The sequence below is a fragment of the Dipteris shenzhenensis genome, chromosome 6 (genome assembly GCF_047967505.1).
Source record: "Dipteris shenzhenensis isolate YYH24624 ecotype China chromosome 6, Dip_SZ_1.0, whole genome shotgun sequence".
Classification (NCBI taxonomy): Eukaryota; Viridiplantae; Streptophyta; class Polypodiopsida; order Gleicheniales; family Dipteridaceae; genus Dipteris; species Dipteris shenzhenensis.
The window spans coordinates 21,491,249-21,563,337 of record NC_141601.1 but is presented as its reverse complement, the minus strand read 5'-3'; the positions used below and the strand labels follow the sequence as shown (position 1 = coordinate 21,563,337).

At 42.0% G+C, this 72,089-nt stretch overlaps 1 protein-coding gene across 1 annotated transcript; it reads left to right on the top strand.

The window, feature by feature from the left end:
* The first annotated feature begins 34,059 nt into the window (after nt 1-34,059).
* Nucleotides 34,060-49,477, top strand: LOC147900923 (protein RETICULATA-RELATED 4, chloroplastic-like). Its single transcript, XM_087375852.1, has 8 exons — nt 34,060-35,128; nt 41,749-41,817; nt 47,533-47,664; nt 47,739-47,792; nt 47,942-47,986; nt 48,368-48,507; nt 48,814-48,939; nt 49,083-49,477. The coding sequence occupies exons 1-8, from the start codon at nt 34,514-34,516 to the stop codon at nt 49,129-49,131; spliced, it is 1,230 nt and encodes a 409-aa protein (XP_087231978.1). The 5' UTR covers nt 34,060-34,513; the 3' UTR covers nt 49,132-49,477.
* Nucleotides 49,478-72,089: the final 22,612 nt, after the last annotated feature.

Here is a 72,089-nt window from a genome sequence, read left to right as displayed (position 1 = left end):
AGATTGAACTATGGTTAAGTTTAGCCTTACCTGGGTCAATGGTTAAGTGAACTCACACTAAACCATGGTTAGGTTTCAGTTTAGGATTAGTTAACTGCCACATCACCAGTGTCACTAAGCACACAGCTTCTTGCCAAGCACAGTTTGCAAGCAACATGTGAATCCCTGTGCCACATCATCAAGACCCCTTCTTCTTCACAAAAGCTTCAACAAGCCATAACTCTCAATCCAAAAAGAATTTGTACATGCTCCAAAAAGGAAAAGTGATCGTCTTTCCGAGATCTACGTGGCTGTCAGATCAGAATCATTGTATGCAATTAGACACTGCCAATATTGAAAGAAATCAATTGGTAAGACCTTTGCAACCATTGGAAAAAGCAAAGCATGAATGCAAACATCAATGTAAAAAGCAAGCCGAAAGCACAAGTGCATGAGATGACCATAGCAAGAAGCATGGCATCCACACACAAAGCATTAAGGCACATGGAAGAACAAAGCATCATGCATGAAGCTACATCAAGCAAAGAAGCAAACGCCATCGTCATCAAGCCATGAGCCAAAAGGTGACATCAATGGAATGTATTGAGAAACAAATACCTTGCCAACCTTGCCTATCTTTTGTAAATCGAACCTGACCACCTGAGAGTAGCTATGAAAGCACCCAGGGGAGGTATTGACATGTAAAAGCCACACTTGACCACCTTAAGTAGCATGCATGCACTAAGGGGAGGTGATGGATTTGTAACTCACATCTGACCACCTTGCAGTAGCCAAAGGATCATGGCACCAAGGGGAGGTGTTGAGAGTTATGGTGCCATGAGCACATATAGAGCAAAGGTATGAGCAAAGGGTAAGCTGCCACATGGCATGGAGGAAATATCCCACATGTGAGCAAGCAAATGGATGTAAGTACCCTCACCTATAAAAGGGAGGTTCATTTGAAGGAATATCAATCAAGCACTTTGCACTATCTCAAGATTCTCTTTATGAGTCCAAGCTAATCTATCTTGGAACCTAATTGACTTGAGATACATGTCATGAGCACTCTCTTCATCATGTTTCCACATAGGTTCCATCCACCTTAGAGCGCTCCATAGATCCTGAGGCACACATGTTTTGTCAGTACCATGCTTGTCCTGTTTGTGGACCCGCTCTGAAATCGCTTGCACGCTACTCCAAACATATGAGGAAAAATGTTTATGAAGGTCATGCTCGATACCTTCCGCTCGACCATCTCGCACGTGGAGGTCAGCTTGATCCACCACCATCATATTTGAAAGCAAGTGATTGGATTCAAGCTTGGAGGGAGAATGGAGAGGAACCTCTTCCTGGTATGAAGAGGCTATCGATCTTTCACGAGCTTCCTTATTGGGGTCAGTTACAAATCAATCATCTCTTGGATCCCATGCATATCTTCAAGAATGTGGGGGCTACCATTTGGGCACACTTGGTTGGTTCCAAGGACTCGAGAGGAGTGCGAGAAGACTTGCATGCTATGAATAGGATGTCTCGTTTGTGGCCCCAAGTGCATGCTTCAGGAAAAGTTGTCCTCCCGAAAGCAACGTGGATCCTCTCTACGAGGGAGGAGACAGCGATCAAGGCAGACATTGCCTCTTTTCAAACACCGACAGGGTACATGCGTTGCTTGAAAGGAGCATTTTCAAAGGACAATAAGCTTAGTGGCCTCAAGTCCCATGATTGGCACAAGGTCTTACAGGTATTCTAAGTAGAATTAGTGTACCGATAATAGTGATGCGTTAGCGTAATTATTATTATGTTATATTGTTGACATGATTTCATTGTTGCTTTGATAGTTCATCCTTCCAATTACAATAAAAGGGTGCTTACAAGAAGATGTTAGAAATGCTATATTCAAGATCTGTGGTATTGTGAGGTATGCTTACTATCAATTCGCATTATGTATTTTCTTCATGGACATGTGAAATAGGTAGATATCTCAAATATCTTACATATGCATGGACATGTGAAATAGGTGGATATCTCAAAAGGAGATCTCTATATCGAGCATCGAGAAGGCTAGGGTGGAATCCATCGAAGCCGTATGCTTGCTTGAGAAGCACTTTCCCTCAAGCATTATGACAACTCAAGTCCACTTGCTTGAGCACATAGTTGATGAGGTGGCTATAGCAGGTACCGTTCATAATCGATGGATGTTTTTTCTCGAGTGGTTTATGAAAACTTTAAAGGGGTTTGTAAGACAAAGAGCAAGACCGGAAGCAAGCATGGCAGAGGAATGGCTTGTGTAAGAGACATTAGTATATATCACAGAGATTCTTGCATCCACGGATCCTGATATGCTACAAGCTTGGCACAACAAGGATGATGATCGCATCATTGGCGAGGTCCCCCAAGGAAAAGGGATTGAAAGAAAGATGAGCGAAGAGCAAATGGAGAAATTCAATAAGTTTTGTATCCTCAATAGCCCTGAGATGCAGAAGTGGATTGAGAGATATGAAGTGGCCAAAGCAGAAAGAATAAATGCAAGGACGAGATTCAGAGTAATGTACAGGCGATCACAACCATATCCACGAGATCTGGCTCTTCTCCCTACTCACATGTCACTTGATTGGCTACAACTGGCTGTACGTAAAGCCGAACGTGATGGAGAGACAATAAACGAGCGCGAGCGGGAGTTATCATCTGGATGTATGGTGCATGTAAGTTTCTTATCTCTTGACGTAATTAAGTAATTATTTGTGGCAATATATGCTATAAAATAGGTGCATCTTCATTGTTTTAATGATGCTCTTTTACAGTACAAAAAGTACAGTGCATTATGGTCATATGGACGACATTTTCACGTGGAACGCATCGATTCAAAGAGAGTCACGTATGATTGTGGAGTCATGGCTAACTTCACACAAGATAGCCGAGCAAGTGCTTCGAATACCAATCTTCTCTCCTCACAGTTGGACTATTGTGGAACCATATGGTGGAACCATACGCGACATCTATGAAATTGATTTCAGACGATTTACTATTTTCATTCTTGATGTAAAATGGTTTAGAACTACTTACAACGGTCCCCATGCGACAGTGAGAAAAGATAGTAGCGGTCTCTTTGCAATAGACTCCACCAAACATTGGACCGATGAAAGTGATACTTTTGTTCTTCCCGAGCACCGTGAGCAGGTGCATACTAATGATTTAATTAGTCGAAGCTTTCATTTTTAAAGTCCATTGATATATATATAATTGATGACATTTGGCACGTGATTTTTCATCTTCAATATAGGTGGTTTTTCATCCGGATCGTTCTGATCCAAGATGGTGGTACGTGATCCAAGTTGCACCACGAAGTAAGCAGATTTTTGAAGATCGAGATGTGGATATGGAGATGCCACTACCAATGCCGGATCCAATTGATGAATCTAGCGAAGAAGATGTAGATCACCATACGAGGCAAGAGGAAGATGCGGATAATGACATCGCACGAGAGGAGGATGGAGATCACGATATTGAGGAGGAAGACAACAATCATCAAGATCAATCACCACACTTAAGCTTTATTGAAGAAGATGATCAAATACTTTTAGGTGAATGTACGATACTAGAGTACGATGATGATATAGGAGATCAACTCGGTATAGAGTTGGAGATAGACTTGCTTGGCGCCTTAGACTTGGCTCAAGATGAAACAGTTGATGTAAATGCTCTTATTTGATTTTTCTCATCTCAAACTTGGACATGAATATATGAGCTTCAAAGGCTTGATGTACATGCTCTCATTTTTTTATTCTCTATGAGCTCAAACATGTATGAAAATTTAAAAAATTTTGTCATTGGAAAAAACTAAATTTTAAGGCCTATAAAAAAAAAAAAAGCTCTCTGTAAAAACATCGCTATAGTATTTTGTCTCAGTGTCGCTATATAGCGACTTTTAAAAGTCGCTATATAGCGTCCGCTTAGCGCTAATCGTCGTTATAAAAATCGAGTTTCGTAAATCGTCGCTATATAGCGACTTTTGCCAAAAGTCGCTATATAGCGACGATTTACGAAACTCGATTTTTATAACGACGATTAGCGCTAAGCGGACGCTAAATGTCGGTACGTAAACGTCGCAATAGGATGCGTGTGTAGTAGTGAATATGTGCATCCTAGATGCAAGTTCTACATGTAGAGAGAGAAAATCTTACAATTCCTACATGCAAAGAGAGAAGATCTCCAACTTGTATAAATACCCCATAATGCAATTGGATCCAAGCGACAATTGACAACTGCCATACACTAGATCCAATCTTCTCACAAATTGATGCAAGGGTCATGCAGGTAAACCTCCACTCACATGAAGAATCAATAGATCCCGAAGTGTCATTCTTTATGGTTGACCTTGAGTGGAATACTGATCTTGAAGAAGCTATCAATAACAATAAGGACTCATATTTTCCTTGGGACCTTAAAACAGAGGCTACAAATGCTCAATTAGAAGACCGTGTCTTTGACAATGATTTAGCCATTCTCCATGCCCTAATGGCTATCAAAAGTCAAAACTCCAAAGCTGAATAATAGCAAAAGATCTCGCAAGAAAACTAAAGGAGGACATTGCCGCAAAGCCAAGGTCGACCCTTGGCCGACCACTTGAATTAGTTTGAACGAGTCCAAACCAAGATCATAGAGTTGTATCTTACCAAGCCAGCTCTCCCAAAATTTGAGCCACCTCCTCTTGAATGGTCTCCCAATGGACTTGAAGGAGTATGCATAGGAAATGAACCATTACTTGGGAATACTTTGCTGGTGGAAAAGTTACCCCATAATTCCCAATGTAAAAAGTTTTGGAAGTTTAATCCACATGTGGCGATGAAGCTTGATAAGGAGGAGACTTCAGAAAAAGAAATCCCACAAGATCCTTAAAACTAGTCAATGATACTATGACCCCCAGGCTCCATAGCCCATGTATGGCTAGTTCAACACCATTAGAGGCTGATCTTCCTGAAGTACCAGAGTATTTCAAGAACTACACTTGTGGTAGTGTCCCATAGCAATGCCAGGGCCAGTGAGAGATTCTGAAGATCTAGAAACAAATAATATTGGAGAGACTCCAATCAATGAGGGACCAGCCAAATCTCGTACAATAAACCTCACCCTTGAAGGGGAGGAAGAGAAATTGGTATTCAAGTTGAGAAACAGCTCACACCAAAAGATGAAACAAAGCTAAAAGTGCTCCTAATAGACTACCTAGCATGGTCATACAAGGAAATAAACTAAATTTCACCAAAAGTGGCAATACACACGATACCTATTAGGGAAGTGGCCCACCCTAAGGTATGTGGACCATATAGAACAAATCCAAAAAATGGCACCATGGTCTATGAAGAACTGGAAAAACTCTTAGATGTAGGATTCATCTATGAGATAGAACACACTGATTGGGTTTCCCCCATAGTCATCGTGCCTAAATGCAACAAGAAGGTAAGGATATGTGTTAAGTTAAAGAATGTGAATGCTACCACAATCACGATCACTATTCCCTACCCCTCATAGAAACAGTGTTGGAAAAGGTGGTTGGATCATAGACATACATCTTTTTGTATGATTTTATTGGCTATAACCAAGTGCAAATTGCTCCTCCAAACAAATCCAAAACAACATTTGCTACAGAATGGGGCATATTTGCCTATAGAGTCATGCCCTTCGGCCTATGTAATGCCTCGGCCACATTCCAAAGAATCATGTTCACGGCTTTCATGTCATTTCTGAATAAGTTATTACAGGTATTCTTTTATGATTTGTGCATCCGCTCCAATAAGCAAGACCACTTAAAATGTCTTAAAGCAGTTCTATTCAAATGTAGGGAGTATGACATCTCCCTAAATCCAACAAAATGCCAGTTCATGGTCTCCCACGGAGTTGTTTTGGGACACATCGTTTCTCAACATGGGATTGCAAGTGACATGGAAAAAATCAAAATCATTATGGAATTGCCTCCTCCTACAAATTCCAAAGGCATTTAGGTCTTTATGGGCCATGTTGGCTACCAGAGAAGATTTATTTTATGGTATGCCATGATAGCCAGACCACTTTACAAATTTTTGGTGGAATTTTTATGGACAGAAGGGTGTGACCAAGCCTTTGAGCTTTTAAAGTGGCGCCTAATCACAGTACCCATCCTTATATCTTCCAATTGGGATATTCATTTTCATGTTCATACTGATGGCTCCAAGTATATAGTTGGGAGTGTGCTTTGCCAACCTAGTGAACATAAGAAAGAATACCCATTCTACTTTGCCAATAGACAACTCAATGATACAAAGATCAACTATACCAACACAAAAAGACAATCTGTGGCAATGGCATATAGTGTTAAGAAATTTGACACAATTTATTGGCAAATTATTTTGTCCTTCTACACTGACCATCAAGCATTGCTTTATCTTGTGCACTGTCCATGTACAATAGGAAGAATAACCAGATGGCTTCTCTTGCTTCAAGAATTCATTTTCAAGGTAATGGTCCGCAAAGGTGCCCAAGACTACATTGTGGATCACATGTCTCATGTCAAGCCAGGAGAAGAAGCCACTCGAATGGAAGATGACTTGCTAAATGCCATGCTATTTCAAATAGATGTTGTTCTAGAGTGGTGTGCAGATATCTTTGGATACTTAATGACAGGTAGACCCCCACCAAAATTTTGTCCAATTGAAGCTAGAAAACTCATAATCAAATCTGCACCCTATCAACTCATGGCCGGCCAATTATACAAGATGGGCAAGGACCAGGTTTTAAGGAGATTTGTAATGCCACATGAGATCATGTCAATCCTCAGTGAAGTCCATGAAGTCATTGCAAGAGGACACTTGCAAGAGGAAGCAATAGCAAGAAAAGTCCTCCTTGCAGGCTATGGGTGGCCAATACTTTGGGTAGATGCCTATAAATATGTCAAAAGATGTGATGTTTGTGAATGGACTAATAAACCACAACACAAGGACTTCAATCCCATCAAAACAGTAATTGCACTAAAACCATTGTGGGTCCCATCCATCTAGCAGCAAAGGGAACACAAGCATGCTACATCATTATAGCCAATGATTACTTTACCAACTAGGCTGAAGCTAAAGTAGTCTGAAAGGTAGATGCCAGAAGCACAGTGAGGTTCCTATACGAGAATATGATTACCCAATTTGGATGTCCCATTGAAATTATGTCATAGAGAGGCATGCATTTTGTTAATGAGGTTATCTAAGGAATCTTGTCTGGCTTTATGGTGATCCATAGAAAAAGCACACCCTACTAACCACAAGGGAATGGACAAGCTGAATCCACAAACAAAATATTATGCATTGTCCTCACCAAAGTAGTAGAACCAAAGCATTCTGATTGGGGAGAGAAACTAAATGCAGCCTTATGGGAATACCGAACCACACTAAAGGTCAATACAAGGAATACATCTTTTCAATTGGTGTATGGCCTTGAAGCTGTGATCCCACTAGAATTTGTAATACCAAGCCTATGCATAGCAGTATAGGAACGCATGGGAGATTATGCATCCCTGAAAGAAAGACTCTATCACTTAGAGAAGCATATAGAGACCAGTTTAGTTGCCTACCATGCCATGACAACATAAAATCATAGAAGGAAGGCATGGTTTGATAGAAACCTTAAAGCCAAAGAGATCAAGGAAGGTGACCTGGTTTTATTGTACAATACCAAAGTCCACAAGGGCAAACTCAAATTTCTAGGTCATATATAGTTAAAAAAATGAACCCCATCAGAGCTATGTCACTAGAAACACTAGATGGAGTCCAATTCACAACAACAATAAATAGGAGCCGACTTAAGCACTACTACATCAACATGCAATCCATCCCTAACAATATGAAGATTTGGGAGCCCCAAACTCTTCCATAGTTAGGACTAGATTGTATCTTGAGCCCTCACTAGCATATGTTTGTCTTTGTACATATAGGTAGTTTCAACCGATTTCAACCTAGGGCTCAGAGGTGACGACTGAGTCCTAGCTACCCTATGATTTCCTTAGCAAATTAAGCATATAGGAGAAATGCCCACCTCACTAGTCATGCATAGAGCACCCACACGACATTTTGAGCACCACAAATAAATTGCATGAATAAAAGCCTCAAGAGATACTTGCTTTGATCCACACACATGGCACCCTCATCACAAAAAGAGTAAAATGCATCAACCACTCATAAAAGTAACAGGCACTCTTACCACATGGCACTATATTGGCAGTGTCAAACTTGGACCTAATTCATGTGTGATGTGTGAAATGCCAGGGTGAAGACAGTCCAATAACATGGGAAAAAGGCCTACAATTCCATTGACAAAGACACCACACCAAACGGGCCAAACCTCAACCTCAATAGCCCTCCTCAAATCACTAGTTGGAAGAAGGACAAGATCCAGAATCACCAAGCACCAAAAAGTCCACAGCTAGTGGTTTTGGACAATGATACTGATGAGCAAATAAATGCAACATGCCAAGGAGATATGCCACAGAACCAAAGGACCCTAGAGTCAAGAGAAATCAAGGCATAGCAATTGACTATTGTGACATGAAGTTGGGGGTAATGAAACTTCACGTACCTCTTAGCTTCCTGCTCTTCCCAATCTTAATAATAGAGACCCTTATCACTTGCAAAGAGAGATGAAGAAAATATTTTCATGCAAAGAAAACCACAACATATCTTTCTCCTTGCTTCCCTTAGTAGAGGAGAACTCGGGGGGGGTCATTATATGTAACCCTATCACGTGAGTTCAACAGAAGGATGTTTTTAATATCTAAATTTAACAAAAGTTAATTTACATAAGGGAGTATTTAAAACAAATTTTAAAAAAAAATTCAGATTTGTATAGAAAAAGGGTATATTTTATTAATGAAAAATTTACAGATAAGGGATTTTAGAAATATGCCTTGAATGCACATGATATAGAGGGTTTTACATAGTGACCCCCCTAAGGAGGAGAATGAATATGGTAACATCCCAAGTGACATTGTAGTCTAGCATTGGGAGAAGAAAAGAATCTGCGGAGGCCATTATCTCACCAAGCTAGTCGGCGCCAAAGAGAAGATTGATGCATTGTTAGAAGAAGATCTTTCAGCTCAATATGACATGAACTGATATATATCTAGGGGCTTGAAGGGGCTGATTTGGTTGGATGGGTACCTAAATTCCAGGGAAACATGGCACCTCCTTCACAAAAGCCTCTAGAAATGGCTCAAAATCATTCTACAAATTACTATCTTGGCATTCTAGTATTCGAATAAGATTAGAGGTTGGCATTTAAAGAGTTAAAGAGATGCTTATAAAATGTTATAGTAATTCTCAAGGGGATATATGGAATAACCACAAGCCCTATTGTCCTTTATTTTCAATTCTTATCCAATCATAATGTTGAATCATCTTAGACCTACAAACAAGAACCCTGAAAAAATGATGCATAGCATATAGAACACAAGGGTAAAATCTACCTTGACTCAGCTCATATCCAAGACAATTCCATCTTTCACTAACCAATCATATCCCCATGAAGTTCTAAAGGGAAGCCCAATGGTAGATGAATCCCAATAGGCTCAACAAAACCCCACAAGCATGGGATCAAGTCAAGATTAGCATTGATCAAATCTTGGGATTCTCATACTCCAAAGGAAGAAATCAATGCCAAGTCTAAGGAAAGTAATAAAAATAGATCTTGCATAAAAGTACCTGATACCAGACTCCAATATGGAGGATATTTAGAAACCGAGACCATCCTAAGGGTAACATATTATGCATGGAAATTTACCTTAAATTTCAAGTTAGTACCCCATGATAAATACATGAGAAATGATGGCCTTTTTCATTTTAATACTCCAATGGTAATACAATAGCTGGATCCAAAAAGTTAAAGAAATGCTATAAATCACTAGAGACATTTCCAAGTGGATTTTTGGAAACCCAAAAATAGGCAGTCTTAGTCGATCTAACAAGGGAATCCCATTGCTATTTAATAAAAAGATCCTCAAAAAAGAATTAGTAAACCTTAGTCAACAAAGTATTCTTCCAACTGTATGTACTTGGAGTGGTGGTAATAGCCCCATGCTATAAAAATCAGAGTCCAATAAAAATAAGGGGTCATAAAGTCCCAATTGTCCCTTCAAATCCAAGTACCACCTAGCTATGCCAAGATCTATTGAATGGCTATCGTCAATCTATATGAATGGCCATCCAGAGTAATCCTATGAGCATTTCCAAGTTGACTATTAAAAATGGAAAATCTTTTCCAAATAGATCCCATAAATCATTCAATGGAAATCCACTATTAGTTCACAAATAGCAAACAAAACAGCCTTTTAGAAAGTCTAAATAACATTTCAACCAAGGCTAGAGGGACGCAGTCTATAGTCCGAGCGATGAAAGCTGAGCCTCATGAAGCGATCAATGAAAACTGAGCAAGAAAAATCAATATATGACATTTGACTTAACCCATCACATGTATACAACAATTAGAAAGAAGTAATAGCGACAATTCAGCATAATGATTCAAGTAGTAGAATATCATGTGTAAGATGTCATGGTACTACCCATAGTCTTGCTTTATATTGATGTGATTAAAAGTAATCAAAGACCAAGTTAAAATATTACATTGACCGAGCGATGAAAGCTGAGCCTCATGAAGTGATCAATGAAAACTGAGCAAAAAAATCAATATATGACATTTGACTTAACCCATCACATGTATACTGTTGAGAGTTGTGGTGCCATGAGCACTTGTAGAGCAAAGGTATGAGCAAAGGATAAGCTGCCACATGGCATAGAGGAGATATCCCACATGTGAGCAAGCAAATGGATGTAAGTACCCTCACCTATAAAAGGGAGGTTCATTTGAAGGAATGTAAAATCAAGCACTTTGCACTATCTCAAGATTCTCTTTATGAGTCTAAGCTAATCTATCTTGGAACCTAATTGACTTGAGATACATGTCATGAGCACTCTCTTCATCATGTTTCCACACAGGTTTCATCCACCTTAGAGCGCTCCATAGATCCTGAGGCACACATGTTTTGTCATGGTATCAGAGCGTAGAGAGAGAGAAATTTTCCGTCCATCCATTTCATGAGAGATTCATGAGTTGAGTTTCATTCAGATTTTTGAGAGCATTCTTTGAGAGATTTTTTGCTGAGAGAAAGAAGATATTTCCATTCATGCCTCAAAGATTTGGTGAGAGTATGATTCATAAAGAATCCTTATGAGTCTTCTTATGTGTGAGAGAGAAAGAGTATCTACAACTCTATCTACAGCCAGCCAAGGCAACGCTTCTTCTACCTCGAATCTAAGGCAGTCGACTGTAGCAAAGGCAACACAGAGCTGCTATAACCTAATCACCGACTCTTCCAAGCCATACGAGCTTCCCTCCTACTGCATCGACACAGCAGAAGCCAACAACTCTCTCCTCACAAGCTCCAAGTTTCTATGCCTTTAACAGAAGCTGCTCCACCCAACGAGCAACTGGCTCTCAGCTAGCTTCCTCAAAGCCCGCTCTAGCAAAAGAAACTCTGGGCAGCAAGCGACCTCCAGAAGCAAAGAAGACTCTCAGATTTCCTCCACGGGCCAACGAGTCGCCTTCATCGACAACCTGCTTTGTAACGATCTTCTCTGGAAATACATTCAGGCTCGTAGAACTCGCCTCCCATCTCATCACAAGCTTCCTCTGGGAATACAGTCAACGAAGCGAGCTCACCTGCAGCGCCAACTCCTTTGGCGACTTCTCACAGCTGTATTTAGTATCGCGGCATCTTCATTGAGGTGGGCAACGAGCTGCTCATGTAACCTTTGCTGCTCGTCAGCACAGCTCTCCTAGCCTCTTCCGAGAGCTCCTGACCCACAGCGGACAACCTTCTCCTTTTATGCTCAACCGACGGAATCAGCTCACTGACGCTCCCCTGCAATAACCCGACCAGCAACTCTCCTCCAGCTAGCCAAACTCTGCGACATATCCGTTCGGTGAACTCGGTAAACTGCCTGTTTTCGTCTTCTGAAGCTCCTGATCGCCTTGGCATGCTGCGTTCTCCTCGGTTAATTTCACTACTTTGTTGATCACGTTCGTTGATTCCATGCGTCGCAGATAAGCCTCAAAGTTTGCCTAAGCTTCTCAACAAAGACACGTGGCAAGATAGAATCTTACCCGGGTTAGGTTAGTTAAACTTGGGTTTGGGATTAGTTAACTGTTTGCCACATGGCAGATAATGTAGTCAAAAATTAACTATGGTTAGATTTTGTCTAGGTTAGTTGAACCATAGTAAAGTTAAAGTAACCTTGGGTTAAATAAGCTGGTTTAAAAGTCACCACAGTGCCACCTAAGCACAGAGTCTCTTGCTAAGCACAGTATGGAATTCAGCATGTGAATCCCTGTGCCACATCATCAAAGGCCTTTCCTCTTCACAAAAGCTTCAACAAGCCATAACTTGCAATCCAGGAAGAATTTGAACACGCTCCAAAAGGGAAAAGTGATTGCCTTTTCGAGCTCTACGCGCCTGTTAAGTCAGAATCATTGTATGCAATTAGACACTGCCAATATTGAAAGAAATCAATTGGTAAGACCTTTGCAACAACTGAAAAAGCAACGCATGAATGTAGAAAGCATGCCAAAAGCACAAGTGCATGAGATGACCATAGAAGAAAGCATGGCATCCACACACAAAGCATCAAGGCACATGGAAAAACAAAGCATCATGCATCAAGCGAAGAAGACAACAAGATCGTCATCAAGCCATGAGCCAAATGGTGACATCAATGGAATGTATTGAGCAAGCACTTTGCACTATCTCAAGATTCTCTTTATGAGTCCAAGCTAATCTATCTTGGAACCTAATTGACTTGAGATACATGTCATGAGCACTCTCTTCATCATGTTTCCACACAGGTTTCATCCACCTTAGAGCGCTCCATAGATCCTGAGGCACACATGTTTTGTCATATACAACAATTAGAAAGAAGTAATAGCCATAATTCGGCACAATGATTCAAGTAGTAGAATATCATGTGTAAGATGTCATAGTACTACCCATAGTCTTTCTTTATATTGATGTGATTTAAAGTAATCAAAGACCAAGCTAAAATATTACATTGATCGGTATGAAAAACTAAATTTCAATTCAAAGTCTTTAAGCATTCATCATCAACAAATGTGCAAGGATCATTTTCCTTCTCTTTGGTCATTTGATCATGCTTCTCACCACTACCCTTTCCATTGCTATTGCTTAGCCTAGTAGATCACTAGAGACACAATCTACATTGTAAATAGATCTAAACGACCCAAAAAATCAAAGGCATGAACAATGTATGGACATTGAATGTTCCTTATTTAGAATATATTTTTATCTAATGGATTTTATGCCAAAGTAGATGAAACAAATAACAAGAAGTCTATTCATTTTGTAATGCAAGAAATCTCTTACTAGACTATATATATTGAGTGCAATGTTTGATGCATATCCTATCAAAGATATATGCAAAACAAAAATCATTGCAAAATATCAACCACATTTCAAAATGCAAGGAGTGTCCTCAAATCATCTTAGTCCATATTATTAAGAACACCATGATCTATACCTATCTTCTTAAATAATGATCATAATTGAAATTCACATAAGAAGCTACTGAATGCTATTCATCCTAAAGCATGGCAAGTGACTTTTGCATAAATAATAGAAGAATTTGTACTTCATAGCATGGTACGGTGGAAGGCTACTTTATCTATGTAGCATAAAAATTAAATAAGATATCTATAATTAGATATAAAATCTTTGACTTTATTGTGCATTTCATAAAGTAAAGAGAACATTGAGGTCTTTTGGTTCTACTACCATTTGTTCTAAATGAGGAATAGGGTTAAAGAAATAGAGATTCCACTCCTAGAGGCAAGAGGTCATAATGAAAGGTGGCTACAATAGGCAATAGGAGGCCAAGAGACAAGAGAGGCACAACAACTTTCAATAAGGATTTTATATGTTTGAGAAAAGGAGGAGAAAAGTTAGACTTTTTGTTTAGATTAATTGAGCTTCAATTAAATTTATGAATTGATAATGTCTTATATAATGGATGGTTTGCTCGTTTTTTGTCGCTTGGTGCAATTACTTTGGTCGGTTATTTCCGCTCACTTTTTGGTAATCCTCAGCTAGAGGTATATACATATATACGAGTATATGTGCCAAGGCTAATGAGATATATATACATCCAAGTATATAAGCCACTGTCTTTTAACGTATCTATGCCATGGGCTTAGAATTCCTATTATAATAGACCTAGGAGTTGGCACTAACAAGTTTTTAAGTTTCTTCTCAAGATATCCAAATACACAAGGTCGAAACTAGGTCGAAACTAGGTCGAGGAAGTGTAAGGTGACAAAAGTCAAAATCCTAATGATACAGATTTAGTTTGGACTCATAAAAGATAGGCTCCCAATGATAGTAGAGAAGGCTCACAGTCGTGAACTAGTTATAGTACTGACTCTAGTAGAAGCAGCACTACTGGCTCTACTAGCTATAGTAGAAGCATGAATAAAACAGAGGCCACTCGATTGGCTTAAAACAAGCTAGTTGGACCAAGTGAACACATTAAATAGGATCCATGATTTTCAACATTAAGAGTCTAAAGAGAGATGACGAGAAAAGTATCAGAAATCAATCTGCTACAACATAAGAATGTAGCTCCATAATATAGCATGCAATGCAAAATACAGAGATGAAAGGAAATTGGGTGGGAGAAAGCCATAATGAACCGCATAGCCAGCAATATACAATGGCTAATGTGGGTTAATTATTTGATGTCTCTTGGTTATTGTAAGCTATCAGACTCAACTGGCTGGGAGCTCTGTATCCCACACAAAACTTATTATAATCATTCTCGGGTCCATAAATTAGGAGCGGAGAGCTAGTTGAGCTCCAGTTGGAAGGCATCAGAAAGGAGGGCTACTACAAGCTATAGAGCTGTGTCCAACAAGAGTGACAATCAAAGGAAGAGGCTTATCAAACATGAGGAAGCTCCTTCGTAGAGTTTTCTCACGTAGTCGTCAGTAGTCATGCTGGGAGCATGCCTCAGCTTACCTCAATGAAACTGAATGGGATCCAAGTTGTATATATAGAGCTATTGATAGAAGGGCTTGGATGGGGAGCCTCTGTTTCATGCTCTCTAAGGGATGGCGGTCTCAAAGAAGCTCTGGTAAAGAACTAGAGAGCATCTGGTGAAGGACCAAAGTCCAAACCTGGCTCCATTTAAAAGCCAGTGAACAGGGGCCGTCAAATACGATGCAAGGGAATGCTGTGAACGCTTGGGCCATGGCTCAAATCAACTATTAGCAAGGTGTTAAACCATAAGAGAGCTCACTCATTAAAGCTATAAACCCGTGTCTACATCAACACAGTGCTTTGATCTATACAACGGAATGCAGGAGACCTCAGTGTGGCTCCACTGATGCACTAAGCTATATGGTTTGCCATATTTCTCTTCAGATGCAAGGAGGGAGATGTTAAGCAGACTTAGGCATCTTGTAAGACTTAGGCAACTCAATATCCATTGCCAAACAGCTGAGATGACAAAAGCGAGCTGCATCAAAGTATTTTAAACTCCACTGGGCTATCACAGAGGACTAGTAGAGTATGAACTCAACGTTACAATCGTTTCTTGCTTCAATGTTGATGGATGAATACTAGAGTGGTCTCTTTGCTACGCGGGTCCAAAGGTAAAAAGAAACTGAAATCGAAAAGTTGCCACACCTAGGATGCGGGGCTCCATTGTCCACAATTCCTAAGTGGCATTTTGTGATGCTACAAATCTTTTGTTGAGCTTGATATACCATGCAGCAAGTCACTAAGGTCAGTAGCAACACAGTTATCCAAAGCATTGCAAGTCGCAGAGGTCGTGCCAGAGCTTGGTAAGTTGTTGGAGCTCCGAAAGTGTGTTCACTTCAAGAATATAGGTTGGAAGGGAAGTGTTCCTGGAGTTTCTCGAGGATGGAAGGGAAGGTAATATGTACATCCCCATGCAATCAATTCCCCAATAGAGCACGTTGGTGAAACTTTAACTTCTCAAGTACAAAAAGCTCCTTCCATAATATTTAAAATGTATCAATATGGGATCTCTTCCCCCCATGGAATACCTTCCCTCCCTTTCTTCAATACAAATGAGAGTGCTCTCAACGAAAGCAAGAACGGAAGAGGGAGAGAGAGAAATAGAGAGCCACACAAGTTTTGGTGGGTGCAGAACCACCTAATCTTCTTTTTTCATTCATTTATATATGTTTTTGAGTATTGTACATAACCGGGGTAAAGGCACAGTGACCTTTAACCCCCACAACCTCCCACTTAAAGGACAATGTGCCTTTAAGAGAGAACAACCAGTGAGCATACTATCCAATGCCCATCAATACACGACAATACTCAAATCGCTGACTAGGTAGACTCTTCGTCAGCATATCTATAGGATTATCATCTGTATGAACCTTGACAAGCTCTATACGCTTGTCCTCAAGTACCTCCCTGATGAAATGGTATCTGACCTCAATGTGTTTGGTCTTCGCGTGAAAGACCGGATTCCGTGCTAGCTGAATAGCACTCATGGAATCACTATGCAATGTCAGTACACCTGTATGAATCCCCAAATCTCCCACTAGTTGATCAAGCCATATAGCCTCCTTACAACCCTCTGTGGCTGCAACATACTCAGCCTCTGTGGTAGACAAAGCAACGCACTTCTGTGCACGAGACATCCACGACATTGCACCACCTGCAAAGGTGAACACAACCAAAAGTGGATCTCCTACTATCCACATGCCCTGCATAGTCTGAATCTCTGTACCCAAGTACACGCATGTCTCCTTTACCAAAGCAGACGCACATCTCCTTGGTACCCTTCATGTACCTCATGATGCACTTAACTGCCTCCCAATGCCTCTTTCCTGGATTAGCCATATACCGGCTAACAACTCCCACTGCAAATGCAATGTCTGGTCTAGTAGCTATCAGAGCATACATAAGACTCCCAACTGCTGATGCATAAGGAACCTTGGCCATCATGGCCCTTTCCTCATTTGATTTGGGACTATCTGTATGACTCAGTTTCACATATGGAGGCAATGGAGTACTCACTACCTTCCCCCCCTCCATGTTGAAACGCTGCAATACTTTTGTAACATACTCTTTTTGTGAAAGCCAAAGGAGTTTCCTACTCCGATCACACGTGATGCGCATACCAAGAATATGACCTGCAAATCCCAAATCCTTCATATCAAAGGCCTCATGCAACTTGGCCTTTAATGCATCTAGCTCATAAGTATTCTTGCTAGCCAATAGCATATCATCCACATATAGTGCCAAGATTATCAGGCTATTATCCTTAGCCCTTTTAGTGTAGAGGCAGTGATCAATTTCACTCCTTCTAAAACCCTGTGACCGAATGAAAGCATCAAACTTCTGATACCATTCTCTAGGTGCTTGCTTAAGACCATAGAGACTCTTCTTCAGCTTGCAAACTAAATGCTCTTTGCCCTTTTTTGCAAAGCCTTCCGGCTGCAACTCCCCCCTCGTGGGCTCCCTCCTCCCCCCTCGATGTGATCGCTTCTGCTGAACACTGGATGAGAAAACGGTGAGAGGAGGGGGGATTTATATAGCCCTAGTTCAGGGCCAAAACAACCGACTAAGGGGGGCCAACTTCGACCCGTGCTGCACCGACTTCTGGGCCACCTTCTAGCAGACTGCTGGGTTCCATGTTCTTATAGTTCAAGTATGTCCAAGTGGTTCTATCATCCTTTGGACAATTTTACCACTTCCCAAAACATTAAAAGCGAAAGCAGGTAGCAATTCAAAAAATTCATGTGAATTACTTATCTCTATTCTCTACCTTTACAATAATTTCTTACTTGAAACCTAACGTTTATCAGTTTAGTGAGCAAATTTTAGAGTGTTTGGAGAGATTGATTGACAAATTAGCGTGGATAGAAATCCCCATGCAAGAAAGCTGTCTTGACATCCATCTGCATAAGCTCCATATCCTCTACTGCCACTAGTCCAAGCATGCATCTGAGTGTGGTCATCTTCACAACCGGAGAGAATATCTCATCAAAGTCCACACCCTTCTCTTGCTTGAACCCTTTAGCAACCAAACGGGCCTTGTACCTAGGCACATCATCACATGTGACCTTCATTTTGTAGACCCATTTACATGGCAATGCTTTCTTTCCATGTGGCAAAGAAACCAAGTCCCAAGTCTTATTCTTCATAAGTGAACTCATCTTTGATTGCATAGCATACTCCCACTTGCATTGATCCTCACGCATCATAGCCTCTCTGTAGCAAGAAGGCTCCCCGCAATCAGTAAGATTCACATAGTCTACCCCTGGAACAAACTTATCAGGCGGTCTAGACACTCTAGATGATCTTCTCAAGGGCATTTCAGCTTGTTATCCTACCTGCACATCAGCCACATTTGGCTCATCATTTCCACCAATAGATGATCCATCATCTACCCTTGATTGTATACCTGTGGGAGTACTTGGTGGTACCATTTCTTGCACATTTGGTGCATGGACAGCTTGCTGTCTATCAACATATGCAGGTGGATTCACATCCTGGAAAGTGATTCTCCTCATTTCCACATCCCTCATGGGTGCCTTATGCATCTTCTTCTCATTGAAGACCACATCATGGCTGCGTATGATCTTCTTTGCTTCTAGATCCCAGAGACGATAGACCATCTCTCCACTTTCACCATAACCCAGAAAGATGCATTTCCTAGACTTAGGATCTAGCTTCTTTCGAAGCTCTTTTGGCACATGTGCATATGCCTCACACTTAAATATACGCAAATGAGAGTAAGAGGGCTTCTTGCCACTCCATGCCTCTTCAGGAATACCACCATCCAAACTCTTACTAGGTGATCTATTGATCACATGCACTGCAGTCTTCATTGCCTCAGCCCAAAAACCACCAGAAAGACTTGCATTGGAAAGCATGCATTGCAACCTTTCTTGAATGGTACGGTTCATCTTTTCTGCAACTAGATTTTGCTCTGGATTACGAGGGGATGTGAGCTCCCTCTTAATCCCACGTGTATCACAGAAATGCTGAAAGTCATGAGAGAGATACTCTCCACCATTGTCAGTCTGTAGGCATTTAAGCGTTCTACCTGACTGATTCTCAACCAAGGCCAGCCATTTCTGAAATACCTGGAACACATCACTCTTCCGAGCTATAGCATAAGCCCACACTTTCCTAGTTGCATCATCAATGAATGTCACGTAGTATTCAGCCCCGCCTAATGACCGTGTAGGCATGGGACCACATACGTCTGAATGCACCAAATCAAGCATTTCAAACTCTTTCTTTCCCCTTCTTTTATGGGCTGATTTAGTCTGCTTCCCATAGAGACAGTGCTCACAAAATTCAAAATTAGAGAAACTCAAATGCGGTACACATAACCTAAACGGCATAAGAGTTTCATTCCATTCTAGCTCATGTGCCCCAACCTGCAATGCCACAAAGAAGTGCTTGGCTGCTCGGTTATTGCAACAACATGATCAAATACCCTTGATACATGTAAGGGATACAAAGTCCCACACTTGGCACCCCTGGCCAAAAGCATAGAGCCCTTTTGAATTTTCCAACTCTGAAAGCCAAAAGTGGTGTGAAAACCAGCATCATCTAGCTGACCCACTGAAATAAGACTCTTGGTCAGCTTAGGCACATGTCTCACATGTTTCAAAACAAATGCAGACCCATTTGCAAAAGAAAACTTTATGTTATCTGCTCCCACTATGTCACATGCATAGTCATTTCCAAGATGCACACAACCTGTCTTTCCACTGTCATAAGTGGAGAACCATTCCCTATGGGGAGTAACATGGAATGAAGCACTAGAATCCAAAATCCAATCCTGGGAATATGCATCATCTAAAGTGGTAAGCAACTCTGTAGATAAACTAGACATGAAGAGAACATCATTGTCACTATCGTGTGTGACTGCATTGATCTCCTCGATCTTCACGTTTGATTTGTCCTCCCTTGGACTCTCTTCCTTTTGATTTGCACCCCAATTTGCATTCTTTTTCTTATCCTTTTGCTCCCTTTTTAGCTTGTAGCGATCCTTTTTCATATGGCCCTTCTTGCCACAGTGGTAACACTCAATGTTCCCTGCCCTGGATTTGCTACATGACTTCCCTCTTTCTTGGGACTTCCCCCTGAACTATGATCTGCCCCTTTGCACATTTAAGGCTGCATCCTGCTTGTTGCCATCCATAGACTTCCGTCTAATCTCCTCGGCCAACAAGCTACCCATAACATCATCAAATTTCAGTACTCCACCAGGTGCAGAGTTACTGACAGCTGTACGAAAGGTATCCCATAATGATGGCAATGAACATAAGAGAAATATTGCCTTCGTCTCCACATCAAAATTCATCTTTTGAGCCTGAAGCTGGATGAAAATAATATTGAATTCATTCAAGTGAGAAGCAATGGAGACCCCTTCCTTCATCTGCAGCCCTTCCTTCATCTGCAGCTCAAACAACCTCTTCATGAGGTAAACTTTATTAGAGGTAGTTTCCTTTTCATAAGTGGCACACAGTTTCTTCCACAAATCTTCCGTAGTCGGCTCATTTACTACTGTGAAATAAACTGACTCTGCAAGATGAAGTCTAATAGTAGACTTTGCTAATGCATCCAACTCATTCCAATCATCCTCAAACATATTTGCAGGCTTAGCTTCAATCCCTGCCAAGGGTTTAATCTGCTTCTTTTGAATAAGCACATCCCTTATTTGTTCTTTCCACAAAGAAAAGTTTGTTCCATCAAACTTTTTAATGCTGAAAAACTCATTTTTAGACATGGAAGAGGATGCCATGATGCAAATGAAACAAAATCCCAAATACTAGTACCTGCAAGAGAGAATCACACCAAATACTAGGTGCACCCAAATGTGTATGCCACAATAGAGTGAAATATCACCAAAACTCAAAGCTCAAAGCATCAAAAGATGCATCTGACTCATGTGCATATACTATGCATCCATATGAGCAAATCTGGACCAAAAGAAAATGCCAACTGCAATGGCAATCCAAAATGCCAATAAGTGCCAAATGACTCAAGCATAAACACCATCCACGGGCATATGCATCAACAATATCTCATCCAAGAGAGCATAGCACTATTAGTGCATCACCTGCAATGTGTCAAAGCTGTCCCTCAGCATAAAATAGCATCCATGTGCAAAGCATCCATAAAAATAGCATCCCACAAGGAAATTTGGGCCTATCAGTGCATCCAATAAGGACCGCAATGCATCCAAATGGCCTATAAATCATCCATTGCAACCCAATGCATACCACGAATGAGCACACACTACTCAAACTGCAACCAGAGTGATCTGCATAAGGTATGCTCAAGAAATCATAGTCCTACGGTAATGACTGCTACTGAAAATAGAACCTGAGATGCCTCAAAACATGGGCGCCATTGCATAATCGAACTCAGCAAGAAAATCTGCAAATATCTCTCTTCTGCCAGAACTCCAAAATCCCAACCGATGAGTGAGAAATGGGAGTCAACGCTTATCCACTGCCATGTGGCATAAATCTAAGGTTTCAAAACCTTAGAATGAAAAATGCATAATAGAGAGACGAAATCAAATACATAGAGATCTATAACTCTGAAAATCATCCACCGAATCGCACAAGAACTGACAGGTAGGGGTTTTTGGGCGTCCGAAATCCCCAAGGGGAGGAGTGTGTGTGTGTGTGTGTGTGTGTGTGTGTGTGTGTGAGAGAGAGAGAGAGAGAGAGAGATCCATAGGTATAGATATATGTATGTGTACATGTATATATAATACTTTTTATTAACTTTTTATTTCTTTTTGGGTAGAGATATAAGTACTGGAATAACTATAGGTATAGGGATACGTATATGTATGTGTATACATACATACATTGCTCCATGTGGCCAGTTCATGAATAATCTCCTTAATTATTATATTTCTTTTCAAAACCAGAGAGAGACAGAGACAAAGAGATAGAGAGATTATATTATATATTACTGGAGCAGCACAATTCCCGTATGTACATGAGGTCTAGGATGTGAGTTGGGTGCAAGGCTTGCCACTATCAGAGAAGACGCTTGGTAGGATTTGTATTGTCAAATATCATCATCTGTGTAGCGATTTATCAAGGATCTTAAGGAGATATAGAAGATAGATAGAGAGAGAGAGAGAGAGAGAGAGAGAGAGAGAGAGAGAGAGTGAGAGTGAGAGAGACGGTTTTGCAAATCTGTTAGTATCAGCTTCCTTAAATCTATGGCAGCCCCCTGATCTATTGATTTCCCTGCTAAAGTCACCGGATACGATTACCAGTGACATCGTATTCGTTCTTCAATCAAAAGAACATGCAAATTTAAAGAGGAAGGGTGGCAACCTTTCTGTTGAGCACACATTAAGGCTTACCAAGGTACTATGCAGGTTCCAATTTGTGTTTACTCATCTTGCAATGGCAATGGTTTGAGGCACTATGTTTGGTTCCAATTCGTGCTTACTCATCTTGATGGTCCACGGCTATTGTTGAAGTGGGTCAGAGGAGATAGTGAAGCAACCTATTGTTTGGTCCATATAGCTGGAGAAAGTGGGTGAAGCTAGCCTTGATTTGAGACTCTAAAAGAAAAGATAAACTCCTCCACATTGCTCCAACCATTTGGTCAAAGTCATTATATTCTCAAAGCAGAATGGTTCTATACTTCCGGCCAATATAAATTGAGCAACATTGTCCTACATATTGTTGCACAATCAGCTATTCATTTCTACAACTCTAATCTCCTAGCTTGGTTATGCTTCCAAAATGTAAGCCAATCCCTGTTCTTGAGACCCATTCATTGTTTGAATGGTTCATATTGTAAATATAAGTTTTGTGACCAATATGTGGAAAAACAATAAAACGCCAAGAGCCTTGACTGACAATGTTTTGAACAATGTCTAAATCAGTCATATTGTAATTATATATTTTGTGACCAATATGTGGTAAAACTATAAAACACCAAGAGTCTAACTAGCATTGTTTTGAATGAAGGAAAGGCCAGATGACTTGAATAATCTGAGGCATTTTTAGAGAAAGAAAGGTTCACAATGAGCAAGAAACCCGAATGTCAATTGGAATAGTTTGTATAGAGGAGGATGGAAACAAAGGCACAAGGGGAGATATGTGAACATGTAGAGCATATAGCAAATTTATGATGGGAAAAAAGGAGGGAGATTTGAAATATGGTTGATTTTGCGAAGTATATCATGGGATTAAGAGCCGTCATAGACCTCCTCTATCATTTGGCAAGTCTTATATGTGTGTCATAGCTTCTGTTGAAGTAGTTAAAGTCTTTAAATCTTGGTCAAATCTTGGTCTTACAACTTTTCCACACACTCTTATGGCTTTTCCATAAGAGTATGGGTAGGTGTACTAGACACTACAATAGTGTCATGTTGATTAGCAAAGCATGGGTCTGCACCTTGGGTGAGAACTCTCCAAGGTCATTTAAGTGTCCATCAATCTTAACCATTCATGTCTCCCACATGAATGAATAGAAGAGACACTAATTGCATGAATGGCTTCTCCAAGAGAATATCAACAAGATTTTGACCCCCAACCTTGACCTCTCTGCTATTATCTTCTACAAGATCCTTGACTTCATTGACTGCAAGATCTGTGGCATAGAGTATGAGTGAGTGCACTAGATACTACAATAGTGTCATGTTGTTTAGCAATGCATGGGTAGGAGCTACCCAAGTCTTCCCAAGAGGACAAGGAAACTCCCTCCCAGAACATAGCCGTCACGGTTGTCCAAAACAAAAGAAGGTAGTACAAAATAGCCAGTCCTCAAAGTGATAGCCCGAATCCGAGGGCCTAAAAGGGATCCAAAAAGAATGGTAAGTAAAATAGTCTCTCTCCTCACTTACAATGTCAGGGGACTAACTGGCCCTAGTAGAAGTGAGGAGGTGGCCTTTTGGCTAAGAGCCAATTCTCTCTCTCCTCTTTTTTTATCCCTTTAGGAGGTCAAAGTAACTGGTCTTACTCTTCAAGATAGAATTAAAAGAATAGCAAAACAAATTTGGTTTGTCACCGATCATAAGGATGGAAAAGGAGGGACTATAGAGGTTCTTTTTCACTTCAAGAGCCATACCCTTCATAACCAAGTTGACACAAAGGATAGATGGGTCTCGTTAACCTGCCGTATTAAAGGGCAACACTTCATTGTCACCTCCATTTACACCCCCAATAGTTATTGAGACAGAAAGAGCACTTGGCATTCACTAGATGCAATTGGGAAAAGAGGTTTTCTCCTAGGGGACTTTAACATGGTGGAATCCAGCAAAGATAGGTAGCTGGAAAAAGGCTCAGTTGTCAAGTGCAGAAAGAGATGCTTGGGACAATGTAAAGGAGCAAATTTAGTTGGTTGAAGTGGGCAAAGACTGAACTTTCAAATTTAGTTGGTTGAAGCAAAAAAATTTAGTTGGTTGGAGCAAATTTAGTTGGTTGAAGCAGGCAAAGACTAAACTTTCAATTGGTGCAACAGCAAAACAAGCCTCAATAGAAGAGAAAACAGACGAGGGCTAGACTGGATAGAATCTATCTGCCTCAAGATCTGTTGATTGAGGTCTCTTATCTAACTGACTGTACTCACTCTACCCTTTTTCTCTTGGATCATAGGCTTGTCTCTCTCCAATGTGACTTTGGAATGGAGAGGCCTTTCATTTCTTGGTTAAAGGATGATCCTAAACTCTTTTGTCTTAGGAGTGTTCAAGAGAGGATTTCTCATTTGTGGGAGGATTGCTTTATAGAACAAAGACTAGCTGAGATATCTTGGCTAGAGGCAATGGTGGCGGCGGCAAAAAAGACTCAAAAAGTGCTAATGTAGGCAAGACGAGACCATCAATGTCAATGCACTACAGTGGGACTCCAGAGCTCATGAGAGAGTGGTACTAGCCAGATGAGACTTAAGACTACAAGAGCAACTAAAGCTCAATGAGACAACCTAAGGGAATGGTGGGCAAGTAGAATCGATCGACCGACTAAGGAAACCTTCAAACTAATCAAAAGAAAGAGAGCTCAAGAAGAAATCCCTTTGTTGAAAAAAGGTGATAACTCTCTAGTAGCAACTGATGCATTAGAGAGCATTCGGCTCATTCATCAACACTTCCAAAAACTATTGTCAAATACTATTCCTCCTAATGAGCCTCTAATGAGTCTATCATGCAAGCGAATAGTTATGCAAAGAGGCGAGGAAAAAGACTGTTACTTAAAGAGTAGAAAGGGTTCATCAAAGGAAGGCACCTTCTAGAAGAATTCATTAAGATTTGGGAAGGGTTTGTGTATGCAAAGGATTCAAAATAGGACACTTGCTTTCTCAAAGTTGACTCTGACAAGGCTTATGACCGTTTGGATAGTGACTTCCTCATGTAGGCCCTTCAAGACGACATGGGCCTTCCCCTTACTTTTGTGTCATTTGTCAGGCTGCTCCTTACTAATGCTTTAGCCAAAGTTTGTGTCAATGGGGAGGTGAGTCTTTCCTTCCCCCTCAAAATATCCATCAAGACAAGATGCCCTATTCTCCCCGCCTTTTTGCAATTACTACAGATTCATTGGGATGGCTTATTCAAAATAAATTTGAAGGTGGTGTCGTCAAAGGTATTGAGCTCCCCTTATGTAAACATCTCATCTGCCTCAGTAGTTTGCAGGTGACACTAACTTCACACCAAAGTGCACTAGACATGATATCCAAAAAGTTTTGAAGTGCCTTGAGGTTTTTTGTGAAGCCTTGGGATCCCTCATCAATCATTCAAAAATTGGATACACAACTTTAAGTGGAAATGAATAGGATGACTTGAGGGACCTTGGTTGTTTGAGGTTACCCCATGGCTACTAAGATGGGATTCGTTTCTCTAAAAATTCAAGAAGAAGCTTGATAGATGGAGAGGATACCAAGCTAGGAGGAGGTTAGTTCACCATTTCCTCTACCCTGTGGCCATGTTTTACTTATCTTGCTAGGCCCCCTCAACAAGGGCTGGGCATGAGAGTGTTTTTGCACTAATCCCAAAGGGGAGACAGGTCTAGGGATAGTGGATATCGAGCTAGTTGCCCATAAGCTTGCCACCTCCTGGATTGTCAAAGCTATCCTTGATCCCCTCGAATATTGGGCCTTGCTCTTGCTCAAAAACACAATCCATATCCATCCTCTCAGAGCACTAAAGTGGAAGAATTTTCCTCTTCTTTCGACTCTTTGCTCCCCAAAACCCTACAACACAAAAGGTAGCCCATTATGGAGGTCTCTTTGGTCTACCTTTGAGCATATCAAGAGCATTATTATCTAATCAGGTAAAGGTTCATATATGGCACTTGATTCCATTTGGGCCTCGGTGGTTTTCAAGGATAAATCTTTGAATGATGAAGACTTCATGAGAGCAAGCCTTCTTTTCAAAAAGGTCTTACAATGCTAGGGGCCACTTTGGGACAGAGTAAATCTCAAGTGGAAGAAAATCCATAGAGAATTCTTGCTTGCTAACAACCAGCAAGGTCTAGTCATGAACAGACTCGCTCTTTGGCAAGGTGTAACACAATGGAAGGGTGGTTCACAGCTAGTCTACATGAAGGAATTTAGCTGGGTGGGCAACTATAGTTTTTTTCCCATCCCTATGCCAATTTCTACCATTCACGAGGTTTACAAGGAACTGAAAAAAAGGTGGAAGATTGGAGATAGTGTGGCCACATGGAAGAGTAGATTTGAGAACATCTGGGCCAAAAGCATACCAAAAAAAGTCTCAACTCTCTCATGGATGATTCTTCATATGGCAGTGTGGACAGATGTTAGGAGCCTAATAATTAGGAAAGGGTATCGATTTTGCAAATGATTCCCAAGAGTGAGGGGAGACATATTTCATCGCTTTGTGGCATGTCCTCATGCACGGAAGGTATGGAAACTAGTTCACTTGGGTTATTGGGGAACCCCTAAACTGGAAGGCTATTCTTTTAGGGCAGTCAACTAAGGTTAAAAAGGACTTGTGGCACCCAATAAGAGCATAGGATGTCTAGCTTATTTGGATTTCCCGAAACAACTTTTAGTTTAATAACGTTGGTTGGTGGGATAGGAAAAAAAGCACCTCCACAAAGCAATCGAGCTTTACAATGAAGCACATGTTTAACTAAACATGAATATTGAACTACACACCCATAGTTGTATTGAAGACTCGCATACCATTGTTGTAAACGTACCTGTTGAAGCTAACCTTGATGTCTCGACCAAAGAGATCTCGTTGAACTATGCTGCCACCCCAAATTCCTCTACATAGGTTGTTGGGAGCCCCTCCTCTGCTAGACCTTTCTTTCCCATCTCTAAGAAGAAGAACTCCCCTCATTGCTGCGGTCCTGGCTACATGGAACCAGACTCTATAGGGAATGACATTGAGAAGCTTAATTATGATCCTCCCAAAGTTCCTCTCAAATCTACTATGCTAGCTAGACCTTTCCTCTGGAAAAGGAACATCCTCACGGGTTCTTGATGTTGTAGATAATTAGAAAGTTAAGGATGAAGAGGCTTGAAAGCTAGACACTCAAACTCTTTTGTTTTTTGTTTATCTTGGTTAACACCTTAATTGTGAAGGTCACTATTTTGGTGAATCTTTTCAAGGTTCTTTTGATGTAAACTGATAATGTAAATAATATACAACTTTTTTTCTACACGAAAAAAATGTCATTGTGACAAAATAACCAATATTCTTTACGAGTTTTTCCAGGTTGCAGTGCCATGTAGAGCAACTTCCAACACTTCAAAAAGCCCACATCTGATCAGCTCGCCAAAAAAGAGAAGGTCCGCACAGTGTCGAGTTCATGGAGGCTATCACAAGTATGATTCCATGTAGCGACGAAGTGGCTTGAGGCAGAGTTGACAAGGCAGATAAGGGAGGCATAAACGACGAGGTGGAGAATGCAAAAAGGAACCATCATGAGGCAATGCAATGTCAAAAGATGCATATGAAGAGGAGAACCATAGAGAGTAGAGGCCAAGGTTGGCAGTCGTGAAAAAGGTGAGTGAGTCATGGTCGATGACCATCAATAACAAAGGTAGTCAAAAATGAACCATCGTTGCCATGAGGTAAGTGGGTAGATCCACCTGTAGGTCACCAGATGTAAAAGAAAGAAGAAGGTCATGAAAGGAGAGAAGCCCATACTCTTTCGAGTATTGTGTTGAGTTCTACTTTGGTGTTCCATGCAATTGTCTCTTAGTGTCCATCCTCCCTTGCACTCCACATCCAAAAGCATGTCCTAACCTTGCCTCCTACTCCCCTCTCCTCCAACCTTGCAACTCCTCATCTCTCTCTCCTCCTCCCTTTTCCTCCCTCTCCTCCATCCTTCTCCTCCTCCCTTCTCCTCCCTCTTCTCCTTCTCTATGCTCTTACACCTTTTGCTCTCCCACCCCCTAAACCCTTATTCCTTAGATTAGCCCCTCAACCCTTGACCTCCATGATCTACGATGGAGACGAGTTCTCCACCATGTACTCTACTCTTAACTTTGGATCCTCCTTCTAACCTTGAAACTGCTTTTGAACTCTGGAACCCCTTCTGAATCTTCGAACCCCTTGTAAACCCTGAACCTCCCTCAAACCCTTAAACTCTTTCTAAACCTTTCAACCCCCAATGGAGCTGAAAGCCTTCATTACCCCAACCATGATGATGCACGTTCCTTTCATACAAGCATGCACGATGTTTGCTTACCACACTTAAGACTACATCTCTCATTGGAATATGACCCTAGGTCCTAAGCTACACTTATACTACAAACGACGACACTGATATATCTGTAGGTGATAAAATTTATCAGAACCCTGCATACCTAGAACACCTTGCTCTTCCTACAAAAGCTGTGGGAAAGAGCCAACATTTAGTGCCATTGCCGAGACTAGTGTCTGAAGTAACAAGTAGAAATATGCAAGGATCTAAAGAATGAACTACCACCAAATATCATGAACACATCACTCAGGGCTAGAGTAAAAAACATTTCCCCAACTCTAGCAAAAAATAATAACCCGAAGCATGAACCTTAGGTTATTACCATAACAAATTTTTTATTTTCTTTAAAAGAAGCAACTTGAAGAAAAAATAATGCCATCTAATGGACACCAATGCATAGAGCTCAAAATTTTGAACATTTCTCCTATTTACAGAAAGAGTCATCCAAGCTGACCATGAAAAGTTATGGTACGGGAAGGCTCTAGGGTTTAACCTTAACACTAAACCCCTCCCCCCTCCATTCCTATAAAAACCCACTCCCCCCCTCTCATTCTTCTTCTTCCACATCTAGCCTCCATCCTTTCCCCATTTCGAGCCCTACGCTATCCTCATCCTTTAAGATTCATCATACCATATTTCAGGCTCAAGATATTACAAGCGAAGCTTTGCCGCCGCTACTCTATACACACAACACTCCCATCGTTGTTGCCCTAGACTGCCCTAGACTGCACTTCTAGCCCTTGTTGCCATAGGGTTAACAACTCCCTTGGACTGATCTGATTACCCATCCTTGGATTATGGTTGAGTCTACTGACGATGTTGTGCTATGGTTGTCTTTACCCAATGAGTATGGTACAGATGGCATTAGTGATAGATGGAGTGAGCTTGTTGTCGATCTTTTCCTTGTAATCCACGAACACCGTAGAGTGTCTGCTCAGTTTTAAAGAAGCCAGTGTCAACCATTTCTTCAAAAAAAAAACACATAACTCCCTCGAAGAGATATGGCTCTTAGAAAAAGGTGACTTGTTGTTTGAGCATCTATCTATTGATTTGGATTGAAGTTGAGGTTGGGTAAATGGTCATCAATGGTGAGGGACACCTCCAGGATTACTACTAGGGCTTCATTGTATTTTGCACTTTCCTTGAGTGTTCTATCATAACTCCCTTGCGTATTTGATGCATGTTTGTCCAAGGCTCTTATGAGTGTTTCTTGGCTTGTCCATTTGGTCTTGGAGTTTCTATTGATTTGCGGCCAATTGTGAGGAGCATCTACACTATCTGGATCATGATGATTGGCATCCCACTGGTAGCGACAAGGTATCGCATCAAATGTGGGATACGTTTGAAAGGGAGCTGGAGATTGTAAGTACTCAAGGAGGTACTTTTTGTTGAGTAGCTTTGGTCTATGCCAAGCACGATGTGGCTCCAATTTGTTGATGATGTCTGGAGTGATTTGCGCTTGGTGAATACTCATTGAAATTCTAGAGGGATCCCATCCTCCTCTTGACTATATGTCTGGGTATTGCCTCCAAAAATCACCAATGGGATTACCAGGCATGGGAATCCTATTTGTATCCTATTGTCCATGTGGGTGTGCGATTTGGATTATCCAATCCTTGAAGCTCATTGATGGAATCATTAATGGTGTCTTCCATTGAAAACTCAAGGGAGATCTAAGAAATATGTGGTCTTAGGGGAGAGGAAGAGGTTCTATGGGAAAAGCAAGTAGTGAATTTGAGAAGGTAGAAGTATTGGGTGATAGGAGTTAGATTCTTAGATTAGGCGGTACTATTGAGAGGCATGAGCGAAGAGGCATGTCACGGAATTTTTGGGTTAGCATGGATTTTTGGAAAGGTACGGAGGATAGTACTAGAGTTAGGGAGAGATGTGAGAAGATCAAAATAGAGAGTGGCAAGATAGGGGAGATTAGATTGAAGATAGACCACATATTCCTTTGGCAGATCTTTGTCAATTTTAGTAGGCATTGTCAGCTTTAATGTAGGATTTTTCTGGGAGTTATATCCCAAGGAAGTTGCTAGTAATTGCTAGTAAGGGTAGGAGACTAGCTACTACCGATAGAGGGGAGCTTCCCATCAAGCATTCATATAGTAGTATTGGGTCTTAGCATGGGAAGGTGGCACAAAAAGCACTGTCCGCAACATTTACTGCTTTTAGTGGTATAGGATACCTATTTCAAACCTTAAAAAATTATTACAATGATAAAATGTGCTTTTTGACTCTTACAATATTAAGTTCATAAAAGAACATTGATATTTTAAAAAAATCATATATTAAGGTACATAATTTGTGCTATAAGTAATGTGCTATGTGCTTTCGTAAAGCACAAAAAGCATGTCACCAAACCATGCTTAGACCCTATTGCATCAGGATTTAACCATATGAGATTTGTATGCACTGAGAGACAGAACACATTTTTCTTGTCTTCATCCATCTTCTAGTATAGATCCTGGAGAGTATTTCTGCTTACTAGCCTGGTCCAATCAAGACCAGATACTGCATGTAACATCTTTATTTGCAAGTGTTTCCATGGTATACGTATTCTTCCGGCAAGGTGATCCTCTTGCTGGAGGACTGCAACACAAGCTCTTGGTATAATGTAGTGATGCCCTATAGAAAAATATCTTGTGCTGACCCCTCCGCATCGTCATCTGCTTGACTTAGCAGTTGAAGTTCCAACTTGGAAATTATTGCCTTTTGATTTTACAACTCTATGCACTTTTCTTTATACTTACCCAGTGTTGAGGTGTAATTAAGCTTTAGACCATTGAATTGTTGAGCTACTTTTGGCTACCCTGGCAATTGATCATTAAGCACATGGAGTTGGAGTATCTCTTGTTCTTGAGCATCCAATTCTGCTTTTGTATTCACAAGTGTCTCCCTTGATGCCATGCATTCCTTCTATGTGCTTGAATTTGATGTTTACATTCTTTGATGCTATTCTGCAACTCATTGTTTGTGTCTATTGTGACATGGATCTGATCCTCTTTAAGTAGCAGCCTTGCATTTAAGTGCACCATTTCTCTTTGAGATCATTACAAGTAACTTGCATTTGTGAGAGGGATAACTCAACCTCTTCCTTTCTATTCAAAGGCTTCAGATAGCTGTAGGTGTTCTTCTTGGAGAGAAACCGTGTAGGGCATCCTTTCTACTTTCCGCCAGAGCATTTTGTGCAAGGAGTTGTTGCATTTGCTCTGCCATGCTTTTGTTGAGCTTATGAGTTTCAGTCTCGACACTTTGCAACTTGGTTTGGAGTGATGAGAGCATCCGCCTTTCCATTTCTATTTCTTGCTCATCTGATGCCATGGTAGCAACTAGCAACATTGCAACATTGACATCAAAGGGGCCTTAAAATGCCCATATGGAGACTCTTTTTTTGGAGTAAATTGGCACATTGTAAACCTTTTGATAATCGAGATGACTCGCATAGAGAAATAATACTGATGTGTGGCATAATGCTCAATGGGAGGTGAGCAGGAATGGCATTTAAGAGTAAGTTCCTACGTCAACACATTTGGAGTTCTCTTAAGGGGGCAAGGGTGAGATTGCTATTATCCATATGCTTTCCAGTTGAAAAGGACCAGCTAAGTGAAGAGCCGTGAGGTTCTGAGTACTAACATAGCACTGCTTTTGAAAGACCTCAATAAGTTTTGGAAGGACAACCATCAGTACAATAGCACAAATACATTGTTGGCTGATGATACTGCCTACAAACACACTTGTATGTTTATACCAAAGATGGAAGACCAATCTTCGTGTGAGTTGCAAACTTTTCTAACTACCACGCTTTTGAATTGGCTATGGAAATAGGGTCGTGGCACCCAACCGCATTGGGTTGCAACTGGGAGGTGGCACGTGTTAAATGCCTGCTTGCTATTCATTCCTTGCTACAACCCACCATCTGTTCCATTGAGGAGATGAAATGAGAAACCACCGATTTTAAGGGAGCTAGTAGCCCTAAAATGCTTGACTAGAGAGTGGTTTTCTCATCTGTTGTGGGGCAATGCAATGCCACAAGGTAGCTAGTAGCCCTAAAATGCTTGACTAGAGACTGCTTTTCTCATCTGTTGTGGGGCAATGCAATGCCACAAGGTAGGCTAGCATTTGGGCAAGCGGTTGTTGGAGCTATGAGGAGCTCCCGGTGCGTTGGGGGCTCAACACCTCCTTGCCAAAAGGGCAGCTCGCTATTGTGCTAAAGTTGTCCCCGCTTGTCTTGAAATTGATGCAATGGGAACCTTTGAGTAGGCTTCATTGGTTGCCCATTGATTTTATCCGTTGAATGTTGTGAATCAACAGGTGGAATCTTCATGGGAGAGAGGAGCCTTTATGGAGCCTAACAATTCGAATAACAATTCCCCGCGCCTTGCCAACATTGGAAATCTAGCAGTGAGATTTTGAGCAAATAAGGACTTTGCAGGTTGTTTCAGCCAGTGGGAAAGAAGATCATGTCTGTGGACCAATCACATAGCTTGGGCATTGGAATGCTACGCTAGCATTGTAGCTGAGATTTTGCATGTTCTAGCAGTGCGTACTATGTAGGGTGTGGGGGCGCTACAAGTTGGTTGCTAGTAGGGTTGAGAGAGCCCAACTGCTCTACGAGCCGGTTCCCGCGATGTGCTGGAGAGGCATGTGTTTACGTGGCACAACCCGAACTCTAATGACTTGATTCGAAAAGCGCATGCTAGATGATGCTAGAGATGGAGGAATTAGAGGCTGGATCATCTGCAATGCTCGCTTGGAGACTCAAAATCTCGGTCTTTGTCACAAGGTGCTCTATTGTTGCTACCTTGGGGCACCGTGATTCTAGAAGTGAATGTAGGCGGTGGCAAATTTGCCACAAGCGAGAACGAGCTCTAAGTTGTTAGGAAGGGGGGCCCAGATGAGGAAGGTGATAGGTGGCACGTGTCTCTCAGAATGGGAAATTGGAATCTCCCGGGGAAGGCTTTGACAAAAGTATATTCCGCGAGGTTCAGATACTCGGAATCTGGAATATACAATACCAACTTTGCGTGCATGCAATGCACTCCGGTCGCTCAACGCGATGACAACATCTCTTATATAAAGCTCTTAATCCGCTCGCTTTTCCACGCGATCTGCCAGACACAGTTGCTTGCATTGGCTCAGCATCTCTTCACCAGAATATTTAACGTAGTCACCATCATGGAGGAGCAAAGACACTCGCGAAGCGCCAGGTGGGGCAACGAGGAATTGGTTGGATCGCACGCGACGCACCAACTGCTCGCTTGCAGCACAGAAGCCTCACATCCCATGGGGCGCGCCGGGATGGAAAAAAAACTTAGTAGAATATATATTTACAGAGGGCGCGGCAGTGGAAATGGCGAGGTTGCAGTGAATTGCAGAGAGAGAGAGAGAGAGAGAGAGCGAGCGAGCAAGAGCGGCATTGCCATCGTAGAGCAACAAGAACGCACGACAGGCAAAGAGAGGGAGCTGATCTTACTTTGGAGACGTATCCAGCGCTGAAGAGCAACTCTTCAGCGAAGGAGAGGTAGAAGGAGCGTCCGCTCGAAGCAGAGGAGCATCAACACAGCAACCTCTTCAGCGAAGTGAGAGGTAGAAGCACCGCCGATCGATCTCCCGCTGGAAATAGAGGAGCCTTCAACACAGCACGAGGAGAGGGGGAAAGGCTCGGGGACGTCGGGGGACGAGGAAGAGCGAAGGAGGGACGCAAGGAACAGAGACGAAGATCGCTTCACGCACCATTGAGAACCTTCCCATGGCGCTCTCTAACCTGCAGCTTCGCTCCCCAGTTACCCCTTCCCCTTCTCTCATTCCGCCTCCCGCCAACCTTCCCTTCACTGTTCGCTGCGTCCGTCCTTTCTCGTACCGTGGTGTTGCCTTTGCATCGCTCTCGCAGCCATCTCTGTCCCAAGCCTTCCGTACTTGCCTGCCTCAGATCTCAGCATGGCCCGTCAAAACATTTCCCGGTTTCGTCACTCAAGCGTCCTCGGCTGCCGACATCAGGACAGATTCTGGGGGCTCGGGAGGCGGGGACGATGACGGGGTTGGCTCTCGCGGAGGCGGAGGCGGAGGGGGAGGTAGTGGAGATGGGAAGGACGACGATGGCGCGGAAACTAATTCCAACAGATCAGAAGCAATGTTGGCACTGGCCAGTTTTGGGAAGTCGCTTAACGATATTCCTGCTGATCTTGCGAACGCGATAAAAGATGGCAGGATTCCGGCAGCCATTGTTCGCCGATTTTGTGAGTTGGAAAAGAACCCTTTTTTCAGGTGGTTGCTTCAATTTGGAGGACTGAAAGAAAGGCTTCTAGCGGACGACCTTTTCCTGACCAAAGTTGCGATCGAGTGCGGAATCGGAACTGTCACAAAGGTTAGAAAGAATGTGCATCCTACAAGTAGCGCTGTGATCCACACAATTTTGAAATCAGGTTGTCGGTCTGCTTTCACCCAGAAAATTGTGGCAATGTTTAGAAAGCTAAGAGCGTAATCTTCTTGCAGGAGGCATCACATGCCTCTACAGTGGAGTCTCCGGCGCTCTGCCTTGCATCTTCTACTCCCTAAATTTCTCTAAGACGTGAGAATTCTAGATAGAAAATAACTCCAATGAATGGCAGGAAGTCATTAACCATAAACTTGACCTTGAAGTTATTTTTTGCGAACTCAAGCAGAGCTTTGACTAAAAAGGTAGCCCCTTCGGAAATGCAGCCAGTGTTAATTGCTCTCCATGCAGGCCTGAGGTGCCTATCATTGATGTAAATCCATCCACTAGCGCAGTCTCGTGTACCTGTGAAGCATTGCCATAGGCGATATGATAAAATTCACTGTACAACTTGGAGTGATTTGCCTTGGATTAACAAAGATGTCATCTGACAGAAAGCTCCCTCCTCTGTGCCTTGCAACCTGATGATAACCTCGTGGTCACCTATTGACCTCAATCTCATGCTGCGTCAAAGTACTCACAGAAAGCAGATTTCTGCAAACGTATGGACTCTGGAGACATCAGAGTACCTCTTCACTTTGACTGGTGGTAACCGGGATGTTACAAATTCCACTACTGAAACCGCTCCTGCTGTCCTCCACCATCTCTATTGGTCCGATATATTTCTGAGATAACTGAACTCTAGGTGGCGTGACTTTAATGATCGAGTCCTTCTGTTATCCAAAAAAACAAGAAACAAGTAGGCATCCAAAGACTATGAGCGAGACACATCCTCATGTGGTACCAAGGTCTCAGGGCCTGTTTAGCCCGCTCATTGCCTTGTGAAGTATGCACAATCCTTCCTCTGATCCCGGTTAGAGAAGTCCTCCATCACTTCATCATTCAGAAACCTTGACGCTGGGTTTAGCCACCTTTGAGATCTCCTAGCTCTAAGGAACTTAAATCCCTGAATCCTCAAATAGCTTCACAACATCCTCCTCTACTCAGGATCTTAAATCCCAGAGTCCTCAAAACGCTTCACAATATCCTCATCTGCAAGTTGCTCCTCAGTCTATGACACAGAAGTGCTTAATTGGCTCCACCGCCTCAATCTTTAGTCTAAAAAATCTGGGAACCTTTTGGGGGGTCGTGAACAAGTGCCTCTGAGTCGGACTAACTGAGATTCAATCTCCTCGAAGACCGTGCCATTGTGCACAACAATCTCCAGGAGGTGTGTAGTCTCCCCCTTTGTCTATTCACCCTCTATGCTCAAGCACTTCAGAATATTTTGACAGAACATGTCTCCAAAACTTGCTACTGAAGCTTCAGCCAGATTGCTCCACTTGATGAGCCATCTGCACCTAGATTTATGACTATTTGAACCACAGAACTAACATGGTGACCAAAATCATGGAAGTTCACAATGGAAAATCTTTTTGATCTAGAAGAAATTATTTGGCGTTGTCAAGTGCACAGTTCGGTCACTCTTCAACAAAGGTGATTAAGCTGAATAAGATGGAAAGTCCAAGCAAAGATGCCTTAGCCTCTCGAACAGAGATGTCTCAGCCTCTAGTGCAGCTCAACTGTCACTCTAGCCTCTTCATGTTCCATCCTATCATGGGATCAGCTTCCCTCTAGTCTATCGAATCAGCCTCAGTCATGAGCAACCTTACATAGTCTCAGTCCGCCCTGGAACCAAGATGTAATAGAATAGCCCTTCATTGAGGGAGCCGACAATTGTACAGGGGGGTATCTGGTGATGGCCAGACCCAACTTTTTTTTTCCACCTAAAGTAAAGAACCTTCTATTAATGCTTTGAGAGAAAACCAACCATACGCCATCAGCTATCTGTGTGGCACTGATCGTGGAAGAAAGTAAAAGGAAGTTCTTGCTGTGGTAGAACCTGCTTCTAGAGAACCCAGCTCACTGTCTAGGAAATCTCAGAAATAGGGGCCAATAATCAGGTGATGGCCTATACAACCAATAAATGCCTCGATCCATGGATGTGTAGAATACACTTGCAAACGAAACCTTGCAAAAATGTATACACGTTTTAGTGGTCCTCCGAGAATATCGTCCCTAGCTCCCATGTGGCACGCAAGGTGTAAATGATATAATACCAAATATCAAGGAGGGTGGTTGTTGGAGGTACCTGTTTGCTGGCAGTGGTGGAGGGAGAGGGGCGGTGGGGGGAAAGGGGGGGGGAGTGCAGTGGGGCAGAGAGAGGAGGGGGTGTGGAGGCAAGGGGGAGAGGTGGGAGGGATGATGGTGCAATGCTTACATGTGGCCCCGGGTAGTATCCTCAGGCATCTGGAAGCCCTGTGCTGAGGGGAGAAGATCTGCCAGAAGATTAAAGAAAAACTCTCTTATGTGTTTGAGGTCACTTCCGAGGGGGGGCCCTCTCTGCCTACTACTGCTCACATGTTGCCAGCGATATGCACGGCTTCATCAGTTCTTTGTATTGGAGTTATGAGCATCTCATAGTGAGTGAGCGCTGATGTTAGTGTGCCAGCCCGATTCAAGCTAGGTATTCCTCTGAGTAGAGGTCTATTCCAAGGATGTGAGGGCTGCATGTCCCGGCCACTTGGCCAGGCCATTTTAGGCCTTAACCCTGGTCGGTGCTTGGTGGCGCAGAGAATATGGACCAGGTGTGTATCGGTGTTCGAAGTCCAGAGCCCCTGTACGTTATGTGTTTACGGGAGGATACAGGTTGTGGTGTGTACCACAGATCATTATACCCCACTGGGAACTAAAATGGCCTAAACCCTGGTCGGTGCTTGGTGGCGCAGAGAATATGGACCAGGTGTGTATCGGTGTTCGAAGTCCAGAGTCCCTGTACGTTATGTGTTTACGGGAGGATACAGGTTGTGGTGTGTACCACAGATCATTATACCCCACTGGGAACTCAGTGCGACTGGCTTGGGAAATCACAATTGAGGAAGTTCCTTCTCTATTCGAGGTGGCATTTATAGTTCGAGGATCTAGGTTGATTGCTGCTTTCAGCAAGGTGAATTTTAGTATGCAAGGTGAATTTTGGTGCTTTCACCAAGGTGCTGGAGGGTCCATGGTTGCATCTTCTTCGGCTTGCTTCTTCAGATTATTGTGCTCACCATGAGCTGCAGGGAGGATACCGGAATTACGTGCATCTCATAGTGAGTGGAATTCAAGCTAGGAATTCCTCTGAGTAGAGGCCTATTCCAAGGCTGTGGGGAGGGCTGCATGGCCCAGCCAGGTCATTTTAGCCTTAAACTTGATTGGGTCAACCGACCAAGCCTGGTCGGTTTTTTGACCCTGCGTTGACCACATGGCAGGCTATGTAAGCCACTGCTCCCCTCCATTGCTGGACACATCTTCTGGAGCATCATGTCCTCCTTGTTTGCTTGATTCCTTTGCTGTATATATAGTTACCATCGCCTCATACATGAGTCGATTCTCTCTCTCTCTCTCTCTCTCTCTATCTCTCATGTATACTTCCGCACTGCACGTCTCTCACAATTTGTGGCTCTCTTGGCAGGCGTCTTGTGGTCCATGCAAGTCCAAACATCCTTAGATGGTAAGGATGTGAGACTTCTGCCATTGTCTGTATATGTGGGGAGATCTATCCTCTTGCCTCTCTCCTCTTGATGATGTCCTAGTCGAGGCTGCAAGTGGGGGCAAGGGCGACCTCCACTGCAAGATAGGAGCTCACAAGGTGCCCTATCTGTCTGCACATGAGGTACTACCTTGGGATGTCAGAGATCTCGACTCTTTGGTTGAACTCCTCCCACCATCGAAGGTCTAGAGAAGAACCTCCTCGGGCAGGGATTGGGGCCACAACCCATATTTGACTAGGGATAATAAGGGAAGCAGGGGGTGCCACAGGATCACGTTGTGGAAGGGAGGTGGCGAAAAGGCCAAATAGTCTATAAATTTGACTGGCGTGAAATCTCAACTCTGTAAAAAAGAGAGCCATTTGGTCTCTGAAGCTTGAAATGGCCATTCGAGATGTTAGGATCAACAACGATGACCCTAATCCTGTCAGCCCTGACTGCCTCTGCTACAGAAGAAGCAGGCTCCAATCTGGCCAAGTGTCGGGTAATCTTGAGGAAGACTAGCTGATGAATAAAGAGGTGACCTGCCTATGCGCTTCCATGGGGTCGAACCCTACTAAGAAGGGACCAACAACTGCGACTCCAGGAGAATTAAGACCACTTAGAAGAAACGTCCCCTTGGTAACTGAATATCTGAGAGGTGTAGAGAGAGGACCTGGGGAAGGGCTGTAAGCATCTAGTCTCTAGCTGGGGTCCTTGAAGGGTTGGATCCATGGTGCTTGTGAAGGGGATAGTGGAGCTCCCAAGATCCACGTCCTTTTGAAGCTACTGCAGCTTGTCCTTTGATGTGAGGCCAACTTGAAACCTTTTAGTAGTCCATCTTTCACTTGCAGGTCGCAGGAAAAGGGAAAGCATAGTAGTGTGTGGATGTTAGTGTGATTGCGTTGGTGAGTATGAGTGTGAATCAAGGTGCATGCATGTGTGTGTGAGAGAGAGAGAGAGAGAGAGAGAGAGAGAGAGAGCGCAAAAAGGCTGAGTGTATTAGTAGAAAAATGAGTGAGTGTAAGTGGATGCTGTGAGTGGAAAGACTAAGATGAAATGTGAGTGCATAGGCGTGTGTGTGAGGGAATGCGAGTGTGTGAGCATGGTAGTTTAAGGGGACAGAGTGACTTGGGAGAGGCGGACCAAAGAGTTGAAGTGCAATGAATGCGAAGAAAATTGAGAGAAAATGTGCGAAAACTTGCAGATCTATACAAGCAAAAATAGGAGGCGGAAAAATACGTGCAAGGTAGGTAAAAAACGTGAGCTAAGAAGCGGAAAATGGGAGGGCTGACGGGCAAGAATGGGAGGCAGAAACGTGAGGAAGGCAAGCAGACGGGTAGAAATGGTCAGGAGCGAAGAGGGATGAGAGGGTGCACGAGTTGAGGCTAGAAATTGAAGAGGGAGCAGGAGCTGCAAGTGACAGGCTGCAGCAGCAGCTTCCCCAAGTGCTATCAATGTGGGTTGTCATGATCTTGAAATCTCAATTATGTAATACTTTGGCCCAGACATTATTCTCCCTTATGATGGCTCATAAAATGAATTTCCCTATGCACATCCACATATGTTGATCATCACACTCTACTTCTAATTATCTAATGGTTATACTGATTCTAAAAATTCTCTAACTTCGTGCTCGAGCATCGGATTTGCATCAAACTTTTTGCATTGGGTTTGTAATTTTCTGTTTCAATTGTCTTCACATTTTCGGATTGGATTAACAAAAGTTATTCTCATTGATTCCCAAGATGCCAACATAGCCTTCCAAAGATCCAATCCTTTAGCGACACATTCTTCTCTGCCAAAAAGAACAGGACCCACCGGGGTGTGTTGCCAGTGTTTGCACCTGCGAAGCTTGACTCTGCTGTATTAGCGTGGCCCAAGTCGAGTCTGGCTCTTTCAACGCTTTTAAGATCCACTGTCCCATAAATCTAGCAGAAGATTTGCCCACGTCTACAATCCCCAGACCTCCTACTTTACCTGGGGAACCTTATGATGGTTTGCATCCCCTCCCCACAGGAAAGATATGCAAAGTCTATTGATTTGAACCAAACTCTTTCATACATAGGTGGCAGTGACAACTAGCTACATAGTCACCATATCGCAACATCCCAACGCAACATTACAGGAGCCCATTGGCAGGCCCACCGGTTCACCCAAGGTCAGTCCTCATGGCTGACCAAGTCGGGTCATCCGACCCAACCAAGCAGGTCAATCAACCGACCACGTAGATGGGTCAGCTGACGAGTAGGTCAGTCTAGGCCTGGTTAGGTTAGTCAAAGCGGCCTGCCAGGGCGGCATGTTTTCCAGCCCTATATAAGGGGCAATTTGCCCCTCAGTTGGCATTCAGTCTTGAAATCTCCAGCACTTAGCTGCATACCACTTCAAGAAACTTATTAGACTGCTCTCCAACTGATCCCTCCCTAAGTGGGTGATTACAAAGCCTCGTAGTACACCTATTTGGTATCACCATTCTCATTGTTTGAATCATTTTATCAGCCTAGGTGGAATCTTTTTGGCAGTTGAGTTGACACATTCGCTTGGGCCTATCATAGCTTGTGATCTAAGGGAAGGCTATCTTTGTGTGCAGCAAAGTAGGGGAATGAGAGGGAAGCATATGCACCTCTCGTGAATAATGTACAAAAAATGCTAAAATCACCACATAATTCGGCTCTTCGAGTTGGAACAAAGTTCTTAAAAGCACTGAGTTAATTATGCTAATTAGTAATACAGAGTTCTATCTGAATATAAAGTGAGTACAATAGATCACAAATGCGCAATTGTGTGTCCATAGTAAATTGGAGAATACTATAACATATGGTTTTTGCATTAGGCTATCTATTAGGCCCATGGATTGTCTGTGTACATTCATTATCATTATTACTATCTTATTTTGATCTAATGAGCATTGTTACCTTTGTAGAGATTGACAATAGAAAAGACAAAATTTCATATTTGATTCCGAAATTATATATTAAAAAAAAAGAGGGGTTTCATGTTCAGACAACAGCTGAATGGGAGCGGCGAAGGGAGAACTTTATCAAAGAACTGGATTTTGTCATTGCTGATGTGGTATGATCATCTAACTTTGGTTGTCTCTTGTATTGTAATGCAATCATTTTTCTACGAAGTCTTGGCAAAGAACTCATGGACATTTTTTTCATCAATATACATCCATGGTATTGGATTAGCGACTCATCTAGAATTGGTTACTAGAAACACTTGCTAAAAACAAAGTTAGATGTTATAAACACATACAAATATCCATCAATAAAATTCCGGAAAGGCAGTTGTAGACAAGTTTACCAATACCTTGGTCAAATTGGCCATAAGTACAGTGATCAGAGCTCTACATAAAATTGGCCTTGAAGCAAATCCATGACATGACCCTATTTTTGCTTCTTTGCTCCCCTGGAGCACAATATACTTCGATATACCAAATGTCTAGTCAATGGCCTATTGGTATACATAAGAATTTCAATTTAGAAATAGATTCCAATTTATTGCAATTGTGATGCATCCCTAGATAGTATCTGTAGTCTCCCATACCACCATAGGCCACTCTCTTAGTGCCTTGTCAAGCCTTTTTTTTTTTTTTTGCCGAAAAAACAGTGTTGATTATATTACTTCGAAAAAACAAGATACATGAGGTCAGTTTTGCAGCTGACGGGGCTGCGTTCACAAATCGGACGCAGCCCTAAAAGTGGTGCATTGCCTTATCAGCTAGATTGTCCAAGCATTTTTTGCTTAGAATTGATCGTCTGGGAGAGACTAAAATGAAATTGTAGTCATCACAAGCATTTTTTGATTAGCCTTCACTCACCTTTGTCATAGATGGTGTGCCCTTCACTTTTGGAGTATTTACAGAAACTCAGTGTGAAGATCTTTGTATAAATTTACATATGTGTGGGTGTGTGCATATGTCTGTGTGAGCATATGGTTATACTATGGTCTACACCCATTGTTGGGCTCTGATGGCGTTGGTGGGGATGTCATAGTAGAAAGCTAGGCCTTGCTATGCATGATGGAGTTAATGGTTTCAACCTTGTGAGTGACTAGATGTCATGGTAGCTAGTCCTTGCTATGCATGTTTAAGTTTATGGTTTTCAACCTTGTGAGTGACTGCCATGAGATTGAAACTCCATGTGTTGTGTTTTCAAAGGATGAGTTTCAATATGTTCTTGGATTCATTTAGATAGATATGTGAAAGTTGTCCATAAAGTTCATAAACCAAATCTTTCCTTCAATAAGTGAAGGAGACTATCCAAAGAAGTAAGAAATTAAATTATTTACATGGACAAGTTTCCAAGTCTCTTAGAAGTTTTATGGAATTATAAGAAGATTTCAAATACCTTCGAAATTATATAAACATTATGGACAAAGAGAGTATACATAGGCTTCTTTCCTAATGAAACCCATCTATCCTCAAACGGGGCTGACTAGCCGTTGGAATCATTATCCACCAACGAACCATACATATCACGGTGTTGCTAGGTCATGGATTGAGTCTTCCTTCCCAATTGTGCAATTCATACATCATCGTCTCTTGTAATGGTTGCCCACCGATTCCATGTGCAAGTTGCTTCCAAGACCTCGAGGCTTCAACGAATTGCATTACATTTTGGTGATGGCAGGGCAAGCAATTGAGTAGGTTGAGGTAACATATAGTGCTCGATCTAGAACACTCCAACGACGTTTTTTAGATACAAGGTATGCCGTTGTAGAATTTAGCCATACGCCTCAGCTTGATTTAGATTTGGTCGAAAGGACATCGAGGGTCCAGGTTCAAGTAGACAAGGTGTGGCAAGTCAGACCTCACTGAGTCGTCGAGTGGTTTTGACTAAGTTTGGGTGCTGCAAAGGTTGCAGAGACTCCACAGTTTATTGGGTGAGGAACTGCCAAAGCCTTCCAAATTAGCAACAATCTTGTAGAAGGGCTTGTGATCCCTTGAACACAGTAGCAGAGTGCTAGTTGAAGAGGATTTGCATTAACCTGCATTATCTAAATGAGCAGCTGGCATAGAGTCCAATGACTCAATGGAGGAAGATTCTGTAGCTGTTGAAAGCTTGAATGCCAAGGTGGCGACGTCAGAGCAAGACTAAGGTCATGCAAACAAGAAGTTTTTTTTTAAAGAGCAAGCAATGATTAAGAAGAGCTCTAGTCATTTTGCAAGTGTGACTATCTCGGAGTATACAGATGAGCCAAGCAATGATAAGGCTATATATGATGGAAATCAAGATGGAGATGTTGACCAGCAAGGTAAGGACTTGGATGCACTTACACTTGATACTTTAAGGCATGGAAACTTTGAGGACAAAGTTTTCAAGGCGGAGGTGAGTAGTATTTATTACACACCAGCCAGATCCTTCCATCTGTGGGAAGCCTGTAAGTGAGCAGTCCACTATGATCTTGCCCATGGGAAACTTCAGCCAGAGACTTCCACCAGTGACTCTTCCAAGGGGTGGTATCCTTGAGTCAGGGGATAGAGGCCAGTCTTCACTACTGCCATTTGGCACATCCCAGCCTCGTGTGGATGCTTTTGGGAGAGCCTTTCCTATAGGATGTATTTAATGCCCATGAGAGAAGTTGGCCTCAATCTCAATCAGACAGTATGCTCTGCTTAGAGTATACACCTCAAATGTAGCCTGGACATATTTATGTGGAAGGATGCCATATGCCCAATACGCACATGGGTTTGCAGGGTGAGTGGGACATTGGTGTTCCCTTGTCAAATGTGCACCATGCTACATGGGCCTACCATCTGTGGTCAGGGATAAGTTGTCTTTTCTTACATTATGGCAGGAGGCTGGTTGGACAAGAGTGTGGTCGCCAATTAACAGATATTTTGACAGACCACAGATTTAAAGAAGAAATGAGGAATCCTAATAAGCAGGAAGAATGGCTCTTGGTTTTGGAAGGAGATTTCAGATTATATCCAATGGATGATGAGGGCAAGATTCTTTATGGTGACATGCACCATGCCCTTACCGGGTTGAACATGAGGATTTCATCTTGGAAGCCCTACACATGGCCAGCTTTCAAAGACCTCATAGGTGTCATGACTGTAAGGAAATTACAGCCAGAGTTGAAGGCCTTACATGTGAGGGATTAAGATCCATGGAATGTTGAAGTACAATAATTTATGGAACAGTTTGAGCCTGAATATAGCATCTGTTTTGTGGACCATGGAGTGGGCTTGTAGTGGTACTTAGACCCCGACCCTCTGCTCTTGGCCCTGGGATCTTGGATGTGGTGGTTATATGGAGGTGCACCTATTAGGTGCTTGCAGTGGGACCCAGGAGAGTGGGAGTGGATAGATCATGGGCACCGAGAGAGGGGGACTCCCTTCTTTCGTTTCACGGTTGGTAATGCCAGGAGATTTCAGCTGAGCAATAGAGGTTCGATTCCCTCCAGAGCCCCCCGTTGGGATAGCTTCTTCATTACTGCAGATTTGTGTAGGAATTTCTGGAGGAGGCTCTGGAAATCCCTCAGAAATAGAAAGATCACATTTTTCTTTTGGCTTTCTATTCATGGAGGGATTGCAGTGAACCTGTGGAGATCACGATTTGGGGCTGATCCCACTTGCCCTCGCTGTAATTCTGCAGGGGAGTCAGTGCGACATTGCCTTTGGGACTACAATCAAGCGAGAATTGTTTGGAAAGGAGTTGCTCGGATACTCAGCATTTTTCATACTTCCCTTTTCTTCATGACTTGGGGCTCGGTCGCATGGTTATCCCTTACTGGGCCCCAGGTGTTTTATAAGGGTGAGCCTTCTTCTTGGGCACTCTCAAGCCTTCTTCTTGGGCACTCTCGATCCGCCGACAGGGGATAGAGCCCTGCTCTCTTCAGGATGTACCACATATTCCTTTCAGAGCTTCACATGTTTTAGTGGACACCTCTTGGGAGATTTTGGCTAGCATTTCCTCTTGGCACATTTGGAGAGCCAGATGCACAGAGGCCTTGGATGACACCCAGATACACCCATCACAGGTCCTGTGTTCACGGGTATTTGGAGTGACATGGTTCACACTTTGATAGCCATATGGGCTAGCATGTAGGGCCCTTCACAGGCAGCCTCTTCTAGGAGGACTGTATTTCTTCGAGTTTGGAGGGGTTCTCCCTTTTTCTCGGAGGTTGCTACTGGATTGAGATGGCACTATCAGCCCCAATCCTTTCTTTTTGGCTCTTGCGCTTTTCATGCATTGCATGGTGTATCCCGTATTCCCGTATGGAGCTTGCTCTAACGGTTTTCTTTAATACTTAATAGAAGTCTCTTTTTTGCAAAAAAAAAAGAATATAGCATCTATAATGAAGATGATTTTCAGTTTGTTGCGTTTGGGCAAGACAACATTGCCAGAGATGCAGTGGATATATGAAAAAGTAATGAATGCACCCAATAAAGGCAAAAAGGGACAGCACAGACTACATGGAGACAAGCAATGGCTATGTGATTGTGGAGCTTCTTGATGATGGGCATGCTAGGTGGGATGTAACGTTTACATGATCCAGGAGGTGCCACAACATCTAGGGCAAAGAACCATCCTACTTTTCCTTGTGACCAAGGTGGCCTGTATGTTGGAGCATGTTTATTCTACAGCAGAGAGTTTTGGAGTTCAACCATCATCACTTGCAATTTTGAGGACAAAATTATATTGAGCGGGGATTGTTGTAATGAAGGCCGAAAGTTGGCCAAGTTAAGTGGGGGTTAGTATTATTAGTATTGGGAGTGTTTGCAAGATAGAGAGGGAAAAGGGGATAAGGTGTACTATATAAGTGCCCTCCCCTCTTGTGCAATGTACTTTTTGATGTGCCTTCTAAGTCCTATCTACTCTCCCTCCTCTTGCAGCCTACTCTCTCTCTCTCTCTCCCTCCTAACCCCACTCCTTCCTTCTCTCCCTTCTTCTCTCTCCCTTCCACTCTTCTAGCCCCTTTCTCTAATCTGCCCCTCCCCCCTTTTCCACAGCGAGCAAGAGGAGTTGCAAGACAGACGTGAAAGCAGCATCAGAACTATTGTCTAATTAGTGCCCTCTATATTGCATGCATACTATGCAAAAATATTGACTGCTAGTTGATGATGCATCAGCTTGTTGTGGCTATGGAAATCAGCTTGTTCAAGAGCTTCAAAGGCAAGCTTGGTAATGCCTAGAAAGGTTTCCTAGTGTGGGTTGGAGTACAGCAAAGCCAAAGATGCAGAGAATCACTTGCATATTTGAGTTTGTGAAGACTCTAAAAACCCAAGAGTGGCCAACAAAGAACTCAATGGAGCTCTAGGAAAGCCAAGAGGCCTTGTGTGGCAGCCTATGCTAGAGGGCAGCAGGCAATGACCAGCCAAGTATAAGGATGAAGTAGAGTAGAAGGCCATTTGCCAGCTTGGCTCGTAGAAGACCATAAAGAATTTTGGGTTGAGTAATAGCAGAGTCCATTGAAAGGACCTAGAGGGCCTAGAGTGTCATATGACATGTGAGAAGCCCTCAAGCTGTCTTATGGGAGGTGTTGAACCTGGGTCAAGAGAGTGACACAGTCTAGAAACTGTGAGGAAGTACGAGGATGATCACCTTAGCTGGCTGGTGATCTGTTCTTGCACACCTGTGCGAGTTTAGGTTTTGGTTACTGCTTGAACAGGTTATGGCTGTAGAGATGCACTTGACTATTACATGTTCTCATATGGTGTGGCAGAACAAACTAAAACTCCATGAGACAATCCGTTTTACACTGAGGTTTTAGGTAGCACAGGTTGAGAGAGAGAGAGAGAGAGAGAGAGAGAGAACTTACATATTTTGTATCTAGATGATGGCAATAATTGCAGATTTTATGCTCGTCTTTCTTCCTGCACCTACTGCTCCTATTCGGCCTCTTGTGTCCAAGGGATCTGGAAGAATTCAAATGTTTTTCCGAAGGTGTCCCGATAATGCTTTCCAGGTGATTTAAAGACAATTTTGTTTTCGTGCATCACAATAATTGATGGATGTTTATTAAGCGTGTGAACTTTTTAGGTTGCATTTGCGGGAACATCTTACACCCTTGTACAACGATTTGGTGCTATTGTGGTAAGAAGTCTTTAGCCAAGCCTGACTGATGAATGCCTTTCTCAAGGTTGTTGGGTTAATCTGGAAACTTCTATCCTTTTTATAGTACAGATTGAATGACATAAGGATTTGGAAGACATTTCTTACTGGATTGGTTTCAAATTTGACAGCGAAATGGTGCAAAATTGTTCTGTGTGGCAGGCTCTGCATCTATTGTGAGTTGCACTCTGCTTTCAGTCTCCTCTTAAGCAAAGTTCTATACACAGTTTTTATATTTCTCTCTCTTGTATAAGCTGTTGAACAGTCATTGTGTAAACTCAGCTTCAATATATACCAATGACTCGCAATTCGCTCGTCATGCATGAGTGCAAACTGTTCCTCTGATATTTGATTGAGCCAACATGATCCATATCAGATGAATAGTTTGGGCTAGTTTTGGTCTTCATCCTTGATCCCTCCCTTTTATATTTCTCCTGCTTCCTGGAATCAGCTTCTTTGTATGCATTCTTCAATCCCTTTCTTGTTCCCAACCCTAGAAGGCATTGTCTGTTTATTTTCCCTCACAAATTGTACTCAACAGGATTTTTGTGGTGTAGGTTGGTACGTCAGCAACAAATATTCTCATAAGTATGAGAAAGATCATCAATAAAAACTATGCTGGAGAGTCAGAGGATGTGCCAATTATATCTATGAGTGTAGCATATGGCTTCTATGCTGCAGTCTCTAGCAACTTGAGGTATACTTTTATCCCCTCCCCACACATGCATGAGGTCTTTAAAGTGAGTGTTTCGACCTTTTATACCATGAAAGTTCGTAAGGGGATCATTTTGTCTTACAAAGATTCCCTATGCTAGTTGTTGCTTCTTGGATTGGAACTTCTATGTGAGTAGGCTCACCCCTATGTAAACTGAATATTTTATGCTGCAAGTGTTCAAATTTGGCAATATTTGCAAAAATTTGTGCCCCCAGTATTCGTAGATGCTACCCTCCTCTTTTACAAATAACACAGATGCTGATCTTGCTTTGTTTTATTTTCAATCAGGTACCAATTTTTGGCGGGCGTTGTTGAGCAACGAGTTCTGGAGCCTTGGTTGCATAGCCACAAGCTAGTCCTGAGTGCACTCTGTTTTGTTATTCGGACAGGAAACACCTTTCTGGGGTCTTTGATGTGAGCCCGAAGCACATATAATTTTTAGTTTGTGATTTTGATTTAGAACTCTATTCACGACTAGCTGAAATCAGTACAAGCGTGCTCAAACCCTCCAAAGCATATATCTGAAGCTAACTGTCCTGTTAACGTGTGTTCAACAGGTGGGTTGACTATGCCCGCTGGGTGGGTGTTCAGAAAATTAAGGATTGATTGTGAAAACTCACTTTAGATAAGTTGCAGACATCAGGAATCTAGCCTGGCGTGGAAGCTAAGGATGAAGTTTCCCATCAATTGTCAACGTAAAGACGCCACGAGTCTAGTCCTGTAAGAGCAACAAAAATGGTCATGTGGCATTGGCTGGGCAACTTGCAGCAGTGGCTAAAGTTTTGTGATAGCTGCTGTACAGGACGAGACAGCATAAAGGTAGACGGCAAGGTCTCACCCAATGACACAATGAGAGAGAGAGACCGGCTGAATTATTATTTCAAACAAGAATTCACCGTGCGCTCTCTCTCTGAATGCTCCTTTGAACTACCTCCACTGAGGGTAGTGCGTTACTTCTCTCTCTCTCTCTTTCTCACACTTTTTTGTTCTCTCTCTCTCTCTCTCTCACACACACACACACACATTCATTTGCCGATTTTTGCTACATTGGTCAATTTTCAGTCAATTCAGCGTTCTACACAGAACTTTTTAAGTTTCAAAGACACCAGGCTACCCACAAACTCTCAATTGTCTGCTCTCGCTAATGGGATATGCTGTGAAGGAAAATAGCGCTCATTACCCTCTCTCTCTCTCTCTTTCTCTCTCTCTCACTGTGCAGTAAATTCGTAAATAACTGCCCGAAACATAGCGGACATACTAGAGCTTGCCACAGCCACAAGGTTCTTCAATGAGGTGAACATTTGCATCATCATCTGCCACGCCGCCTGGGTGGCTGCATTCTCGGTTTTAGGCTGCTTGGGAGGGAGAGAGGATAAGATTAACAAAGCTCCTCAAGCCAGTTTCAAATGTTCATGCAAGAAATATGCCCTCCATAAAGCTAGTGTGTTTGACTAGAGACATGCATTGATAAGGTTATCTCCTGGGAGGGAGAGAGGATAAGATTAACGAAGCTCCTCAAGCCAGTTTCAAATGTTCATGCAAGAAATATGCCCTCCATAAAGCTAGTGTGTTTGACTAGAGACATGCATTGATAAGGTTATCTCCTCTTGGCCTGAGCAACCCACTAATGCACGGTGAGTTGCCAAGCATCCAACTAAACGGCATTAAAACTAGATTTGCAACATGCACTCTTTCCATCGTGAAGCAAGTAACTACTAACTTGAATTTGAAGCTGAATCCTAGTATTTTATCAATTATTTAAGAAAAAAAGAGAATGAGTAGAATAGTGGATATGAGATGCGACACACGGTCCATTAGGACCCGATCCTCCTTGCAAATTTGGGTCCTCCGTGCAAATGTAAGGGGTTGTGATTTATTATTGATTTTGTGATTTTCATATTTTGGAAGCTGAAGTCCAACGAATATACGAATAAAGCGATACAATAATTGATCCTCGTTGCAATTTTTACAATATTGTCACATGGACTACAACCATATGAATAAAGGTGTAGCCATCCTTCATCTTGCATCCATTTTGGATTTCCTTCTCCCTCGCATCGATAACTTGCATTAAACGAGAGGAATGTTGTAAGAATTTAGATTGAAAATAAAAAATTTTAAATGGATCAGCAATTGAAAATGTTATATTATAATATATAATATATAATTATTATAACCACATAGTGGAGGTGGGGAGGCAGCGCGCTTTCTTTTCCAAAGAGTTATAATCCGAGGGAATGGGTCCTTTCTTGGGTGTTGAGATAACGTCGAGAATATTAGCGTCGAGGATAAGTCTCGCAAATGGATAAGAAATTGACATATTATCTGAATGTCAATAGACTTAATCGTAGTCGAACGTCGAGAGATAATATACGAAAAACTTGTCAATGTGATCTTAAGAGAATTTACGTGTCTTTGAGCGGGATGATTCCAACATTCTTAGATCGTTCAGTAGACTCTGGACAATAGAAAAAGACAACTATCATTATAGGAAGTTAGAAATAGAGTAGGTAACATTCTTACTCTTTACTTAGCCAGTGTTACGTGCCTCTTGAATCTCGAGAAAATGGGAGTTTGATCACTATAGTAAGTTGAGCTTTTAGGCTTGTGAGAGTAGAGCACAAGGTCATTGCGAGGCTCTCCAAAGCTTCACATGTCAATAAGCCAAAACTTGCAAATCAAGTAGACCATCTCTTCAAATCGAATAGGTTTAAAACGTTTATGTAGTCTTTTCATTGTGAAAAGCACCTATATGCTTTTAGTACTTTAGTCAAAATCTTAGCTTTAACATCAAATAAAATCAAGGGCATAAGATGAAACCAGATCAAGGGCTTAGAATCATGACACGTGGCTCAAGGGGTGTGAGAAAACTCAAATCTCCCTTGGTTGCTCGTCGTAATAAGCAAAGTACAAGTATCCATGAGCACTACCTTTACTACAGGAGGGAGGGAGAGGAAGGGAGGTAGAGGAGGAGTGTCTTTATCACTCGGGAGAAAGGGAGGAAGGGGAGGGAAAGGGAAGGAGGAGGGGGAGAGAGAGAGCACAAAAATAAAAAGAAATGGGCATGGGAGAACTCCACGCAGCAAAAGCTTGTTTGTGACTTTTTAAATGAAAGTGTAAGTATAGCATTGGTTGGAAGGCAATGCTAACAACATCTAAATATAGCCAGATGTTCCACAATAGTCGACCACTCGAAAGCATTGTCCTTAATATTATGTTGGAATAATTAAAAGGAGCGACACCAATGAATTGTTTACCAATGTATTTCTTAAATTTCACTATGAAGGGGGACATACAAAGGGACACCAGTTGGGTAGCATCCAAAATTCTTTGCATAAACCTTAATCTTAGTGGCTTTCCGCTTGTCTAGGCAGCCATAAGAATTTGAGCCATAGAATGCAGGTCTTCGAAGCTCCCTTATCCCAGGGTGTCCTGAAATGTTTTTGATCAACAAGACCCCAAAGTCTCTTCTAAACAACTTCTTATTTTGCACCTCCATGACCCACATGTCATCTTTAAGTCGTTTTCTACTTTATTAAATATAAATCCAACCTTATTTTAAAGATTCGTTTTAGTCCATAAAGTATTCTTGACAAGCTTGGTGGCAATGAATTTTCTCTGATACTCTCCCCGTTTTTTGCAAATTGTGTTGTTTACATTCTATATATCCTCCCAAATTTCGATATGTTTGTTTGTTTAGCTTAAGGGTAGGTTAGAGTGGATTATTAGGTGAGTTCTTTCATCAAACTATTTGAAGGGATCATCTTAGTAATTTCTTGAAAATTAGGTGAAATCATTAGCCATAAACGTCCCATTTTTCTATAGAAACATTACCATTTTCAATTCTTTTAAAGCTCATTACATAGATCAAATCTTTTAGTCCACTTCAAGTGGCTTTGAGGACCTATTTTTCCACGTAGTTCTTTGGATATCAATAATCCACAATCCTCTCTCTATCGAAAGAGGGTAGTGCCTGATTGTGAGGCTCTTAATGGGGACTTTAAGGCTCCTTGGGTTTTTGTTGTAGGTGTTATTATACGCTAGATTTTGTGAGGTTCCATAGACGAAAGCTATCCTTTTTGTTTTAGCTATTGCAGGGCTTGAAGACCTTGATGTCTGTAGTAGTTGTTGCAAAATTTGGCAGCATTAGGAGCTACTCTAGGTTGCTAGGAGTAGGGCAGTTTGAGATCTAGGTAACAAAGGCCTAATGAAGAGGCCTTTTATAGGCCAAGTAGGGGAGCAGCCGCGTCGGCCAAACTTCGTATGTTCAAGCAACCACGCTAGTTGGCTAGCTATCCTCCCCACTGACTGCCCAATCAACTAATCCAAGGGTTGGGCAGTGCCCTATATAAATGCACTTCTCTATTGTTGTCTACACTAAGCAGATGTCACTCACATCCTCTCATATGATTATATTTTTGCTAATCCTACCTACCTAAGCCTCTCCTACTAGCACAAGGAGCAGGGCTTTGGTGTAGCCATATGTTCCTTTAGTGAATTAGAATCCTATAGTGGATCCTTGTTCACAAGTTCATTATTTTCTTGCTGCAACAAATCTAAAGAGGTTCCAAGGTTTGAAAGGAGGTTTGAGGGTTTAGAAGGGGGTTTCAGGGATCGGAAGGAGGTTCAGGGCTAGAAGGGGGATCTAGGGTTTAGAGTAGAGTACATGGTGAAGAACTCGTTTTCCTCATAGGTCTTGGATGTCAAGGATTGAGAAACTACTCTACGAGGGTAAGGGTTTAGGGGAAGCATAGGAATGGGAGAGAAAGAAGGTGTAACACTATGGGGGTAGGGGAGAGAGAGAAGAAGGGAGGAGGAGAAGGAGAGGAGAGTTGCAAGGTGGAGGAGAGAGAGGGGAAGAGAGGAAGAGGAGGAGTTACAAGGTTGGAGGAGAGGGGACCAGCAAACAAGGTTAGGACATGCTTTTGGACGTGGAGGGCAAGGGAGCATGGGCACATGGAGACAATTGCATAGAACCCAAAATAGAATAAACACAATGCCTAAAGAATGTGGGCTTCATTACATTATGGGATATTTATACAAGTTCGAGAGCTTCTCTCTCTGCATGTAGGAATTGTAAGACTTTCTCTGTCTACATGTAGAGCTTGCATCTAGGATGCGCATGTAGGAGTTGCATGTAAGAACTACATGTAGGAAGTGCATGTAGAGACTATATATAGAACATGCATGTAGGAATTGCATGTGGAACTCACATGTAGGAATCGTATGTAGAATGTGCATGTAGAACATGCATGTAGGAGTCCTAGTCTTATGCAAGTACAATCAGAGCTTGGCCGCTACTCCACACACACATTTTGTGCTACTTGAGTCCAAGTTGACACATAGTTAACACTCCCTATTATGCTTAACTTGTAATATTGCTAAAGTAGACGGCGCTCCAAATCTTTTTCTCCTAGCCACGGATTCTCTCACTAAGCTCGACCTGTTTCCATTCTCATGTGAGGTTCCTCTTTTCAACCTCCTTTCGTGCGCTCCCTCTAGAATCTACCCTCCTAGCTTAGCACTTGCCAAATGGTTTCCTCTCTTGGTGCCATGTGTCCCATAGGGGACCCCTTGCATTGAAGCCCTCTCCTAGGCTTCCCTATGTACCTCCTCGATAATGTCTAGGTCTAGGAGTAACCCTAGACCCAAACTCTCTAGCCCCTCTATAATGCAAGTGTTGTGGAGCCCTTGGTTTTTTACCTCACCATAACCGAGCAATAGGCTCCCGCGATTATAGTTGATGTAACATTCCCTTCCCCTTAAGAATGGCTTACGTCCTCGAAAATAAAGCTAGGAAACCTTTTTTGGAGATTTCTCACTCTTTTCCAGATTGAACTCTCTTCAGGTCTATCTTTCCACTCAACAAGAGATATAGCAGGTTCAAAGAGTTCAACTAGGACTTCATTTCCAATGAGATTATCATCATCTCCTACTTCCCTTTTTAGCCTACTTACATGGAAAACTAGATGTACTCTACATCCCTTTGGTAAGGAAAATTTGTAAGGAAATTCTCCAATTCTCTTAAGTATTATGAATGGTCCACAATACCTAGGAGACAACTTTGGACATATACCTCTTTTTAGGGATTTTGAAGATTCAGATACCGTAAGATAGACTTAGTCATTTTCTTCAAACTCCAACCTTCTACGATGGGGTTTTGAATAAACTCTTACTCTGTCTTGAGCCCTTTTGATGCTATCTTTAGATAATTTAAGCATTTGATTCATATCCTGAAGAAAGTCTTTGGTCACTTAAACCTTCTCTTTTTCGAGTCCTAGTGCAATTGGGGCTCTAGGTTGAAATCCATACATCATCACGAATGGACTAAATGTGTAGGTGATTGTTTAGCACTATTATATGCAAAATCTAATATGGGAAAATATTGTTTCCCATTAGTTTGCTGTTTACTTACATATGCTCAAAGCATATCCTCAATGGCCTGATTGATCCTTTTAGTTTGACCATCACTCTGTGGATGATCCGTGGTGCTCATATTCAAAGAGATTTCCAACCTCATAAACACCTCCCTCTAAAATGGTTGTTAAAGTCTGCTATCCCTGATGAAGTAGGAAATGTGTGTGTGTGTGTGTGTGTGTGAGAGAGAGAGAGAGAGAGGTGCACACAATATAGATACAAGTACACTATGTTGTATTGAACATAAACATGAATATGTGCATAGCTACTTGCACACTATGTTGTATTGAACATAAAGATGAATATATACATGAGTACCCCTTAGAGGGTTTGCCGCTAATGCCCTCCCTAGATGGTGCAATTCACACCATCCTTAACAACCCCTCATAAATTGCATCGGGTAAGTAGAGAGTGCATGTACTAGGTCATTTTGGATTTCATTTGGTGCATATGATAGCATCCAAAACACAAAAGAAGCAGAGTAGTATGTGCATGTGTGAGCACAGTGTCTATGTAGTAGAAGCCTATACAATGAGTAAACTTATGAGATCATGTACATAAGGTGCATTTTTCCCTCTTAAGTTGTGGGTTATCCTTCAACTTTGGGAGCAAAACCTAGAAGATAGGCCGGAGGGGAGAGAAAGGAAATATGCAAAAAGGAAAGTCCACCTGGATCAAAGACTAGTCGATTGAAAGATGACTACGTGAGGAATTGCATGTATGGCTACGTGCTGAACATGTCAAAGAAGAACATGTCATGTGTCATCATGGACTGTGTAGCTACTTTGTAGATGAGGCATTTGAATGTGAAACTAGTCGGTGTAGCTGTGAAGAAGGGATCTGGTAGGTTGTGACATACAAGGGTGTCATCAACCTACAAGAATGGATAGCAATGGTGGAGGTATGCTGTAGTAGAGCTATAATCTTTGTCGAATGTTGTGGGGTTGAAGAAGACCACATAATCGATGTGGATAGAGTGCTCTAGGGGTTGCATAAAAGTTAAGGACAAAGGTGGAAGTATAATACTCTGCTCTGCTGGAGAAGAGGTCCATAACGGTGAAGAGGTGTGGTGGCATGTCAAACTTGTATGCTCAATTGTCATGAGCTAAAGGTCATTTGATATGTGCATGAATAAACATCCATCCGCATGGCATGTAATATCTGTCAAGGGATCCTCATCAAGAAGGAGCTGATAGTATAAAGGGCTAGAAGCCTGAAATACATTTGAGAATACATAAGATGTCCTTGAGGCATATGAGCTTCTGAATGTTGATGTTGGGATTGATGTGAAGTCCTGGATCTAACCACTAATCTGCATTAAGTATAGACTGTTTATGATAGCCATAAGTGCATGATGAAATACTGATGTCCACTGCACGACAGCAGGATTGCATTGATGTATAAATATCCTCATGCTAAGGAATGATCACTTGATAAAAAAGGATGGTGCAATGTGGCATGACTGAGCCGATGCTAGAATGACCTGAAAACTAATGTGCCGATCCTGAACTGCTCATGAAAACTGTCTCTTAAGATGTGATAAACTCCGTGTCATAGGTTAAAGCATCCGTGTGATGGATGCTGGAATGGAATCCTAAAGAAATGGATGTGCTGTGGCATGTATCTCTGCATGTGGAATAAGATGTGAGTGCCTCATAATGACAACTTACCTACTGAATAACTGCATGATCACTGTACAACATATTCGTATCTGATGTGGCAGTAGATGGAGTCGTTTTCATGCATGAATGTGATGGTTGTACATCACTGGAATGAGACTGTGCAAATGTCAATGGGAGTGCCTCATGCTGAGGGCTTAAAGTGTAATGTCCCTCGTGCTGAGGGCCTACCGAAAATGTGCATGATCAAAAACTGTGGACTAATCCCTACTAACATGTGAACATATGTGTCCAATCGCTCAAGACCAATGAGGCTCAAGTCACCATCATAGACTGGTACATACCATGTGGCAATGAATGGTTGAAGAAGATTCTCTTTCCACTCACAGATGTCATCCGGAGTCATGACTGGTGTATCATCAACTCTGTGATGTGAATAACTCCATGATGTAGGCGCTCTGGTGCTCTGTGCAAGAGGCTTAGCTATTTACCGAAGAGAGTGCCTACCCATGAGAACACTGTGAAAGATGCCACCACTGAGGGGCTTACGCTAACTGGTCACATGTGATGGAAGAACAACTGTGTGCCAAGGATCAAGCCTGTAATGAAATGATGACAACTATGTGTCGGGAGTAGCCAAGAGGTTCTATAAGGCTTATGTCTATGTGTAGGAACTAATGCCAAAAAATAGTTAACAACATGTGACTTTACATGGGTGGCATATGTGCATGCAAGAAGAACGCAACAATCCTGAATTTGAGGAAGTTATCTTTGCTAAGTGTCACAAGGGTGTCACACTGATGGACATAATTGCCAAATTCCAAGATATTGCGTTGGTGTCAGATGTGTGAATGTGTATGCCGATGAGAGATTCGAAGGGGCTAATGCTAGAGGGAACTAACCAAAGGGACTGCTGCTGGTAGATTGGAGGTGCTTAGTGCGTAGAGCACGATTTGGCGATCATTTTTTTTCTTTTTGGATCACCTCCAAATCAGGGATTTTTTTATCGAAGCTATACCTATATATTAATATCAAATGTTGGCGAAAGTTTATTGAGCTAGTTTTTTGTATCATAATATTAATAGACCATACTACAATTTTACATATTTTATTTTTACTTTTGAAGAAAAGGTTATAAATCTTGGAGAAACTTGAATTTTTTTCTCATAAATGTTTCAAATCTTGGCGAATGTTTCAAATGTTTATTAAATAGGGCATACAAACTTTGGACACCAATATAAAAGTTTCGCTTCTTAATGAAACTAATAGGGAAAAATCATCCATGCTCCAAATTCCTTCTGGATCAAAAGTTATGGCTCCCAGAAGGATGGCCAAACTTTGATTCGAAGAGGGTGATCAAAATGATGATGTGGATGGAGCATGATGTGGCAGTATGACATGGCATTGTTAGTCACATGATCTTACTTAACCCAAGTAAGGTGTTATTTGGCATTTGGATAGACTGCCACATGGCATTGAGTAGACCACCCACTGAACCCAAGGTCAGTTGGACTTAGCCACTGTGGTACTGATCTGAATAGAGACCATTGACCAAACCTAATCCCAAATAAGTCGACCAACACTATTTGCCACACGTGGCATTTCCATGTGGCAGATGGAAGAAATCTTGGTGAGTTTATAGGGAGCTCGTGGATGACAATGGCAAACAAAAGTGGATGCTTGATCAGCCAAGTCTTTAGGGTCGCAACTTCCGTACGTGGCAAGCTGATGAGGCAATTTAGATGAGCTATCTAATGACAACCTTCCACATGTGCACCATGCCACCCCCCAAATGGTGGCCACTAGGATTGGTGATCTACCAAGCCTACCTTTCCAAGCCTAATTAGGCTTGGTATTTGGCTTGGCTGGCCGTTTTTCCCTTAAAAAGGGGATTTTAACATGGGGAGGCCAAAATTGACCCTTCCCTACATCAATTTTAACCAAATATTTTTCCTTAGATTCGTCACCTGGAGGAGGTTAATATATTTGATTTTTGACATAATTGGTTACGTGCACAAATTATTATACTTATTTTATTTTTCCTTTACCACTTCTCCAACAAGTGTGTGAAAATTAATCTTAGATCTCTCAAAATCCAACTATTGAATTTGAGATTTTTCACTTCCATCACATATCTTTGTGTGTCCACTAACCCTCTATCAAATTGGATTTGTTTAATTAATCATAATGCTAAAAAAATGTTGTGGTACAAAAAAATGTACCTTTTTTTGTCTTTATAAAATTTGCAAAAATTATTATTATTTATATAAACCTTCCAAAAAATTCCAAAAAATCAAGCTAAGTTTCACCATATGTGAGTACACTTCCTATCAAGTTTCACTTTCATTTGATGTATAACAAGGGAGAAATTGTGAATTTAGTGTCATAGTGTGTGTCTGTGAAAAAGTGTGAGAAGTGCTGTGACCTTGAAGTGTACTGCAAATTAAGTTTTTATCAGTAACTCCAATTTTCAATTAGACCACACTATTATGTACACAAAGGCATGTGTGATGTTTTGTCTTCAGACTTCGAGAACTAAATACTTAGGAAAGTAGGTCATATTTTCCAATTTGAGTATAAAAAAGGATGTTCTCCCCCCTTCCAAGCCATGGAAAGTGGCCAAAAAGTGGACACTCTTAGCTTGCTACCACCCTGTGGGCTTTAATAGAATGCAAGAAAAGGAGAGACAGCCTAAGTGCGAACGTCATTGCTACATTGATGACGTTTTGGCACAAAAATACGAGAGTTTCTCCAAATAGAAAGGACATCTGTAAAAATCGGACGGGACACAAGGTGTTTGAGGAGCAAATCATACACATGCTAGATACAATGCAGGTCAGTAGTGCCTAAGCTAGCCTGGTGGTTGTTTGTGATTGAGCTTTGGGATAGTTTACTTGTTTCATTTCTTAAGCCAAGCTTGGACTAAATGTGATTGTCCTAAACTAGCCTGGTGGTTGGAATATCATGCAACTGTAGGTTGGTTTAGCTCAATCACCAATTATGTGATTGTCCTAAACCAGCATGGTTGAACAGACATTAGTTGTTGTCCACCCCGATGGCATGGTTGAGCAGAAATTAACAGTAATATATTTCACAATAGAATAGAAATATATTGTTATTTTACTAAACTAGCACAGTGGTTGGAACATCATGCAACCGTGGCTACTTCAGCTCAATCACCAGCTATGTGATTGTCCTGAACTAGCGTGGTTGAACACACATTAGTTATTGACCAACCCGATGGTTGAAATTATTATGTTTCTTAGTACTTAAATTCGTTAAATTTAATTTTTTGCTGTTTGGGTCATATACCACTATTTCTAGACTAGGATGGCTTGGACTTAATGTGATTGAACCCAGTGCTGGTTCAAGATAAACAGTTCACGACAAATAGCAAGCAGTAACTAGCATAAACTATGATTGAAATTGTGAAATTCAAAAATGAAAAGCAATCTATTGTTATTTTCTAATTGTGAAATTCAAAAATGAAAAGCAATATGCTTGTTATTGTCTAATATGTGAAGTTGAGACCATCAGGCTAAACCAGCCCGGTTGTTGAAATTGTGACAATGTCCTAAACCATCCTGGTGGTTGAAATTGTGACTGTCCTAAATGTGTCCTAAACTAGCCTGATGGTTGACTGCCCTAAATGTGTCCTAAGCTAGCCTGGTGGTTGACTGTCCTAAACGTGTCCTCAACTAGCCCGATGATTGAAATTGTGAGTGTCCTAAACCAGCCTGATAGTTGAAATTGTGACTGTCCTAAACTAGTGCATCGGTTGAAAATTGTTTTGCTTCATTATGTACTTTAATTAGACTTTGTTTTGTCTTGTTTTAGTAGTGCAAAAAGGGGGCTCACTGTTCAATTGTTCTTGCATGTTGAGTCAGTAGGTAGCAGAAGATCGAGTTGTATCTCAAGTTTATGAATCAGAATCTGGACATTTTAATTCAACAGAGGAGCTTTGATTCTGGTACATTAAGAAACTCAAAGACAAGAATGATTGTTGTTGCAAAACATACATTAGACTTTGACATGGCCTAGCAAGCATGACTTGAGATCTAGTCATGTTGGAGCATTGCTCCATGGGGTTCGATGCCCATGCCTCCCTGATGAATGCACAGTCTATAGGCCACCTAGATCCTCATCTTGTGTTGCAAGGGAGAGCAGGTTTTATAGCCTAAGGAGTATGTGGGAGCCAGTGGTTTGTCCAAACAGAGAACCTGAGTGGCACCACACTGAATGCATTCGTGGCATATGCAAGCATTACAGTTTGAAGCTAAAGAAGAAGACATTTCATGTCTGTCCAAATGAAATGAGGGAATACAACCATGTTTCTCTAAAATGGAGGATATTTGAAAATGTCAATGTTCAAGGATCCGATAAAAAGAGATGGCTACTGTCATATAAGAGCACTCAGCCAAGGGACCTTATAGGTCATGTGGTTCAGTCCATCCCAAAGTATGTGCTTCACAATTTCACAGTTAGCTGGCAGGATAAGCAGTTCAGGACATGCCTTGCCAATTTTCCCCATGACACTATTGTCTCTATCATAGATTTTTCTGAAAATTATTCATTTCAAGATCAATATGAGATACAAAGTTCTCATTGGTACAACAAGCAGATAATAATTCTTGTGCATATGACATACAATCATTTGCTTGATTCTTCCATGCTTGATGCCAATTCGCTTACTAACTCACAAGAATCCAAGTCAGTACAATGCACATACCATTTCTACATTTCAGATGATAGGGAACATGACACCTTATTTGTGCAGCATGCTTTTCTACTACATTGGGAATGGCTGAAAAAGAAAGATCCCCATGCAGAAAATACAAAACAACATTGGGTGTGGTTTGATGGTGCTACCTCTCAATTTAAATTAGCCCATGGATTCCACTTTGTCTCAAGGTTCAAATCCATGACTAGTCTAGACATGATGTGGAATTTCTTTGGGTCTAGCCATGGCAAGGGTGAACATGATGGATGCAGTGATGCTATTAAGCAAGCTATGTTTAAACACCAATTAACATGCTCTCAAGAAAAACTTAATGATGCCCATGATGTTGTGACATGGCTTACAGCCAACCTCTCTAGAAGCATGCATTCAAAATATAGTAAACAAAGCCTTAAAAATAGTATGCAGAGTGCTCCATGAAGTGAAACTGGATGAAGTGCAAAGGAGAAGCCATCACGATTGAGAGAATATTAAAGGAGTTCATGGTCTGCACAACATATGGGGCTTTTCAGACAACCAACTGATTTAAACAAGAAAACTTTCTCGTTTCTGCAGTGCATGCATCATAGGGGATCATGACGATTGTGAGAACATTGCAACTATGAAGACATGGGAGGAGTTTAAGTTTTCCCTCTATGTTCAGATGGAGTGACAAAAAATGGAGAGATAAAAGACTCGCTACAATTTTGGAAGAGTTTCGATGACCTCACTAATTGTCAGGAAGAGGGGGATAACTACATCTGGGGAGAACGAGGAAGATGACCCATACTTTTTGTTGTAATGCACAAAACCTAAGCACAATGTTGAGGAAGCATTTAAGGATAATTGGGGAACAACCTATGAGAATTGGGATGTAGTGTCAGAGCTTTTTGGTACAGAAAAACATCCAAGAAAGGCCAGAATTAGGAGCTTCTACATAAGAGTCCACAAACATTTGTGTACTCTCATCTAGTAAGAGCTATTAAGTTCCAAATGCAACCTATGCCACAATGAAAGAAGGACAAGAGTGTCCTCAAATTGGATTTAGACACGCATGAGCACATCTTGGGGTATCTTGGAGGGGTCGATGAGGACGACTAAGAATAGTATAAGAAAATATAGTCTCATTGCAAGGAAACAATGTTCCACTTATCCTAAAAATGGAAAATGTATTTGAGACTATGCTTATTTTAGTAAATCCCAAACTAACCACTGCACTTGATTTTGTAAATCCCAAACAATAAATCCCATGCTTTTTAGTATATCCCAAACAAGCACCGTGCTAGTTTTATTAAATTGTTTTTTTAAATCCCAAATGGTAAATTCGATGCTTGTTTTTAGTATATCCCAATAACCACTGCATTGGTTTTATTAAATCCCATAATGAGTCCACACATCCACAGATCCATTCATCTTGTAATAATAGAAGCAAACCACCATGCTGGTGGCATTAATATCCTAGTGCAACCAACCACCGCATTAGCGATCACTTATCCTGAACTACTACCATGTTATTCTAAAATTTGTTGCACAGTGCTATACTAAAGCAGTCCTCTTTAGATTGGCTATCTTTAACCATCAAATTTCGACCACCAGGCTACTTAAAACATTTAAGTACTAACATGGAAGTAGGTTGACACAAAATTAGGTGTTACGAGCACCATAGATCATGGATGATGGTAGGCCAAGAAAGTCCACAAGTCCAAGAAATGTCTACAAGATTTTCACTTTTTCAAAATACAATGAAATTTTGCAGCTCAAGGAGATTACAAACTGCCAACTATATTATTAACCTCTCTATAGCAAGCATCCCCAATTCTTTAGGCCAGTCTAATGGACTATCGTAGACCTATTCATACACTTGGATCACACACTGCTTTCTTGTCTCTGCTGACTTGTATTCCCATAGTAACTCCTCCTTTCGCTTGGGGTCCTCTTCATCCTGGTATTTGTGCTCTCTACAACTTCGCACCTCCATCATGTCCTTCCAAAAGAAACCTACATCCTTTTGACAAGTAACTTAAAGGAGCAAGAAAAACAATAGCTAGGGAAATTAATATTCACTTTCTTTGCCGACTCCAAGTAATACACCCACCACCAAAGCATGTCCTTCTTGTAGCTATTTTCCTCCTTCTCGGAGTCTATTTCTGCAAGAGCTGGCCTAGAGAGCTGCCTCATTATCTTCTCCACCTTGGCTGCTCTCTGCCCCATCCTTCCTGGCCTTGAAGCTCTCTCTTGCAATTCATGCATCACCTTTTTTATTTCTACATTCTCCCTTTTCAGCTCCTCCTTCGTCAGGTCTTTTTCAATATTCAATGTGTTCTGCATGTTGCAGATCCATTTATAAAGACCCTCCTTTTTAGGGCTCTGATTTTCAAGCTCCTTTCACATCATTGCTAGCTCCTTGTCCTCGATGTCCCCATCACTTCTCACTTCTTTAAGCCTATCTCGAAGCTCCTTGATGCGCTTCTCTACTTCTTCTCTTCTATGCCTTTCCATGTCGACCATTTTTGCAGTAGCCTTAGCTTGCTCTTGTACTTGCAAGGCCCTTGCTTGTGCCTCCTCTACCTTGGCTTCTGTACCTTCCTTGAGAATTTTCTCAAGTTGCGCTGACTTTGTTGCATCAAAGGCATCAGCGGATTTCTCTTGTAGAAAACTCACCTTCTAAGGCACCTTCTTATCATATTGCTCAAAAATCAATTTTAGGGTAGATGCCATCAGTTGGATTGCAACTTCAGTGAACTGAGATGACAATTGGGATTTTCCATCCATGCAATTCTTTAGGTTGGTTATCATGCTCTTGGAGATCTCCCTTGAGAAAGATACATCATGTCCTTTCAATTGCTCTTCTACTGCTTGAACTTGCCAGAACTTCATGGTTCCTCTTGTATCAGGAAAGAAGTGAATGGTCTTCTTCAGCACACCTTGGAGGTCTGTTGGCAAGCTAGAAAGCTTGACTCCACCATCTTTACTAATATGAGCATTGGGGTATATGTCTAGAATATATTGTCTCTTCCACTTTTGCTCGAAGAAATGTGCTTGCAAATTGCCTCCAAGAATGCCTAGCGCATTTTCAAACACGCTTTCAATGATGGTAATCTTTTGATCTTGATAGACTAGTTGCCCCTCCTTCACATTCACCTCTTGTACCAACCTGGTGAAGTTTTTGAGAGCATCCAAATTGGGCTTTTGAAGAGCGAGAGAGTAGCTCCCATATGTCATGATTTCAAGATCACGGGAGGAGAGACTCTCGCAATGTGCTATAGAGGGGGAGGAAAGATTGTGTAAGGAGCTCCCGGACTATGCAGGGTCATTGCGAGAGGGGATAGATGTAGGGGAGTGCAAGGGAGTTTGAAATGGTCAAGAGAGATAGAAGATGAAATAGTGAAGGAAATGGAATAGCAGAGGCTTGAGTTTGCAGTACGAGTGCAAGGGAGAAAGAAACACTCGAGAGGGATGGAAGACGAAATAGTTAAGGGAATGCAATAGTGGAGGCTTAAGTTTGTAGCCCAACTACAATGTCAAGGTGAGAGCCACTATGGTGGTTGGACTGAAATTTGATTAATTCAAGGCAGTAGTACTACCTTGCATGGTAATGAGTGATTAGAGGTTGTGGCATCTAAGATTACCAGCCATGTCTCTAGTGGTAGCTAAGATTCCATCGGGCAGGTAGTTAATTACCAGCCACCACAATGGCCTGCAATTACTCACCTTCCAATTACTGCCAGCATGCTTGCATGCATGATTACTATGAGTGCAGTAAATTACTAGTCATCGGGCTTGCACACTCAAGAGAGTACTAGAGAGTACTTTTGTGGGAATTACTGCTTGGTGGTGGTGGCTCTCATCAACCACAACTATCGTGGCTACAATTCCACTAGGCTGGTAGTTAATTACCAACCACTATAGTGGCTTGCTCACCCACCATCAGGCTTAAGCATGCATGATCACTACGAGTGCAGTAAAAATTATCAATCATCGGGCTCGCATGCTTAGTAGAGTACTAGAGTGCATGGTAATGAGTGATTAGAGGTGATTAGGTTTCTTGTTTTACTTTTGTGGGAATTATTTCCTGGTGGTGGTGGCTCTCATAATCCACATCTATCATGGCTATGATTCCATTGGGCTAGTAGTTAATTACCAGCCATCGCAGTGGCCTACTCACCCACCATCGGTGGGCTTGAGCATGCATTATCACTATGAGTGCAGTAAAAATTACCAATCACTGGGCTTGCATGCTCAGTAGAGTACTAGAGTTCCTAGTAATGAGTGATTAGAGATGATTAGGCGTCATGATTTACTTTTATGGGTATTACTACCTGATAGTAGTGGTTCTCATCAGCCATGTTTGTTGTGGCTATGATTCCACCAGACTGAGAGTTAATTACAAGCCACCGTAGTGTCCTGCAGACACATCACTGGGCTTAAGCATGCATGGTCACTAGGAGTGCAGGGTCAACGTTTGCTTGGATGTAGCCACTCGCGGAACTATTAAATTCGATCCATTTTGGGGTCATGACACGATGCGCTCTTGGGTGAAATTTGAATTTTACGTGGACCCATGCTCTCGTCGAAAATTTTCTCGATGTCATGAAGGCATACTAGTGTAATAATGAGATGCAATCTATTTGTTCAGAACACCCCATAGCTCGACACATGGTATCTCTGCACTGCTTTGCGCAGTGTAGTCTCTGGCCTACACTGCCTAATCACTTATCATCGAGAATCCTTTTTTCCAGCTTTGCCACCTATCATCGCTGAGCACGCATGCATGCAGATCATTAAAATTAAAGGTTGTCTTGGAGAGACCACCGCGCTGGTTCTTGCCATAATAATTAGACACAATCTATCATTTTGAACACCGTCGTAGCGTAGTCTTTGACCTGACCACCTCTCATCGTGTACCCTTTTGCCGCTTCTTTGCCCGCAGCCATGCAAATCATAGGTTGGCTTGGAGAGACCACCGTGCTAGTTTTTGGCATAATAATGAGACAATCTATCATTCTAAGCATCGTTGTAGAGACCACCTATCATCGCCCCAAATTCAAGGTTGTCTTGGAGAGACCACTTATCATCGCCCCAAATTCAAGGTTGTCTTGGAGAGACCACTATGCTGGTTCTTGAAGTTATAGCTCCATTACCTATTTTTACATATTACAAGAGGAGGTCTATGATGACCAGCGTGCTGGCAAATAGAAGGAGATCTATGAAAGCCACCGCGCTGGTTCTTGGAGTTATATATTTGTGTCCCAAGGAAAATGTATTCCATTGTGCAACCAAGCAAAAAGAAATTGGCAATATGGCCATTGAGGGGTCCCCTTTAGGGGCAAGGGCCATATTAACATGCCATTTCTATGTAGTGGCATCCTAGATATTGTATAATGCACATCAATATGGCCCTTGCCCTTAGAGGGGACTCCTCAAGGGCCATATCATCAATTGAATTTTTTTAAAGTTTAATTGTATTTTTCTAGATGTATCTCCATGCAACCACAACGGTGTGCTCGTTGGAGTTATTTTAGTACTATTTTGGTCATAAACCAAGGAAATTGTAGTCCTGCTTTCCTAGTATTTTAGTCCTTGTTGCAATAAATATAAATGAGGAAAAAAGTACAATTTATCGAGTGAGAATTGAGCAAAAGAGATTACAATATACATCTACGTCCAATAACAGGTTATATAAAAATTATCAACTTATACCGAGCAAAAATTGAACAAAGGATCTTACATTTATAAAAACTTGCCAATTGTTGAGAGCCTTAAAGGCCAAAAGATTACAGGTAGTAACCATAACCATTCAAATACAAATATAAAAGTTAACAATAGTGCATACTAAGAGCATCAAATTGAATAAAAAGAGATTACATAAATTCCTTAGAGACCAAAACATTACATCCAATGAGCCAAAAGATCGTTGAGAGCCCAAAAGATTACATCCAGCCATCACTAAGAGCCTCGTTTGAGCAAGAGGGAATTTGTACAACTTAGTTTTTCACCAGTCTAGCTTGTTGCATTTAAAATTTTTAAAGAGCTAAAGGAGGATACGATGGGAGACTGAAGACCATGCACATTGCGCGGACTTAGATTACGGCCCCCCCAGCAAGTCGAGAGTACTCTGCTCTGAAAATATTGAGGCCTTCGTCGACATCTAGGGGGAACCCATACAACACAACCATAAAGAGGCCCTCTATAAGCATGTTATCTAAGGTGATGACATTCAGATGTGTGGGGAATCGCCTGTGGGAATGAAGGATCTCCACTAGTGCTAGCATTTCTACTCCAAGTGAGTCCAATGTAATCACCTTATATGAGAAGACAAATATTATTGGCATCACAGAGCATCGAGGGGGGGTGGTACTAGGCATGTTGAAGATACGTGGGTGAGTAGCAGATGAGCAAGGGAGAAGATGCAGTGACGAGAGTTGGAGGAGGAAGCATGGAGCAAAGTAGAGCAGGGGCATGGGTGGATCAGAGAGACATAGTAAAATGCCAAATGTCACGGATCTTATATATATTATAAAATTCGAGCCATTGCGGTGGTTGGAGCCCGGGGTTCCATCCATATTAATTGTAGGCCACCATGGTGGAATCCCCTAGATAGGCTCGTAGTCATGAAGAAGATGCCATGTGGTGCCACTCTGGTGGCTGGTAATTAACTGCCAACCCAGTGGAATCTTAGCCACGATAGACGTGGTTGATGAGAGCCACCACCACCAGGTAGTAATTCTCATTATAATGTCTAATCAATCATTATTATGCACTCTAGTTCTCTACTAAGCATGCAAACCTGATGGCTGGTAATTTTTACTACACTCATAGTGATCATGCATGCTAAAGTGTGGTGGTGGGTGAGCAGTGGCACGGTGGAATCATAGCCATGACACATGTGGCTGATGAGAGCCACCACCATTAGGTAGTAATTCTCATCACATTGTCTAATCACTCTCATTACCATGCATTCTAGTTCTCTACTAAGCATGTGAGCCTGGTGACTGGTAATTTCTACTGCACTCGTAGTGATCATGCATGCTAAAGCACGGTGGTGGGTGAGTGGTGGCACGGTGGAATCATAGCCACAACTGACGTGGCTGATGACAGCCACCGCCATCAGGGAGTAATTCCCACAAAAGTAAATCATGAAGCCTAATCACCTCTAATCCCTCATTACCATAATTTACTATACTTGTAGTAATCATGCATGCAAGCTCAATGGTTGTAACTGGAAGCTGAGTAAATTGTGGGCCACTGCAGTGGTTGGTAATTAACTGCCAGCTATCTTAGTGACCACCACAAACATGGCTGGGAATCTTAGATGCCACCAACTCTAATCATTCATTACCATGCAAGTCAGTACTGCCACTTGAATTATTCAAAATTTGGGCCAACCACTGCGGTGGCTCTCACCTTGACAATGTAGTCGACCGCTATTCCATTTCCTCTTCTATCCCTCTTGAATGTTTTGTTCTCCCTTGCAATATCAAGCCTCCACTATTCCATTTCCTTCACTACATCTTCTATCCCTCTCGACCATTTCTTTCTCCCTTGCAATTGGACTACAAACTCAAGCCTCGACTATTCCATTTCCTTCATTGTTTCATCTTCTATCCCTCTTGACCATTTCTATCTCCCTTGCGCTCTTCTTGCAACTTCTATCCCCTCTTGTAATGGACCTTGCACAGTTCGGGAGCTCATCACACAATCTTTCCTCCTCCTCTGCAGCACAGTGTAAGAGCCCCTCCTCCCCTAATCTTTAAATAGTGACATATGGGAGCTCCTCTCTCGCTCTTCAAAAGACCAATTCGGATTCTCTCCAAAACTTCACTAGGATGATGTAGGAGGTGAACATGAAGGAGGGCAAATAGTTTGTCAAGGTCAGAAGATTACCATCAATGAAAGCGTGATTGAAAATGCTCTAGGAATTTCTAGAGGCAGTTTGCAAGCACACTTTTTCGAGAAGCAGTAGAAGAGACAGGATATTCTAAAAACATATACCCCAATGCTTAGATTAGTAAAGATGGTGGAGTCAAGATTTTGAGCTTGCCAACAGACCTCCAAGATGTCTTGAAGAAGACCATTCACTTATTTTCTGATACGAGAGGAAGCTGCAAGTTTTGGCAGGTTCAAGCAGCAATAGAGCAACTGAAAGATGTGATGTATCTTTCTCGAGGGTGATCTCCAAGAGCATGTTAACCAACCTAAAGAATTGCGTGGATGAAAAATCCCAATTGTCATCTCAGTCTGCTAGAGTTGCAATGCACTTGATGGAATCTACCCTTTTTTTGAGCAATACGAGAAGCAGATGCCTCAAAAGGTGACTTTTCTACAAGAGAAAGCCATTGATGTAGCAAAGGCAGTGCAACTTGAGAAAAGTTTCAGGGAAGGTGTAGAAGCCAAGGTAGAAGAGGCACAAGCGAGGGCCTTGTAGGCACAGAGAAAGCTGAGGCTGCTACAAAATCGGTCGACATGGAAAGGCATAAATGAGAAGAAGTAGAGAAGCACATTCATGAAGGAGCTCTGAGATAGGCTTGAAGAAGTGGGAAATGACGGGAACATGGCAAAAAAGTAGGTAGAAAAGATGTGAAAGGACCTTAAAGATCAGAGAGCCAAAAGCGAGGGTCTTTACAAACGGTTCTACAACATGTAGAATGCATTGAACATTGAAAAAGACCAGATGATGGAGGAGATGAAAAGGGAGAATGCAGAAATCGAAAATGTGATTCAGGAAATGCGAGAGAGCTTCAAGGCTAGGAAGGATGGGATAGAGAGTAGCCAGGGTGGAGAAGACAAGAGGCAACTCCCTAGGCCAAGAAGGATGCACGAAGCAGCCACCATGGTGAAGCAAGTTCTGGCCACCATGGTGGAGAAAGTTTCAGCCACTACGGTGGAGCAATTTGTAGCAGCCACGGTGAGGGCTATTTTTTTGAAACACTGTTGGAAGTCCAAAGAGCAAGCTATAAGACCCTGCAAGAAGATGAACATAGATGTTTGCACGAGCTTGCCATGGCTTTCGACAGTCATGAAAAGTAGTCCATCGTCCTTCAAGATTTCCAAACTAGAGTGGAAGTCTTGGAAACCACCCATGAAGATGTTTTTCAGCAATTTATGCAGCTTCAACAGATGCTGAGGGATTTAGATGAAGCTATTGCACAGAGTGAGCAAAAAGTGGAGGAGATGAAGGAGAACATCCGCAGCCTCAGGATGAGGGAGGAAGGAACCAAGAAGAAACTTTATCATGTATAGAGAAAGACTGTGGTATTGATGGCCGCAATAGTTAAATCGGATGCCTATCCTACTATGCAGCAGGGTCCAAAATGCATGGTTTGCCATACCTCCATCATAGATGACTATTGTATCCAATGGCTTGCGTGCTACCACCCTGTGCACGTTTTTTGCTTTGGAGTGTTTGTGCATACAAAATCTAGCTGTAGAGAATGCCATTTGCTATTGCTCAAGTCATGGATAGATCAAATGTTCGACTTGCTACAGCTATCTACGATGAGAAAGTAGATGCTACGTCTCAATTTGCCATTTGGGCAAAAGATCTTAAAGACAAGGAGCTCAAATTGAAGAAGGCCAAGAGTGAACTTGATTGTAAGGAAAAGGAGCTTGAAGGGAGGAACCAGCCCCCTTCAGGAAAGGACCAAGAACGGTCAAGCCTGCAACTAGGAACCTCAAATCAAGGAAAGAGGAAGTGGCATGAAGGGAAGGTCCAGGCCCCTATAGGAAGGAACCAGCCCCATTTTGGAAAGGAGCAAGGAGGGCTGAGCCTGCAATAAGGGAGCTTAACAAGGAGTCCTTAAGATGTAGTCTGAAGTAAAGGAGTCTTTGAGATTGTAATCTATGTAATCACTTCTCCTTTGCATTTCATCTACTTTCACTTCATGGAACACTCTGCGTACTAGAGTATTCTTAAGGCTTTGTTTACTGTATGTTGAATGCACGCCTGTGGAGAGGTTGGTTGTACGCCATGTTACAACATCATGGGCATCATTGAGTTTTTCTTGAGGGCATGCTAATTGGTGTTTAAGCAAAGCTTGCCTTATAACAGCACCGCATCCATCATGTTCACCCTTGCCATGGCTAGACCCAAAGAAATTCCACATCATGTCTAGACCGGTCAGGGGTTTGAACCTTGAGATGAAGTAGAATCCACGTGCTGATTTAAATTGAGAGGCAACATCATCTGACCACACCCAATGTTGTTCTATATTTTCTGCATGGGGATTTTTCTTTTTCAGCCATTCCCAATGCAGTAGAAAAGCATGCTACACAAATAGGATGTCATATTCCCTATCATTTGAAATGTAGAGATGGTAAGTGCATTGCACTGACACTAGTAAAGTAGGACTACAATTTCCTTATTTTATGACCAAAACACGAAATCTTGAAATAGGATGAGGAGGGTGGCAAGGGTGCACATATACCTTCACACTTTGAGCAAGACTATAGTCTCTCGGATGATGATGAGGGTATGATGGACATGATGGATTCTATTTTTAGGGGCACTACATTACATGTACACATGATGTCAAAGTCGAAGGTCAAAATGCAAGAGTTGTAATCAACACAATTGTATGAGGGTGCTAGGATGTCTAAACTACGGGCTTGTCTCTCAATATTGAATCTGCAAGCAAAGTATGGGTGGTTGAATACAAGTGTCTCGGCCTTAATGAGGCTAGCTCCCGCATTAGTTTAAAATAGCTCCAACGACCCACCATTGTGGTTGCATCTAGAAAAATAAAATTAAACTTAAAAAAAGGCAATCACTACTACATACGGATCCTATTGCGACGTTTACGTACCGACGTTTA

Coding starts and splice junctions, on each gene's coding strand:
- LOC147900923 (XM_087375852.1), top strand. CDS start 34,514: ATGGCGCTCTCTAACCTGCAGCTTCGCTCCCCAGTTACCCCTTCCCCT. Junction 47,665..47,738: donor GTCCCGATAATGCTTTCCAG/GTGATTTAAAGA, acceptor TGAACTTTTTAG/GTTGCATTTGCGGGAACATC. Junction 48,508..48,813: donor GCAGTCTCTAGCAACTTGAG/GTATACTTTTAT, acceptor ATTTTCAATCAG/GTACCAATTTTTGGCGGGCG.